This window comes from Sceloporus occidentalis, unplaced genomic scaffold, assembly GCF_023333645.1.
Source record: "Sceloporus occidentalis isolate IW3139 unplaced genomic scaffold, rSceOcc1.0.p SCAF_4, whole genome shotgun sequence".
NCBI lineage: Eukaryota > Metazoa > Chordata > Lepidosauria > Squamata > Phrynosomatidae > Sceloporus > Sceloporus occidentalis.
This window is the reverse complement of record NW_028316984.1, coordinates 83,086,911-83,158,623: the sequence shown is the minus strand read 5'-3', so window position 1 is coordinate 83,158,623 and position 71,713 is coordinate 83,086,911. Positions and strand designations below refer to the sequence as shown.

The following is a 71,713-nucleotide window of genomic DNA, read 5'->3' as shown; positions in this document are numbered from 1 at the left end:
TTGGATCCACATGTACTATTTCTTACTATTAATCAATTACTAGAATATCATACTATTGAACAGAAATAGTTTTGTTTAGAAATTCTCAAGGAAAAGGCTGAGGTGAGGAAACACTGGTCCTGCCAAGTCTTTGAGTCTCCTTTCCAGCATCATATGTTAGAGAACTATCTGCCACAAAAAGTCCAGGTTCATTTGTAGCTTCTGAGATGGTTTGTGTGTGTGTGCCTTCAAATCACCTGTCAACTTATGGTGACCCCAGGAATTTCATAATGTTTGCTTAGGCAGATTTGGTTTTGCTATTGCCTTCCTCTGGAATATAGCCTACAGCACCTGGCATTTGTTGGCAGTCTTCCATTCAAGTACTAATAAGGGCTGACCTGCTTAGTTCCCAAGATCAGATGGGATCTGATGGCTTTAAGCTATTTAATCTGAGACAGTACAAGAAAAGAATGTAGTGAAGGAAAAGAGGAAGAGGAACAGCCATCAAGGTGAAAAGGAATTAATAAAGTCACTTGATGTACTGAGAATTCTATCCTAAAAGATTTCATTTTTGGGGAGGAAAAAGGGGGATTAACTAAATCTAAAGCAGAAAATGGGGATAGATGGTAGTGTAAGACTATGAGTCCTTCTACCATGTGAGTTAGGTGCAAAATGTGCAGAGTGTGAAAACAAGAGGCGTGTGCATATTTTGGTTTCAGAGTTTAGCTCTTAACACATGCTAATGTGTAGCTAAATCCAGCTCATGGATTTAAATCATTTTATCACTCCCAACTAGGTTAGACCCAGTGAATCAATGGAACATATGTAAGTGTTGATATACCAAGTTCACTACGATTTATTGGGTTTACTCTATTTGGAATGAACAGTTGGATTTTTGTCACTGTTTTTTTTAATCACAGTAAATTTCCCAGGGCTTCCTGTAAAGTATTCAGTACCTCCTGAAAGACAATTCAATGGGCAGTTCATGAAAGTTGATTGGATTAGAACTAAGTGGAGAGAAAGGATGCATATGCAGTCTTCCAAAGTCCCCATGCCTGGGGAAAAGAGGGTGGAAACCACCCCCATTGCCCATGCCAATAGAGAAGAGTGAGCATTACAGAGTAGGCTTCCCAGATGATGCGAGAGCTGGTGAGACTTTTGGAGTCAAGGGGCTACCAAGTAAAATAATTCCTGGGTTATAATACACATGACCTAGCATCTATGTGTCATATATTTTACAAGCTAAGAGCAAAATATAACAAAGGCACTCTAGATGTGGATATATATATACATATATAAACAATCATCTGAAGTATGCAGGATTGAAATGCTTCAATAAGCATTTCAATACATTTTATTATTAGAAAAGCAGAAAAAGAATTTGGGCTAACCTATACAGCAGAAATAAAGTAGTTTGACACTATTTTAACTGCTATGGCTCAATGCTATGGAATTCAGGGATTTGTAGTTTTGTAGTGTCTTTGTCAGAGAGCTCCAGTTCTACTACAAATTACCATGGCAGTTAAAGTGGTGTCAGTGCATGATATCTGCAATGGAAATTAGACCTTACTGGCAACAACCTGCTTGTAAATAGCTATCTAAGACAAGTCTGTGCTTTGCCACATTTCCTTTTATTATCTTAATATAATAATAAAAAAACCCACACATGCAGGATATATAAACATAACCTGACATAGGCATAACATATAATCATGATATCATACTAACCCACCCTACACCTTTGCATAACTTCCAACATAAGATACCATAAAACATAACATATGATATAACATACAATATTTAACATATTACTTGCAGCCTAGCAGACTTTGTCATCCCCCCCGTTTATTTTGCTTATCTTAGTTTGTAAAATTGAACTGTATATCCTATTTTTGATCTCGTTATGCCCGCATTACTCTCTTATATAAAAGTTTTCCACTCTTCTGTACATTCTTTTCCATTCTATATACTTGTAAATTCTGTTCTTTCTTACATTTCATACATTTCATGCCAAGACAAGGCTGTTCTTTGATCCAGCCATTCTCTTCAATATGTGGCAAGGAATTTATATGTTTGGAAAACATGGTCTACATAAGAAACACTTTGTGGGATCTCACTGCATCAGAACAATAGAGGGCATCAACTGCCTTTATGTTTATACACATGGAAAATACCTCTGTCTCTGAAATCAGCTCATGATAGGTTGCAGTCTTGCTCTGATGTTATCTGCAGCTGACCTTATGATTTAATACAGATGACCATGAAATTGCAAAATAAATTGCACACAAGTAGTCATACAGGAAATCTGTGGTTGAATTCTTTTACTCTCTAGCTGTTGGATTCCTGAGGATAATTAAGAAGTGAAAAGAAATAATGCAGAAAAACTACATTCTAATTACAAATCTCCCTCTCTCTCTTACACAAACACACACAGATTCACAAGCAAGGGCTGGGACAAAAGCTGCATCTCAGGTGAGCACAGTTTTCAGCTTCTTTTTGATGAACATTCTGAAAGCTTCTTTTACATCCTTGTTCCTCAGGCTGTAGATCAGGGGGTTGAGCATGGGAATTACCACCGTGTAGAAGACAGAGGCCCATTTGTCTTGATCCAGAGAATAAACAGAAGAGGGTCGTAGGTACATGAAAATTGCTGTCCCATAGAACAAAGTGACCCCAGTGAAATGGGACCCACATGTAGAGAAGGTTTTGAGTCTTCCTGAGGCAGAGTTCATTCTGAGAACAGCTGTTAAGATGAAGATGTAAGACACAAGGATGACAGAAAGAGAGCTCATCCCAACAAAGCCAGCAAATGCAAAAAGCAGGAACTCATTGACATGGGTATCAGAGCAAGAAATTGCCAAGAGTGGTGGAAGATCACAGAAAAAATGATTGATGAGGTTTGAGCTGCAGAAGCACAGGCTGAAGGTAGCTGCTGTGTGTATGATGGCATTAATTGTGCCAGCAATATATGATCCGAATAAGAGCCGGATGCAGAGAGATCTGGACATAGCAGTGGAATAGCATAGTGGTTTGCAAATGGCCACATATCGGTCATAGGCCATCACTGCCAAAATATAACACTCCACGTCTACAAAGGCAGCAAAGAAGTAGAACTGAGTAGTGCAACCAGGGAAAGAGATGGTTCTGCTCTCAGATAACAGGTCAGACAACATTCTGGGGGCAATAGCAGATGAGTAGCAGATATCACAGAGAGACAAGTGCCACAGGAATAAGTACATTGGGTTGTGAAGTTGGGCATTGAATGAAATCAGAATGATCATGCCCAAGTTACCCACAACGTTGATAAGATAGACAATCAGGAACACTACAAAGAAAATGATTTGCAATTGTGGATTGTCTGTGATGCCTAGGAGGATGAATTCATTGACAATAGTACTGTTTCCCTTAAACATTTTCAGGAAGGCTAAGATATGCTGGAGAGATTTAGGAGGCAACTACTGGGATTCCTGGAACTGGGAGGCAGGGTTGTTTTCAGCAAAATAACATAACTTCCCTCTTCTTTACATTATTTGTGATGCATAGATATGTAGATCAATGAAATATTTGCTAGGGTCTCAATTACGCTAGAAGACTGCTGATGACAGAAGTTCCCCTTACCCAGGTTCTTTCCAAAGATTTTTCAAGATCCTGAACAGCTGAGTGAGTTTTCTTTTTCTCTCCCCCTTGTTTTTTTTCCTATAGCTTGCAAGTAGACAATACAAGGTTTTATCCACTGGACAAGCAAGCATTCTGCTGACACCAGTGAACTTCTGAGTATGTTTAGATTCTCAGTAGCATAGATACTATTTATTAGGCACTGCTTATTAATGATATCATTATTATGAAGAAGGAGATACAGAGGGAAAGAGCTTTGGCCCCCAAGGGATTCTGCTCTCTGATTCCCTTATCAGAAGACACAAGTTCTGCATATAGGGTTTTTTTTTTTTTTTGGATGATATAATTATCCTATTAAATTTTCTTTCCAGGTCACCTTGGCATTGCTTTTTTCCCTTAATTAAGGAGTCCTTCATCATTCCTGTGTAGGAAAACAGATAGCATTGGCTTATCTCCCCCCCCCCCCCCGCCCCACATTTTCTATGACATTTAACAATCATAGCAGGAAAAGCTAGTATTCTGTCAAAGAATGATTAATAGAAGGAGAAACATATAAAATAGGTTAGTGCTACACTTTTCCCCATGTAAAATGGTCCCACATCCTAATCTCCAGTGAAAGAATCTCAGGAGGTAGAGATAGGAAATGCTGCAAGTCATGCTGGCTGGGGAAGGTGGAAGTGTAGTCCAATGTATCTGGAGGCAACCAAGTGAGGAGAATCAGGGATAGAGGGATGAATGGCCTGTGTCCTGGCCCATGTCAGAAAGGAGTCGGCAACTGAACACAAGAGTCTGGAATATTGTCAGTGAAAGAATATTTCTGTGCAGACAGTGGCAATAAATAGGTCTGGTAGATATGTGAGAAATGGAACTGAAAACACATGCACTCATACACAGATAAGAACACTTAAAAAAAATCTAATGGTCTTTTCAATTGAGTACTAAGGCACTGGATTTGCTTTATTGTAATGAACTAAAATAGAGGTGAGCAAAGTGTCTTCCTTTGGCTGCACATAGCTGCCAACTCTCCTTTTTGCAGCCTTCAATCCTTTCTGGTTCCCCTAAAATCCTGCACTTGTGGATTATATTTTTTTAAATAATAGCTACAAACATTTCAAATATAATGCAGCAATTTCTCTTGGTCAATCTCACTGTGTCCCTGCAATCACTGAGTAACATTTGGTCAAAAATACAGGTAGAGAAAAGTGTAAGTGATTTACTTTCACTTCTGGGTCATGTTTTGCTTTTTGTTTTTGCCATTGTTGACTGTGTTGGGCTGAGTGTGGAGGGCTATATGGCATATAAGGTGGGTTGGAGGTGTATAAAATGTAGTTGTGAAGATGTAACTAGGCAAGACATGTATATTTCCCCATGCAGCATCTATGCCATTATTTAGCATGTTTATCCAGTTCCATGAAGCAAGGATAAATTGTATCAGTTTCTCACTGAGGAGAAATGTAGGGCTTGTCTACATGCATAAAATACTCCTTATTCAAATTGAATAGACTGTGATCTTGCCACATGTGATTTAGAGGAATTTGGACTGGGGGGGGGGGGCAGGGGGAACACTCCATAAACTCTGCTGAAAAAGGATTCCTAATGCCACTTCAGTAAATTGCTTGTGTTAGTTAGTCCCAGATAACAGTGGATTTCTACTGATGCAAAGATGGTACTGAAGTATGCTTCCCAGCAGTTTGGGGAGATAAAATAATCCACATAGGCATTCGAGACCACTTGCTAAAAGGTTGCAGAGTCTTTCATTCTTGATGCATTTATTAAGATTTGCCATGTAGATCTTGTATCCTGAATTTTAAAAATTTTAATTAGTTTTTTGTATCCCTTTTTTAATGTGAACCGTTTAGGAGGTAATGTTTGCAGATTCTGCTTTCTATACTGCTGGTATTGTTTTATTAAGGATTTTTTCATGGCAACACATTCATGATCAAACCAGCACTTAGATTTTTTGGTGTACGATTTTAATGTAGCATTGGATTTCAGATAGTCTTGCAGGTTTGAGATTATTTCTTGAAACAGAGTAAAAGCTAGTGTGGGTGTATCTGTAGTTACCAATGCTTCTCATTGCTGGAGATTGCTTTCAGAGTCCAATATTGCTGTTTTATTTTGGCCTAATTTATTTGGCTTAAACATGAAATTCATTTGTTTTGTATACAGTTTATACACATAGCCTGAAGGTAATTTTATACACAATATTTTTAAATATTTTTGTGTATGAAACAAAGTTTGTGTACACTGAACCATCAGAAAACATAGGTGTCATTATCTCAGCTACTCATGAAAAAAAGTTTGTGAATTTGGATAACAAAGACTCCATCTGTATATACAAGTGTTGCTGAGAGTTCCCTCACCATTTTAGTCATGGGATTTTAAATGCCAGTCAGTGCCTTTTATAACTCTGCTGCGAAGAAGCACAAAACCACAAGTGTCATCTAAATTTCAAGGCTGGTTTTGCCAAGAAATAGCAACTTACCTGTCTTTTATGTACTGCATGTTATAATATATTTTAATTTATTTGTACTTTAAAGTGGTTTTTACTTCCTTAATAATGTTTTAATACTTTACATTGAATATTAAATTATATTGTATATTAAAGTGTGCATTTTGGTTTAGTAACATCTATCTAATCTATATAATTGTTTTAACTTTTAAGCAACAGGATCATCTGTGAAAGTTGTGGAGTATTTTCTATGCCCAATAAAAATACCACTGCATGGAGGATTACAGTCAGGGTTTAACACAATCTTTTTGTAGTGTGGGGTATTTCCTGACCCTAATTAGAATGGCAGTGTTTCCCCCAGTGGAAGAAATTTTGGTTTCCATCAGATAGGGCCAATGTACTGAAAACTAGAGCACATGATTTCTCCTTCACTGCATAATGTTAAAAAAAATAATGACAAATGGATCTCTCCCTCCTCCGATGTTACACTACCTGGGTGGGAGGGGGGAAGAAAAGAAAAATGCCACAGATTTGTTAAGTCACCTTTTTCAGGGTAACAATTATGTTTTTAAAAAATTGGACATAGTAAGTGGCTGCAATTTGGAGAAAATCTTTGCAAATGTTGAGGTGACAGTGATGCAGAATGCCTCCACTGCCCATCTGGTTTTGTGAGACTTCTGTGAAAATGTGATGGGGTGGGGAGACTAAAATTGTTCTAATTTTATGAAACAGCATAGTACAGTACGTATTACAAACAGCAACAAGAACAATCTTTTTATTTTTTATTTACATTTTCCCAATTACAAATATTCTTTAACTTATAGAAATATTATTATATTCAATTCTTCCTTCCCCATTCTTCCCACTTCTCCACCTCAGTGAATAAGCCAATTGTAAATTTCATTCACTGTAAATTTAAGTCATCTGCAGAATATTAACAAATGGGTCATACATTGTTCTTATCATTCAAAATATACTTAGTTGGTGGATTGAATCCAGAGTTCACATGAGTAACTTAAGTAATAAGAGGTCGCCAATTTTCTTCCCATTTATCGTCTTTGATTTCTCTTTTTTCTACCCTCTCTCTCTCTCTCTCTCTCTCTCTATATATATATATATATATATATATAAGCTTTTATGATAGTACTATAGACCACATTCTACTTATCCACTTTTATAGTGAAAGATCCCCTAATGTTTTCCATAATTTTACCATTTCTAATCTTGTAGCATTTAACAGGAGTTCTATAAAATAAGATTATTTGGCAATCTTTCATTTTCATTTTTAAATACAGAAATTCTCTATAACGTATTCTTTGTTACAACATTTTACTTACCAAGTTTAATATCCCCACCTCCCAGAAACTAACTACCTGCTAAATATATGTGTAAGCATTTTCATGAGAAAATATATGGGACAACAGATGGAAGGAACTGAGATACAGAAAAGTTCACAACACTAGAGACACATATACCTTATTATAAGGGGAGCAAATACCCAAGATTGCTTCTTGTAATAATCATTGGGTTGAGAAAAATATAATTAAAATGAGAGATGTTATGTAGAGTGGGTTCCTGTATGGCTGCAAAATGGACATTTCAGTCCTTTATGTAGCACCTCTCACATTATGTAAAGGGATTTCTAAGGGCAAATTCTTGTACAAATGCATGACAAATTCTTATTAAGAAAAATGTATAACAGTATTTCCCCTAATTTATTACTAGTCAATACAAAAATGCATTTATTTTTGTTTTACTATAGACGTTTTTACTAAAAATAAATACAAACATGCAAACATCCAGTTATATATTTATGCTCCCCTGAACTTCATGTTAAGTTTCTTCAAAGCATTTTTTACATCCTTGTTTCTGAGGCTGTAAATGAGAGGATTTAGCATAGGGATCACTACTGTATAGAAAACAGACACTATTTTGTCCCTCTCCAAGGCATAGCTGGAACTAGGACGGGAGTAGATGAAGAGAATGGAGCCATAATACAAAGTGACAGCAGTCAGGTGAGCTGCACAGGTGGAAAAGGCTTTCAGTCTCCCTTCACTGGAACGGATTCTCAAGATGGCTGCTAGGATGAAGGCATAGGAAGTGAGGATAAGTGCTGAAGGGGCAATTACATTAGAGGCCAGGATGAAGTACAATACAGATTGATAGCTCTTAGGAACATTACAAGCTAACTTGACTAATGGAGGTAAGTCACAAAAGAAGTCATCGATGACATTGCCGTCACAGAAGATCAAGGTGAAGGTTTCAGTAGTGATTACTGTAGCATTTATGAAACCAGAGAGATAGGACAGAGCCACCAATCCTGTGCAGACCTTTTTGGACATGGCAGTGCTATATAGCAGTGGGTTGGCAATGGCTACATAACGATCATAAGCCATAGCTGCAAGAAGGTAGCATTCACTATATGCAAGGCCAGCAGAGAAGAAGAACTGGGCAGCACAACCTCCAAAGGAAATGCTCTTGTCTTCAGAGATACAGTTTATTAGGATCTTTGGGGTATACACTGAGGAATACCAGAGGTCCAGGAAGGACAAGTTCCCAATGAAGAAATACATGGGGGTATGGAGGTGAGGGCTGCTACTGATTAGTGCAATTAGTGTGATGTTCCCTGCCAAGCTGATGAGATATATTATTAGAAATACTACAAACAAGATCACTTGTAGTTTGGGATTTGTTGTAAATCCCAGAAGGACGAAATCAGTTATTGTGGTGTGGTTTCTTTCTTCCATTAAACTATGACTGATCAGCTGCTAAACAAATAAAAGACATATATTGCAGTTATTGCAAATCAGAGTGCCTTCAGTTCTTGGTCAGCTATAATTTGAACATTTTTAGCATGAAGAAATAAAGCAGAATTATTTTGTTTTATTTTATTTTTATCCTGCCTTTCTCCCAAAGTGGGACCCAAGGTGGCTAACAACACATATAAAACACATTAAAACAAAACAAAAACAAAAAAACCCACATTAAAACAAAAATTAAAATAATAGAAATAAAATAACAAATATAAAAAATAACAAATATAAAATTTAAAACATACAAAGTTAAAAATAGTAATCTAAAACCAATTCCTCATTCCCCAATAAAACCAAGCCCACCAGGTCTTAAAAGCCCTGTTTAAATAAAAATGTTTTCACCTGCTGATGAAAACAGCGAGGGGGCCAGCCTTGTCTCCCATGGAAGGGAGTTCCACAGGGTGGGAGCAGCCACTGAGAAGGCTCTCTCTCATGTCCTTACCAGGCAAGCCTGGGATGATAGTGGGACCGAGAGAAAGCCTTCTCCTGAGGATCTTAGGGCTCTCAGAATACAGGGCAACAATGAAAAGGGATGCATTCTCATCTCTTATGGGAGCTTCATTATGGTAGGACAGTAGGACCTGATCAAGTGTTGAGGGACCACTCAAGAAAGTGTTAACTTGTGCCCCCCTATCCTTTCCTTGCCCCCTCCCTGTGAGCTTATTGGTAACAAAGGACTGGGAAGCGACTATTTTAACTCTTCACAATGTCTCACAGCACCTAATGTAACATCACTGCAGGATTATGGGGGAAGTTTAAAATGGTGGCTTCTCATAACATTCTCATAACTATAAGTCACCAGGAGGGCTCTCACCATTTTCTGCTCAAGGTATGTGCCACCACCCACATGATACAGGACTTGGCAATTAATGTTGATATTCAAAATGATATATGTTGTTACTGCATACCTTCAAGTTTTTCCGACTTATGACAACCCGAAGGAGATTACCACACTGGCTTTCATTCCCGTGCTAGGTGTGGGATATAAATGCACAGGAAAGGATTCTATCACACAGTTCCATCCCTGGGCAGTACTCATCCCGTACCCACTTGGGCTTCTCCCAGACCTTCTAAAGAATGGGATTTTCCCATTCTTTAAAAGGTCCAGGAAAAACCCGGTTCAGATACAGGAGTACTGCCTGGGTAGGGAGCTGTGTGATACAATCCGTCCCTGTGAGTTAACGTTCCATACCCAGTACAGGAATAAAAGGCTGTATGCTAATCTGCTAAAGCAAACCTATCATGGGGTTTTATTGGCAAGTTTCTTCATTGCCACTGCTATCCTCTGAGGCTGGGAGGGTGTGAACTAGGGTCACCCAGTGGGCTTACATGGCCAAGCTGGGATTTGAACTCTAGCCTCCAGATTTGTAGTCCGACACTCAAATCACTCCAGCACACTATATAAAACAACTCAAACTCTCAAAAATCCCTACCCTTCCATTCCCTTCCCCTACCCTAAGTATAATTCAAAGGTGTAACTTGCCTTCATTGCCAAAAGATTTGATTTCACTGCCCATTTTTCTCATTTTAAATACCCTGTTCCTAGAGATTTAGAAGAGGTGTGTAGCACAGAATATGAATGCAAGTTCTAGAGAAAGAAAATGAAAGGTACTTTAAACAGGTGTAGAGAGTAGATCATTTCTTCCTGTTTAAGTGCTCAACTTTCCCCACTAGTCTTAAGGAGCAAGTCCTAAAGTGGGATTTCTATGTGAAGCACTTTTTAAATGGACCTTGCCTTGAAGTCAGAGCCAGAATTCACTAAAGCAGTTATGAATGCATAGCTACATACTGTTTCCTAGTTCAACCCCCAGTCCTCACCAGGCAGCTGCTGCTGTGAGGAACACTGACTTGTTGATCAAGAAGTGACTGACTGACATTTCCACCCCTTCCCATGCATGATCTCTTGTGTGACAGTCAGAAAAGGGTCCCTGTCACAATTCCCACATGTATAAGAGATTGCTCAAATGGTGGTGGGGTGAGAATGTAAACCAGCCCCTTCCTTGTCAAAAGACCTCTGTCAGTTGCAGTGTTTGCCATCTGAAAAGTGAAGACTGGGGGGATGTTCACAGTCCCTAGTTATTCCTTAAATTAGTGAACACGTAAGGATCATTAATATGTACCAGCCATGAATACATAATTCTAGTTTATGTATTCATAAGTGCCTTAGTGAATACCAGCCCAAATGTATTACCTTGTGCCTGTCACTCTGTTTTTTTTAAAGTCCAGTTTTGCCATACATTTAACTATATTACTCATGGGCACATGTGAAGTTGTCTCAGTTTGGTTTTAAAGCACCATTACAATCACAGAAATCACTGCCAACACATTTATAATCATGATCTTAATTTTCACACCAGACTCCATGAAATATTTTGGCCTTACCTTGTCAAGCCCAGGTGAATAGATCCATCACTAGCATTATACGCCCAATTCATTCTAGGCAACTTTCCATGTCAGGAAGGGAATCAAACAAAAATAAGAGGGAAAATATTAGTTTCACAACTGATTTTCAGATAGTCTCCATTCTTGTATAGTCTTTGTACTGTAATAAACAAATAAGTCTTCATTCAGAGAAGAGAGAAATGGGTTTCTTTTGTACCTAATTCAGATGAGCATCTGTACTATCAGGGAAACTGTACTTGTCATTTGACAAGTGTTTTGAACAAAGCTTAGTTCTCTTATTCCCAGTAAGTAACATGATGCCTTGGATGCAACATTATGGTAATAAAATCTTTTGACACTTTCAGAAAATTATTGTTCCAGAACAGATGACATGTGCTTAAGCATCCCAGAACAAATTTTATCTGACTAAAGATATGGGAAACAGTAGTGGACGCTGATTAGAAAATGCTGGCACATATTTATTGAAAACATTCTGTTGTCTCTAAAGGATGTGCTCCCATTGGCGTCTTTAATGGTACAAAACATTAGTGCTCTTCTGGGATTAAATATTAGATTGTGTTCATCTGGAAGAACCTACTGTATGAAGTAGATGAAGTGTTTTTAATGCTGTAACATTAGAACAGAAGTGACTTTTATGTGGAAAAGTATTTTGGAGAAGTTTGTGTTCTTATTTTTGTTCCGAACCTCTTGGGATGGGAGGGGAGAAGTCAATTTTATGAGAAGGGGCTTATGCCAGGCAGCAGCTGGGGCACCATCGAAAGAATGTGTGTATATATCCTCAGAATTAAGTTTCTCAGACCTCTACTCCTTAATTTTTGCCACTATGACCAGGCATAAGGGCTAAACTCTGCTTTTCCCTGCCATGGAAGTAGAAAGTTTGAAATCCTGTTTCCCTCATCTTCTTACCCCTTTTCCATTTCTTTTTCTCTCAAAGGCCCTAGAACCCTGATTTACTTAGCCTAGATCAATGCCACTCAAAGTGGTGGTCCACGGACTGTTTCTTTCTTTCCTGGAAACTCACCAAGAACCTGCAGCCAATGGCTCATGAACTGAACCATTAGCTACAGGTTCTTCATGAGTTTCCAAGAAAGAAAGAAACACTTGTAGCCAATAGGCACAAATGTGGTACCAATTGGTGGCACAGTAGGAAAATATCCTAATTTATAAAGTGTCCTTCCCTTCCCCTACCCTAAGTATAATTCAAAGATGTATCTTGCATTCATTGCCAAAAGATTTGATTTCCCTGCCCATTTTTCTCATTTTAAATACTCTGTTCCTCATTAGGATACCTAGAGATTTAGAAGAAGTGTGTAGCACAGAATATGAATACAAGTTCTAGACTTGTTCCTGGCACAAATAAATATTGCTAGTCCCTCACGTCTGATAGCTTGAGAAGCATTGACCCACTGTATATATTCATGTCTAAGTCTAGAAATTTTAGTAAAACAATCAGCCTAGAAAACCTAGGTCAGCTTATTCATGGGGCAATGTAAGTTCTGTACTTCAGTTCTTATCAAAAAAGGAACTAGCCCCTTCTCTGAGTAGAGTGCCAAAAGTTGAGAGCTTAGTCTGTCTTGGGAATACCTAAAAGAGTCACCCATATCATCTATTCTATCTGCTGTGATGCCACTTCTGACCTTTTTTAATGCCTGGGTGGGAAAATGGCAGAGAGGGCAGCTCTTTGATGCTTCCTCTCAAGCAAGCACCAAGAGGAAATGGGCATTGGTGGATCTGAATAAGACATTTGTGTATGTTTGTCAGCTTTCCTGGGTTAAAGTCCATCAATGTTATCACGTTCATTAATCACTGCTAACATTGTCACCATTTTCTTTGCTTTGCCTTTCCCACAGCTACCATTTAGCACAATTTCCTCCTCATTCATCCAGACTTTTGGGTGAGCATACAGTTATACCTGCCAGAATTTGTAAGTGCATTAGCATTGTTTTTCTTTGATTCGTCCTTTACATCCTTTGTTACAGCTCCCTAGGTTTTATCCTCGATTTATCCACAGGTCATATCAAAATCCACAATTTTAGCCTCCAAACCTGCCCTTGACTTATATATGTGGTCAGTTTATCATTGAGTATATACAGTAGATCCCTGTTACTTCTTGGATATAGCAATTCAGGCCATAATTGATCTTATAAAGTTCTGCAAACGCCACCTATTTCATGTCTCACCAGAAATATTGTAACACAACCACTGTATTTTTGTAGTTAATGTAGTTCCTCATGTCATGTTTGTGGACTTTATATACCTTTGTACCTCATTTCTGTGTATGTTTATTTGCAATATTGAATTCTCTCATATAAACTTCCAATTCTGCCAAGAAGTAGTTATGTTGACAATTCCCCTTAAAATGTATATTTAAAGGCACAATAAGGCCTGCATTCATTTTGGTAAAAATTGCCAGGTGTCTTGCTAAGGGGAGTCAGGGACCACTAAGCTTACTAATCTTACCCAGTTCTGACAAACAGAATAAAGGGGGTAAACAATGCCATCTAGGGCCAACCCTGGCTTTAGCCACCTTCAGCATCTCAGTAGTGATTATCTCTATGATAATTCTCTAAAGCAATCTGATGTTGTGAGACATCATTCAAATATCCCACACACTGCCAATTTTGGTCAGAGGAGGTAAGCGAGGGCATCCTGTCATACTTGTCTAGTGCCCATCTCTTCCATTTGAGAGCTAACTGGGATTTTGATAGTCTTATAGGCTTCTGTTCCATGCCAATCCTCTCTGTGAGGACCACACAATGAGTATAGGACATGATCCTTCCCATTGGCTTCTGATTCATGGAGCTGTGACTGGCTATGATCTTATTAGCACCCTCTTGACCTAATGTTTTCCAGAATTCACTTTCTACTTTTTTCTGTTGAAGCAAATATCCTATGGATGGCCAACTGTGGCTGCTGAAAAGGAAGCAATGGTTCTGTTCACGTCCTGGTTTTGAATATATTACAGATACTTCTCAATCACTTTAATCAGACTACTCTTGGCTATGTTGCATAGTAATATAGGGTGAAATTCATGGGGTCACCATAAGTCGACAGCTTGAAGGAACATACATACACACCACCAGGAATAGTATGGTCCAGTCAGAACTCTCTTTTATCTGCTGTTTATCTCCCATTAGTACCATCCATCATTCAGGAAATGCCTTTTCTGTATTCAAGGCTGACTTCAGCCAGCCTTTTAAGCAAAGAGAAATCCCTAGTATGGATTTTTCTTTTTTGGTCTTTGTTGTCTCATGCGTTTATCACACGGGAGGAAAGCACCCATATCCCATGGATAAACAGGGTTTAAATCCAGGAAAATCCTTCAAAAGTGAGTGGAAAATCCCGAAAGTAAAAAGCGCCACGATTTTGCCTGCTTTCTGCATGGGTTAATGTTGTGTTAATGTTCAATGAATCCAATGTATCTGAAAACAATCTTGCATTTGCGGGATTTCCCCAGGATTTAAACTCTGTTTATCCACAGGATTTGGGCACTTCCCTCTTGTCTGATAAACTCCTCAGTTCTAATTAAGAAGAAATCTCACCTTCTCAGAGTTTCTAAATTTCTTCATAGTTTTTAACCCACAAACTCTTGGCTTGACAAAAGCTACTCTCATTCACTTTGAACCTGTTTCCCAACAGAAAATTGTGACAGAATCTTTAGACCCAGCTCTGGATCTCTCAGATGTTCAACCCAAATTCTTTTATCTTCTCATTTTCTTCTTTGTCTCCTAAATATTTTCAGCTTGGCAAATTGCATGTGTGCTATTTATTTATCCAGCTCAGGGGCACAGATAACTGATGCAAGGATTGCATTGTAGTGCTCACAGAAAGCCATGAAAAAAACATATTTCCCAAAGGTATTCTGCCTTGTCACTCCTTGAATTCCATCCTCACAGAGGTAATTATAGATGTTTGTTACAATTCTCTTGAAACATTTCCCAAATCAAATCATAGTGTACAGAAAGTCATTCACAGTACTGGCCGTCCCCCAAGTTATTGTAGTCAGCATCTTCAGCCAAATGCAGAAAAATGCTTCCTTTGAGATGTTGTCACTTTTTGTTTTCCCCTTCCTATTTTCAATATCTGATGTTGGCATCTTGTGTCAATTACCATCTCTGTAAGAAATACAGCAATATTACAATTCCTTATAGCAGAGAGGAAACAGATCTTATCAGCATCCCAGCTCTAAAAGCATGCAAAATTGCACACGTATCCTGATTATTTTCTGTGTTAATTTGACTGTGAAAGCCTAAAGTGATATCAATCTGATTCTTTTCAGAACAATTGAATGCTATTATACTATCCTCATTGCAGAATCATTGTGATTCACCATGCTTATCTAGTAACCTAGACAAATGGAGTGAAGGAGAAATGGGGGGGAAACTTTGTATTTCTAATTTCTGCCAAGTTTACTCTCTCATATGTATTCTTTATGTTTATGTGTTTGGATCACCTGTTGTGGCCACATTAAACTCTTCATTTTCCATCCAGAGACACTCTGGTAAGCTGGCCTGGAGATATAGCAAATATCCTGGATTGGTTTCTTTACCATCACATAGCCTCCAATTGCCATGGATTGTCTCAGAAAGCCATAACTAGTCCTCTGGATTTCTGGGCCTCCTTCCCACTTACAAATTGTTTTGTGATCTGAATTGATGGATCGGTTTGGCAGTGGAGCGTGGTTCACATTACATATGCCCCGATTGCATTTTCTTGCTGTAAAACAAAATAAAATAACCCACCTGTGGTTCACATTGATGAATGAATCGATTCAATTTAAACTGTTTCCTGCAGGAGTCTCTCAAAATAACCCACTTGTAGTCCACATTGGCAAATGAATCGGTTCAATTTGAAGCATTTTCAGTAGTATTTTTCCCCTCTCTGTCTGTTACTACAATCGTATTTACGTACTTCCATATGGGGGCTGAAGGGTGGGTGAACACAGGTTGTTAATTTCTGCTACCTTACCCAAGCAACCCCTTATCATGTCATAGTAAACTGATTCCGATCCACATCTTGTTCACACTGACACTGAATCAATTCATGAATTTGATTCTTGAAATTGATTCTGATCTGCATCTGGTTCACATTTGTGCAGAATTGATTTATCCAAAAAGACACAGAAAAAAACAGCATCAAAAGGCATGGGTTAAATGGGTCTAGAACATGCCCCCCCTTTCCAAATAATTTCAGCAATTCGATTCAAACCAGTTTAAAACATAGTGAGAATGAGGACCTTGATTCTCATCTTATCTTAAAAGTGTCCTGAATAACTCTTCCTCCTGCCTCTTAACTTCAGCACCAGCTCTGGCACCTAATTACTAAAGCCCACAAACCTTCAAAGTGGCTAAAATTAAGTAATTCACAATAACTCTGCACGAGGGAACAGACAAAGAGGAGAGGAGGCAGGGGCTTTTCTAGGGGGTGTGGACCACACCAGGTGACACTCTAAGGAGGGGTGACACCACTGCTTCCCAAACATCTGCCTTTTAGGAGAAATGGGTTGTGGTATTCACCTGCATCCCTTTAAACTGGTGTGAGTGGGGCAAGACTCAGTGGGAGGACAAAGGAGAGGCCCCAGATTTTAAAAAGTAAAATTAAGAAAAATGTTTTAATTTTTTAAAATATATATTTTTAATTATTTTAATTTTTTTCTTTTCTAAAAAAAAATATATCTTAACAAATGTTCACTTTAACCACATGAAAGAATATACATGTAAATACATTTAGACTATGCACATGATATTGTAATGTAAAGATATAATTTTAATTTTGCTTGCTGTTTATGTCACAACTATTCCTATTACATTCAGTGATCTATGGAAATTACAATTTATGAGTAACATTAGTAAAAAAAAATTCCTAAGAATTCTGTATAGTGTGGTATGGGAGGAGGTCAATGGGCGAGTGACAGCATGAGTTCTCACACTGGCTGACAGCAACCCTAGTGACACCACTAAGAGGAGGGGCATAGTTTTTCCCTTGCTAAGTGGGAAACTTTATAGCCATTCCTGCTTTGGGATTGAGTTTTCAATGTCCTCCTTCAAGAGACTGTGCAGTTCTTCTTTCGGTAAGAAAAACAAGAAACACAACACAGCTAAGGGGCTTTTTTAAAGGGATCTCCTTCTAAATTCCACAACTGTGCACCAAACTATCTTTCAATCTCTCTCACATACGCACAAATTTCTCTCATTCAGTTGATTTTAGATTCTTTCTCCACCTCAAATTTCCCTAAAATATGATTAATATTGTAGACAAACATTCCTGGTTTGAAAATGCTCCCTTCCCCCCCCCCCCAATTCTGTCTATATAATTTTTTGTGTTTTTTTTTTTAGAGTCACATAAACAGTATATTTTAAAGATTTAATTGTATAGGAGAAGAGGGAAACTTTTCTTCTTTCCACCACCTTCCATGCGACTCCATGTTTCTGTTGCCGCCGCCGCCACCGCCCATTGCTACTGCCCATCTCTTTGGGACTAGTGTCTGGAGATCCCTGAAAAGATGGGCTATCAGCAGTGGTGGTGTGACAACTTCATGTTTCTGCTGCCAGTGCTGCTACTGCAAATCTCTTTGGGGTGCTGGTGACCCCTGAAGGGTTGGGAGTAGTAGCAGTGGTGGGAGAGACTCCAAGTCTACTACTGTCTCCTCCTCCTCCTCCTCCTCTTTGCTGCCTCCTGTTCCTCCACTTCCCTTTCTCACCTGCCCAGCAGACTCTTCCAGGTCTGGAAGGGCTGCTGGCCAGAGCTGGCCTTGCTACTGATGGTGACTGTGAGCATGCATCTCCTTTCTCCATCCACTGAGGCACACCCCATGCCTTTGATGTTTGGGGAACAGCTGTGTCACCCGATGTGGCCCTCAAATCCCCTTCCCCCCACACTCCTAGAGTTGCCCCAGGTGGTGATGTTCCTTTACACAAGCATATTTGTACAGTCAAATCCATTATAAATTTCCCTGCATCTCTTTCACATCTCTAGTTACTACTGGGATGGCAGAAATATTGCTACATGAAAACGTATGTTCTTGTAATTAATAATAATTAATTATTAATTAATAATTCGATAGATGCTATAGAAAAAAGATGAGAACAGCACCCATTACAATGTCTATTTCCATTTAAAAAAATGGAAAGTTTACTCTTGGGTACCACTATCTGTGCTGGCTAGGGGAGTCTGGGAGATATAGCCTAAAAAGTAATCTGTCCAAATTCTGTTCCACCCTATGCGCTAAAAGCATGTTGCCTCAGATCATCTTTTGGTTTTGTTATGTATCCAGCTGCGTGCATGTCAAATGAGGTCAAATTAGTGACATAAAGTAAGCATTGGCTCAGAATGACACTACAAGTTGATGCCAAGAATTGGTTTTACTTTGGGGCAAGTATGTTTTCCCAAATGTCTTTCTGTATGTCTTTCTGCTGGTGAAGCCAATTTTTGCACTTAGTTTAACACAAATACGCTCTTAAAGTATATACTACTCCAGAGGGTGGAAAATTCTTTAGGGTCTATATTTTTTATGGAGAAAAACTAACTGCACAGGGTATAATGATAAAGCATTGCAATTAAAAATAATAAGACTCTATAAACAAAGTATGCCAGCTCTTATTTTCTGCTAATAATATCTTCTGTACACAATTATTTATTTGCTTGCTTGTCTTCTCTGGAGTGCAGAAAATGACTGGATAAAATCATATATTTGTTTTCATTAGTCATGCAACAAGGCATAGGAGAAGATGCTGCTAATTAGAACCAGGCTTGTTAACTATAGCCTAAGGCCATAATGGCAGCCAATCTCTTAGCTGCCTTGGTCAAATCGAACATTATGACTCCTGTGCAGTAGCAGCACTGGCAGCAGAAACATGCAGTGGTGGTGCTGACCAGATCACATGTTATTGGCCATATTCAATGCAAAGTCTTAAGACAATACTAGTGATTCATAATTAGTAGTGTTGCACTGTCTGTTACTAAATGTTGCTCTTCTTTGCAATGTAATTTTCTTCAGACATTATTATTGCATTAACTTATATTCTTATCCCATCTTCTTCCAGGGGAGCATCTATACTGTAGAAATAATGCAGTCTGACACCACTAGTGATGTCTCTCCATCCTATAGAATACTGAGATTTGTAGTTTTACAAGATCTTTGGCCTTCTTTGACAAAGAGTGTTGGTGTCTCATAAAACTATAAATCTCAGGATTTCTGTAGGATGGTGCCATGGCAGTTAAAGTAGTGTCAAACTGCATTATTTCTACAGTGTAGATGCATCCCAGGATTCGACATCAAATATAGGTAAAAATCTTACAAAACATAATCAATAAAATGTAATTAAACTTTCTGTAACATTAAAACAATTTAAAACATCCATTGTAAAGCTAAAAGGCAATTAAAAAGCATACAGTTCTGGAAAGCCTAGAATCAGACCCATAAAATCCAGAAGTTGGAAGGGACTCAAGAGCCATCCAGTCCATCCCCTTGTTACGCATAATACAACAATGAATCCTAGAAGCCTAGAGTTGCAAGGGATCACAAGGACCACTCAGTCCAACCTGCTGTAATAAAAGAAGACACAACAGAGAACCATAGAATCTGTCAGAGTAGGACTTGTCTATACTTGTCAGAATATTCTGGGCTGTCCCCCAAAGTATTCTGCCCCCCCCCCCCCCACGCTGAATTCACCTCCCTTACCTGCTGGTCCCTCAGGTTGCTCTGTGGGCACAAGTCTCTCTGGGCTTATCTGAGGTCAGAATGAGGCTGGGTGCCTCGTTCAGAGCAACTACTGCCTGTAGTGGTGGTGCTGACCAGATCACAGAGACACAGTGAACTGGCCAGTGGTGCCACTGTGGGCACACATCAGTCTCAGGTTAGATTGGAGAGTCCGGCCTCGCTCTGATTTCAGACAAGCCCAGAACGACTTGTGCCCACACAGTGATTTGGCAGGGACACAGCAGTAGCCCATTTTCACTTGTTGTCCTCATATTTTGCTCCGAATTTTCTGGAAAACCCAGAGCAAAAGGTGCGTTTTTAAAATGTGGGGAAATGAGTGGAAACCTCAAACCGGGCCCTGGTATAGAGTGCAAAGAGCCCAGATCCAATTCACCCAATTCAGGATATCAGGGGTATGTAATGTAAACACCACACAGCCAGCCTGGGGGGAATTAGGGTATAGAGTTAATGTAGGCAAGATCTGTGCCTGCTGAAGGAAGGACAGAAAGGAGGGGTCATTCTAGCCTTCCTTGGAAGGGAGTTCTAGTCAGAGGCTGTAAAGCAGCTCTCTCACATCCTGCCTGATATGGCTGTGTGGGTGGCAAGACTGACAGATGGTCTCCCCTGAAGGTCCCAGGCAGGCTCACACAGAACCTTCGATAGAGCTTTATAGGGTCAGGGGGAAAAGGAAGCCCATAGAAGAGGCCAACCAATCCCTTTGGTTTTGGGGAAAAAAAACCCATCATATGCCTAAAGCAGATCAGCCTACATTGTACCCACATTGGGGCAGCATGGTCAATAGCACCACCCACAGAGCACAATTGGCTCTTTTGGAGGCAACATTTTTCATGGGGATGCAAGCGTTATGCCCCTTATATGCATACTTTATTTATGTATTTGTTTAATTTATATCCTACCTTTCTCCTGGTGGAAGTACCCAAGGTGGCTTACAACAAATGAAAACAAAGAACAGCTAAAGTTTTATTAATATGAACGTTAAAAGAAAATTAAATATCCAAAATGCAGAGGTAAAACAGTTCAAAACAGATTTAAAACATATAGTAAAAAAAAAGTTAAAAGGGGAACAAGTGAAAGTGAACATGTTGTCTCCACCTTCTGTGGCATGTCACCATCCCTGTCCCCACCACCCACCACATAGTGGAAAGGTGGGCTTCTGCACTGGAGGAACCTCTCTTACACATTGCATCAGTGATGTCAATAGAGTGGGACTCATCTGGTGCAGTAACTCTCTGGCTCACCCACCTCACTGATATCCCCCTATACCACACCATACAGAATCTTTAGTAATGTTTTTGTACTAATATTGTTCATGAATTGTAATTCCTGTATATCACTGAATCTTATGAATTCAAAGATATAGCCGTGTCAGTCTGTAGAATCAGTGTGTAGAGAGATTGTTAGAATCCTATGGTATTCTATCAGATGTATGGTTGGTGTGGATGATGGGGGATGGGATATGCATTTGCTAGGCTGGTAGAGATAGAGCATATAGTTGTTAGTGGAGCCAGGTGGTGCTTATCTAGTGGCCTTGAAGGTCTTGCTCTAGGAGGCTTGGTATGCAGCTTTCAGTTATGGGAGAAGAGGAGCTGAGGGGGGAGTGATGAAGGATGGGAACCAGTAAGGAAAAGGAGGGGTTTTCTGCGCGGGCTTTTGGCTAGGGGAGGAGTGATCCAGCTAGGGGGGATTTAGCTATTGGTTTGGCTGGGAGGGGCCAGTCTCAGCTATGAAACTGAGTGATGTAGAATTGCTGATTCTGGAGCTATCAATAAAGTGCTGTTGATTTATCAATCAAGCTGACTGGTTGATTGTCCAGGGTTCTGGTCTCACACTCTGACAGAAATCCTGTAGCACCTTTGAGACTAATCAAAAGAAACAAGTTGGCAGCATGAGCTTTCATAGACTAAAATCTACCTCAGATGCATTCGGTAGAGTGGAAGTCAGGGACAGGCCTATATATGCCATTGGTGTGTGAGAATGTAAATTCAAATTCAAAATTCCTTGCATATGGAAATGAAATGATAAATCCAGTTTTAACTATGGTCATTTGTAAACAAAGGCAATGGAAACTAGCCTTTATGTGTGGAAATGAAGTGGCAAGTCCAGTTTGGCATTGACCTGGGGGTGAAGAGAATAGATGAGTGTAGCATGTTCCCATGAAGATGGGGTCAGATAGTGTGGAGATATGTGTAATGTGCCAGGAAGCTGTTATCTATGTTCAATCCATTGCAGAGGCATTGTAGTTTCTGGATGCTGCCAACATCTTTCTTTCACTTAGTCTCACAGGTGCTACAAGATCTCTCTCCATACTGAATGTTATGGTAATAGTTGTGAACAACTAACAAAAGGAAGGCTAGAATGACCCCTCCTTCCAACCGAAGCAAAGGATGTGGCTCAGTCCTGAATGGGAATGGCTTGGTGCCAGGTGCCGGAATGGGGCCATTTTGAGGACACTGTGAGGTGCGGTAAAATGTGTTTTTTCTCAGACTTGCACGGCCCCGAGCGGCCCCTTCCCATGTTCATAATGGGGGGGGGGATGGGCACTATAAGGTTCGTAGATGAGTTCCCCACCCAAGGTTTAAAATAGAGATGAGGATTCTATTTGCTGTCAAGACTCACATCATCTCAGTTCAAAGTGGGTAGAGTTTGCATTTCAGCAATCCTTGTGCCTGATTCAAAAATGGGCAGAATAATAGATGTAATTTTTGTTCAGCACACAATGAAAAATAAAACAAAACACAGAAATAGAAATTTGCATCCAGGTATTCCCCTTCCTAGTACAAATTTCTCTGCATCAGTTTTGCAGATGGGTGACAAAACAGGATGAATATTAACAACGTTGAGTTGTCACTCTGAGAAGAAAAAGAAAGGGTATGAAGTGAAGGGATTCTGGAGGTCCACGCTAAAGGGGCTAGAAACTGACATTTGACCCAAAGGTTGACTCACCCCTATCTTACTAAATAACAAAATATCATTGTAAACATGAAACTCTGGTTTCTTCATTGAGTTCATATATAGTTTATTAATTTATGTTAGACATTTGTTTTCTATTTTGATCTTTCTCTCTTTGTCATTTTAGCACCTTATGCACAGATGAGGCGAGGTCCCATGACTATCATGGGATGTGCCACCAAGGGAAGGATTCCTATAGCTTAATAAGAACCACCCACAGTTTTTAAGCTTCATGAAGATTCACAGCCTTCAGAATCAGTGCACAATGCACTTGACTGCAAGGGAGGCCAAAATAGTGCCTTTAGATGCAATCATAACTGCTGAATTGTATGCCTAATCTTCACAGGGGAAGGGTGTTTTCCATTCAAAAAGGGGTAGTTGATGTTACTGGGGTTTTTTTTTCTTTGTGCTTTTTGTGTTAGTGTTTTCTTTTTATTCTTTGAAGATCTATTTTAATGATATTTGAACTTTTTGTTTTTGATTAATTTGTGTAGATGGAATATAATAAGTTTCTAGTTTTCTTTATTCTAAAATTTTGTTGTTGTTGTTAACTACCCTTGAGTCATGCCTGACTCATGGCGATCCTGTGGATGAGACATCTCCAAGACTCCCATCCTCTAGCTGCTCTGCTTAGGTCCTGTAATTTCAAGCTCATGACCTCCTTCATTGGGTTTGTTCATCTGGTTTTAGTAAATCATGATGGGTGAATTCAGACAAATAACACCTGGATGAAGTAATAATTCTGTGTTTAAACTGCAGTGTGGTTTCAGAGATGTACTCAGTAGCCTCACATATTGCTCTAAAATTGTTCCTGAGTGTTGTTTACCAGTTGTGGTAACCAGTGAGTATGGACTTTTTTCAAATCACATTTTCTATTCTTGAAATCATTTCTTTCCTTAACCAAAATATTGTGGAAGGGTGTAGCAAACCAACAATCTCACCAGAGCCATAGGATGGTGGCAGGGGTTTGTGTAGGAATGAATGATGAAAACATCCAAATAAGCCTTAATAATCTGTAGAAAGAAAGAAAAAGATAGTATGCAAAGGTATGTATATTTATATGCCAGATAAGATATGTAAAAGTCATAAATGTGCATATGATTTCAACCTTAGAGTGATTCACTGTTGGTGGAGTTGGAGGGAACATATACAACTAAGAGCTATTGGGTTGGATCCTCCATTAAAATATATAGGAATGCTGCTAAGCACACTGTAAGAATCAGAATGTAGTGAAGTACCAGCTGGATAAACAGGCTCAAACACATGTAGAGTTGACTGAGATGAAAAATGTTTTAAAACATCTCTTACCAAATCACTGAATGGAAAAGAATCAGGTTAGTGAATTTGTAAAATTTATTCCAAATTTTTACATTATCCTGAAACAGTATCTCATTGTATATTTGAATCTGTTCCCTTAGTGACAAATATATATCCTAATTTTAGCCCTTATGTCTGGCTCAAGGTTAATTCTACTGGAAGAATGCAAGATATAAACAAGACCCATCTATCTAACTTCATTCTGTTAGGATTCTCAGAACGTTCTGAAGTGGAGATACCCTTGTTTGTGATCTTCCTTCTGATCTACCTTCTGACTCTGACAGGAAACCTGGGTATGATTGTGCTGATCCAGACAGACTCCCACTTGCAGTCTCCGATGTACTTTTTCCTGAGCAATCTATCCTTCATTGACATCTGCTACTCTTCCATCATCGTCCCCAGACTTCTCTACGACCTCCTTGCTGATAGGAAGGTGATCTCATACATAGCCTGTGCAACTCAGATGTGGTTCTTCACCTTGTATGCCACCACAGAGTGCTACCTTCTGGCTGCTATGGCTTATGATCGTTTTGCTGCAATTTGTAACCCCTTGTTTTATCCTGTTGCCATGGCCAAAAAGGTCTGTCTGCAGCTTGTGGCTGGGTGCTATATGGTAGGACTTGTGAATGCCTCTGTCCATGCTTGTGGTATCTTTAGGCTGTCTTTCTGTGGCCCTAATGAAATCAACTCCTTTTTCTGTGACATTCCACCTTTGCTACGCCTCTCATGTTCAGACAGCTATGTTTCCAAGGTGGTGCTCTTTGTCCTCTCCACTTTTGTCGTGGTAGCAAATGCAGTGATCGTCTTTGTCTCCTACTCGTACATCATTTCTACCATCTTGAGAATGCAGTCATCCACAAGTAAGCAGAAAACCTTTTCAACGTGCGCTTCTCACTTGACAGCCATTATACTGTACTATGGCTCTTTGACTTTCATGTATGTGCAACCTGGAGGGATTGAGGCAGTGGAGCAAGACAAAATAGTGTCTGTATTCTACACTATTGTCATCCCCATGCTCAATCCTGTAATCTACAGTATGAGGAATGAAGAGGTGAAAAAAGCCATGAAGAAAAGTCTGTGCAAGAAAATCTCCAGTCAACATCTGAAGTTGTGCAGTTTTCACATTTCACATGGTGCTGATGGTAAAGTCCAAGTAAATGATAAGGGATGTCCTCTTACAAATCAGTGACAAATTCAAAACAGAAAACCGAGAGCAGGAATAAATTGATATTTCTCACAACGTAAGGATGTAAACAGAGGATTCCTCTAAGGATCTATGTTACAACTGGTACTTATTAATTTGTTCATAAATGACCTGGAGTTATAAGTGAAAAGTTAGGTGACCTTGTTTACTAATACAGAACAATTCAGAGTGGTTTAAACTAAGGAGTTTATCACATGGGAGGGAAGCACCCAAAGTCTGTGGATAAATGGAGTTTAAACCCATGAATATCCCACAAGAGTGGGATTGTTTTCAGATGATGTCGTGCAAATTCACAATTATCCCGACATTAACCCGTGCAAAAAGCTGCAAAATCATGCCACTTTTTAACTTTGGGAAAATCCCGAAGTTAAAAAACAGTGTGATTCTGCAGCTTTTTGCATGGGTTAGTATTGGGTTAATGTCAAAATCACCCAACATGTCCAAAAACAATCCCACTCTTGTGGGATATTCATGGGTTCAAACTCCATTTATCCATGGGATTTGGGCACTTTGCCTCCCGTGTGATAAGGTCCTAAGAAAAACAAAAAGGGGGCAGCAAAGAGCACTGAAAGTATGTCTTTAAACTAGGGGAACTGGAAAGGGTGTTAAAATGCAAATGCACATACAGCATAAGCAAGTTTAATGTCATCAGTGATGTGAACTTGAGCAGACTGACTCAGACTCAAGTTGCTTCAACGACCCAGCTTGGACTTGACTCGGCAATAAATGATGTACTGACTCAACTCAACTCACGACTTATAGTGACCAACTTGCTAGTATCATTTACTTCAAGCAGCAGGCAAGACCTGCCACCAGAGCATGGGGCACATTTCTCAGAATGGAGCAGCAAAGGCAATGAGCTTGAGGTGGAAGGATCCTTTTAAATACACCACACCTCCTTTTTTCTTTTAAAGTTGGCTTGACTCTCGACTTGGAACTTGACATGAAAGGAGTTCCATATTTTAACTATGTGTTGTTTGAAGAAGTACTTGGATGCCTGTGTGTTTGATACACACAGAACACTTGTAAGATGTTCAGTTCTTTGCAAGTGAAAGACTATATCACTGCCTCATAATGATATATGCTAAGGTTCTTATCACATTAAGTTTCCTTCCACCAGTTAAAGTGCATCCTTGCTATCTGCAGGGGATCAGTTCTAGATCCCCCATGGATAGTAAAAAAACACACGACCTTAAGTCCCATTCTCAATGAGCACCGCTTCCACTTGCGCTGCTGCGTGCGTGCACAACCACTCAGAAAGCCGGGGCTTGCTATCTGCAGAAGCTTAAATCATGGATGGCAAGCCCGTGCTTGGGGCAGGTGCACTGTAGTGCTATTTTCAAAGTCATAATGCAAGTGGGGATGCTCTCTTCCCTCTTACCCATTTAGAATGTTCCCTTCATTCACTCAAAAAACTTACTGCACACAGTGTTTGGCACTGCCAAACAAGTATCACAACTTTTCATGTTTGGCACATACACATTCTCACAGGTCCCCCCCCCCCCCAAATATAATATATTTCTATGTATGTGCATGTCTGCACGTCCCACAAATAGAGATAGATCATAAATAAATGGCAGATGAATGTCAGCAGTTACTGATCTACCTATTGAATCAATCTATCTGTCTGTCTGTCTGCCTGTCTGTCTATCTATCTATCTATCTAATCACAGAATTCAAAGATATAGCCGCGTTAGTCTGTAGAATCAGTATGCAAAGAGATTTTGTAGTACCTTTGAGACTAAACTGAAAGAAAGAAGTTGGGAGCATGATCTTTCATAGACTTCAATCAACTTCCTCAAATGCATATAGCCTATGAAAGCTCATGTTGTCACTTTCTTTATTTCAGTACAGCCAGAAAGAGACATAGCAAAATTAATTATTTTATTTAACTTTAGGTCTGTTTTTGGGTTTTCCTTATTTTATGTTTGTGTGTGGGAGACAGGGGGGGGGGGGGAGGGGAGAGAAAGATTATCACACTATTTATTTATTTATTTATTTATTTGGCAATAGCAATAGCAGTTTCATTTATATACCACTTCATACTGCCAAAGCAGTCTGTAAGCAGTTTACAACTGTAAGCTAATTGTCCCCAACAAGCTGGGTACTCATTTTAGCGACTTCAGAAGGATGCAGGCCTGAGTCCTTGGCTAGTATTGAACTCGCAACTTTATGGTTTCTGAGTGAGTGGCTGCAGTAAAGGCATTTAACCACTGTGCCACCAGGGCTATTTACTGCCAGAAAGGCTCTCAGCGTGGCTTACAGATAGTTAATTAGACATTTCCCTGCCCTCAGGCTTACAGCCTGAAAAAACATGACACAAAGGGAGAAGGGAATGGCAATGGGAAGAGGTTCAAATCCCTGTTCAACCATGGAAACCAACTCTATGACCTTGAGCAAGTAACACTTTCTCAGTCTTAAAGGAAGGCAATGGCAAACCTTCTCTGAACAAACAAGAAAACCCTATGACAAAATCACCTTAGGGTTGCCACAATTCAGAAATGACTTGAAAGCCCACAACAAAACATTAACAGGGTTTCTTAGCACCTCCGCTACATAGCTAAGTATATGTAAAGTTATGCAATCTACAACATGATACAGGATTTTAGTCCATATTATTTTCTTATGTGAATAAATTTCCTGCCATACCAAAAGCATAGGACATCTTTGATATTTTCATATCTCAGTGTCTTTATTTGTTGAGACACATTTCTGGCAAAGGACCCAATATTTACAAATGTTATTTACACTCATATTTTTTCTGTGATGTGACAAGAAGCTGTTCTTTCATGTGCTCTATGTTTCATTCAAAGTGCTCCAAAGCACATAAAGGATTAAGAGGCATTATACTTTTCAACCAAACAGGTATCTTAGGTTAAAAATGTAAAGATCTTTTAAAGGGTACAACTATTGTTTGAATAAGTGGGTTGAGATTCAGCATCATCACATGTAGTGGCAATGTTGTAGCTATTCTTCATCTCCTCTTCTGGCCCTGAAACCCACTATTTCCAGTGACAGAGTGACATTGCAGCACTGTTCACTGATGGGAGGTGCCTGGTCATGCCATCCTGCCATGTCCTACTTGCAAGCAGCACAAACCTTCATAACTTTGGGTGGCCAACTGGCTTTTATGGTGGATTTTAGGTCATTTGCAGTCATAGCAATAGTGCCATGTTCACAAATGGGAATACGAAGCAGTTAGATTGTTTTAAAGCCAACCTGCAACATCGTAAATGATTAGATCCCAGGTCCCTACAGTGCCCTAACAGGCACTGCCTGAAATATGGGTCTCACCCATGCCAAGTTGCATTCTAGCCTCATAATATACCGAGGCACTACAAACAAGGTTGCAACCTACTGATACTGATACTGAGCAGTGTCTAAAAACAAACAAACAAACAAACAAAATAGGCAAAAAACAAACCCACTAGAGAACAACAAAAAACTGCTTTTGGATATCACCATAGGATAGTGGAAAATTTTACTGGACAGTGTTGACTGTCATTATTATTTATTTGCTCTGTGTTTTATAGGCTTAACAACCTTTGGTTGAACAATAAATGCATTATTGTTGCTGCTGTAAAAAAATTCCTATTCATCCCTGCTATTTCATTCCTTCAAATAAAGACAGATGTTCCTTCCATCTTTCTTTTTATTTATAGAAATAACAAGTGGGATAGCTAGAAATAAGAACATATTGCTCTGGGTAGATTGTATTCATTTTGCCCATTGAAAACAACTTCAGCTGTTCAGCTGGCTTTGCTGTTGTGCTATGCTATAAAGGACAATAAGATCCATGAGCCAGCACTCCATGAATAGAGCTGTCACCTTTAGTCAGATATGTTTATGTCAGGAGGAATGGAACTCACCAGTGTTATTGGGCCTATAGATATGGTGTTTTCTTTCTTTTCTCTAGAGCAGTGGTGGGCAAAGTGTGGCCTGTAGGCTGCATGTGACCCTCCAGGGATGTTTTCATGCCCCTAAGCTACACAGAGGTCATATTTTCCCCCTTTTCCTTCTTTCCTCCTCCTCCTCTGCACTCCATAATGCCTCCAAATGCACTCTAAGATGTATGGTGGACATTTCCACCACTCTTGGAGCCCTCTGGGTCTTTCGTTGGTCAAAACAAATGTTCCAATATTTCCCCCCCCCAAAAAAACCTATTCTTTGCTCTCCAAATTTTCCAAAACCACATTTTGTGGGCTCCCTGAGCTACTGTAGGCACAGAAGATGACTTTTTGAAAATCCATCCATACCAGCAGAAGCATTTGAGGGGGGGAATATGCAGCCCCTTAGCCTCTTTCACAGTTGCTTACCCTTGCCGTACAGTTTAATTGTTTTCTTGAAAGGCCTGTCATGGTAGACTTCAAATTATGAGAAACCTGGGTGCAATAAACTTGTACAGACAAGCATCCTTAATCCTTGTGTTTTCTCTTTCATCCTGTTCCTCCCAGATATACATAAATTCATATGTACTTATTACAATCTAAAGTAAATCCAGTTTTTGGAGTTACCAGCAAGTTCTGGTGTGAGAAACCACAAGTGAAATTCAGTTTTTCCTGAAATGAACCCTGATATAAAATAATTACAGACATGTCAACCAGTGCTGCTGTACTTATCAGCTAGCCCAGTGAAATCATAGGTGACGATTCAAACAGGTACATAATATATATAAAATATCATGAGAAAACAGGATTAATTGGAAAATATAAAAATGCTGGGTAAAATGGAGAGTAGCTGGAAAAGAGGAAGAACCTTTTACAGATCGATTGACTTGGGAAAGGAAGTGATGGCCCTGAGTTTGCAAGACCTAAAAAGACTAGTTAGTAACAGACCTTCCTGAGATACCTCATTCATAAAGTAGACATAAGTCTAAGCTGACTTGATGGCATACAACAACAACACATAGAATTTATCCTGCTTATGAAAAGAACAATGGTAGACATTTATATTTATTATCCTTTAAGAAGTATTAGAGGTTTATCACATGTATTATTAAACCAGCTTACCTCTATCTGGTTTAAGGGTTAATTTCAGCAACATCCTGATCTTATCACTCACTTTCTACCACCGAAATTGCCACCTGAATACATCCCGGGGCCATCTTTGCTTGCAGAGCCACTACTCCTGGCTCTTTTTGAATCCAGGAGGTTTTCAATTTAAGAAAATGGTTGTGGGAGCAGCTATACAAGTGGGGATGGCCCCAGGATGTATTCGGGTGGCAATTTCGGTGGTAAAAAAGCATGTGATATGATCAGGGTGCCACCTGAATTAACCCTTAAACCAGATAGAGGTAAACTGGTTTAATAATACATTCGATAAGGTCCTATGTAAAGGCAACATTTTGACTCAGTAGTTTCCTTCCCAGTAACCTCTTCAGTGCACCCTTTACCTCCTTGTTCCTCAAGCTGTAGATCAATGGATTTAGCATGGGGATCACCACAACATAGAACAAAGAGACTATCTTGCTTTGTTCAAGAGACAGACTAGAAGGATGTCTGACATACATGACCAAAAGTGTCCCATAGAAGAGGGTAACAGCTGTCAGGTGGAAACCACACGTCGAGAAGGCTTTGAGTCTACCCTCAGCAGAAGGCTTCTTCAGAATGGTGGATATAATGAAAATGTAGGAGATTAGAATAATAACAAGGGAGCTGATGAGGTTGAAACTGGCTGAGATCAGCATTAGGTTTAGTTTGACATGGGGGTCAGAGCAGGAAAGCTTTAGGAGAGGTGGGTCAGCACAGTAAAAATGATTGATGACATTCGAGCCACAGAAAGTCAAGTGGAAGGTGAATATGGTCTGAATCATGGCATCAAAGAAACCATATGTCGAAGGAACCACTACCAGCCAGATACATACATGCCATGACATTTTTGTGGTATACATCAGTGGATTGCAGATAGCCATGTATCTATCATATGCCATGACAGCCAAGATGAAGGACTCTGTGAGACCCAGGCCAATGAAAAGATAACACTGTATCAAGCATCCAGCAAACGAAATGTCTTTATAGTTGGCTGCTAGGTTTGCCAGCATTCTTGGGGTGACATTGGAGGAGTAACAAAGGTCTACAAAAGACAAGCTGCTGAGGAAAAAGTACATAGGAGTATGGAGTTGGGAGTCCATCTTTATTATAATAATCATTCCCAGATTTCCCACCACAGTAATAATATAGACCAGCAGGAACAACACAAAAAGTGGAAGCTGCAGTTCTGGATGATCTGCAAACCCCAAGAGAACAAATTCAGAGACAGCTGTATGGTTTCCAGCAGCCATTAAAAAAAAAATGTTTTACCAGTTGAGATTAAATACAAAAAAGAAAGAAATGCGCAAGATCTACAAATTTTGCTAGGAGATTAATTTTGCTACGAAGTGTCTGTGTTTCTTTCTTCATTTGTCTGCCCTGGAGAGAAATATATTTACAAAGATATACATAGGAAAATATTGCATTAGAATAAACAGAATACATAAGCAAAATTAGAATGTACATGGGTTTTACATTAAAGATCTCAAGCAGGAGAACAGATCCTTCCCCAGACATTCATTTGGATTTTATTTCCCAAAAAAGGAAAGGAAAAGAATTGTTTTGTTCTAGTGTGACATCTTGCAACTATCTTCTTCTACACATCTTTTGTTTGTGAAGGATAGCAAAAATAGAATCACAGAATCATAGAACTGAAAGAGACCACAAGGGCCATCCAGTCCAACCCCCCTGCCATGCAGGAACTCTCAATCAAAGCATATCTGACAGATGGCCATCCACTGTCTGCTTAAAGACCTCCAAGAAGGGAGACTCTACCACTCTCTGAGGGAGTGTGTTCCACTGTCGAACAGCCCTTACTATCAGGAAATTCCTCCTAATAATAATAATCTTACACTGGAATCTATTAAATTTGCCATAAAACTGGGTGAAGCAACTTATTTGACGTAAAGTCGAAGGCTTTCATGGCCGGCATCCATAGTTTTTTGTGGGTTTTTCGGGCTATGTGGCCATGTTCCAGAAAAGTTTCTTCCTGACGTTTTGCCAGCATCTGTGGCTGGCATCTTCAGAGAATGCTTTGCCTGGAAAAACGTCAGGAAGAAACTTTTCTGGAACATGGCCACATAGCCCGAAAAACCCATAAAAAACTTATTTGACACTTATTGCCAATAAATAAAATGACAACATTTTCCCACAACTGGCTAAGATATATACCAGCAAGATTTATCATTTGATTTACACCACACGTTTTCCATTTCAAACATTTAACCTTGACTGTGTTGATCATTTCCTTTTCCCTGGTATATCTTGTTTATTTTTTGTTCTTATTCTCAGAGAGAATCATAATTACTATTTGAAAGACAGTGAATTCAATTCATATCACTTTCACAGGATATTATTGCTAGCATAGTTTCTCTGACCGTTTTTTCCAGGCTGACTAGTAATAACAAATACTTTAATTATTATACAGACTAGTAACAAACAATGATGGTTTCCAAGACAAATCATATGAATACCCTTCACATTACCATTCAACCTACCAGCACACAAAAGATTGGAAGTGTTTCTCACCTGAGTCCAGAGCACTGACACCAGAACTGTACTGAAGGCTAGGTTTATAGTCACACCTAGCCTTAGTTATGTGACATCAAATGTTTTCCTGTTCCAAACATCATACAAAGATCCCCAAAGACATAATAGAATAGTTGTATCATTGTTGATTAGAAATCAGCCAGGGATACTCTAGTAATTTCTTTTCTCTAGGGTCGCTGAGCCCAATAAATTAGTTTTGTATGTTTTATGTTTCCCATGGGTTGGGAGGGGGAGGAAGTCCAGGCTCTTTTCTTCATCTGCTCCCAAAGTTGAAGGAGAAGAAGTATTCAAGCCATAAAGATTACACGCCTGGCTATGCTTTCATTTTGAAAAATACTAGGTAATGGCTTAAGTTGGCTAGAAAATAACTGGGTAGACACTTTCTTGAAATGTTATGAATTGAGGAATAACATCAGTCAGTGGGAGACATGCTGAGATAAAGGGACATTGAGCTTAATGCCCTCTACTCACTAGATCTGCAAGTTTATGTTCATATTCAGAAAAGCTCCCCCCTCCCTAGTTGTTGTGCTACTGTTACAATTAATTTTAACTTCCCTAGCCATTGTGCAGTCTTGAGATAGTTCCAAGAAATAGACGTGTTGTGCTCTACAGTGCACTCTGGTAGCTAAACTCAGTCCGATCATGAGACTGATTGAAGCAATTATCTCAGGTAGCAGATCTTGACAAGGCAGCTACAGCAATCCATCTTCCCTCTTATACTTCCCCCTTCACCTCTCTTGGTGGACAGAACTCTGAATGCCACTGTCACATTTCTGCTAAACAAGCACTTCCTTTACCAGTAGCCAAGTTCTGGAGTATTTCTCTGAACAGATTTATTGAAGAAAAGAAGACATAGAATAACAGGCACTGGTGGCTTTGGACTATTGTCAGCTCTGAAGTACATTTGGTAACACACACCTTTATACAGTTCTTTTTGGGATTCCCACCCTTGAAATCAAGCATTAGCCATTATTGATCAATTTAATTTAGGGGTTCCCACCCAACCAACTTTTCCACCACATTCCCACCAACATGTTGTTTGCACTATAATTCCTAATCATCACATTCTTTCACACAGACTGTTTTTCCTTTTCCCTTCCTTTCCAGATAGGATAGCATCCAGATGGCCAGAACTATAAACATATCTCTCTCAATAGCCCCACACCTGGCTATCTCACAAATAATCCGCCTTTCCCAGGGTTTCAACCTGCCCTGGGTTGATTGTTATATAGCCCTTCTCCCAAACTCCACAAAATGATCTAACATTGATTTGCTAATGACCTTTATAACATATATCTCTTCCATATATCCTCATTCTCCCTCATACTATGGGGTTGACCCTTTTCCATATACACAATCAACTTCTCTTTATATAAATAGGCATTTTCATCTAGCATTGAAAAGTCATTTAATCCACCAGTCCATTCTAACATCGATCCCCATCGGGCATCCTAACAGATAGACATTATGGTAACAGTTAAGACATAACTGGTATGACAGCTGTTAACATGTGAACATCAACCAATAACATAACCCCCCTGTCTCAACAACAACCCTTCTTTAATGTATACGATCTATGCACTTCCAATTATATGATCAGAGTTCTCTAATTCTGGTCCATGGCATCGACCATAATGGTTATGGGACATGACAGCCACATAACATGTCTATTCCCTATTCTGTCTGCTAGCCAGTTGCTGGAAAACTCCAACACTTGCCACCGACAGCAATTATTCCTTTTGCCAAACTGTGATGTTTCTGTAGTGTAGAGACTGTAGCAAAAATAAGGGCCTCACAATTCTACACTATATATATCCTACCCTGGAATAAAGATCCAGGACATATCTTTGGGCCTAAGGGTCACATCTAGGCCTAATTCTGTAGTGAATATTTAATAACAACAACAACAACAACAACAACAACAACAATACTCTTTCAATAAATAAACCTATGAGACATACAGTCAGTCTTAGGTGGAAGGCTGCTTGCATAAAGAATTAAGAGGCCTGAAGTCACTTCATGGCTGTTTAGTTCCTGAGTGCTGATTGGATGTGTGTCCCACATCTTGGAATGCCAGTGTTGCATTTCCTTGTATTTCTCCCCCACAAAAAGGATTTTCTACTCCTTCCCAAGCAACAGGTAACCATCATTCCTTTTCAAGGGATGTATCTACATTGGAGAAATAATCCAGTTTGACACAACTTTAACTGCCATGACTCAGTGCTATGAAATCTTGGATTTGTAATTTGTTGTGGCACCAGAGTTCTCTGACAAAGAAGGCTAAATGTATCACAGAAGTATAATTCCCAGAATAACACTGAGTCATGGCAGTTAAAGTGATGTCAAACTGGATTACTTCCGCAGTGCTGATGCAGCCAAAGATCACTAGCTTCCTTGAACAGAGCTTTCATTATGTATTCCATTGAGAAGCTGTGCATTTGTGGATGCATCCACATTGTAGAAATAATGCAGTTCAACACCACTTTAACTGCCATGGCCCCATCCTACAGAATCTTGTGATTTGTGGTTTTGTGAGGCACCAGCACTCTTTGGCAGCAAAGGCTAAAGAACTTGTAAAACTACAAATCCCAGGATTCCATATGATGGAACTACAGCACTTAAAGTGATCTCGAGCTGCATGATATCGACAGTATAAATGCACCCTACCTTAGATAGTTTTAGTAGCTCTAAATAATTTTGGTTTTGTAAGAGCCATGAAATTCAATATTTATTGGTTACTTGGGACTGAATCTTACTGGTAATCCCATTGAATCAGTTCATAAGTGGTGATGAGCACGTTCATAAATCCAACTGATCAAAGGATTCAGTTGAGATTGCTAATATGATTCAGTTTAATGGTTTCCACTGCTTAAATCTCACTAACTAATTCTTCCCTATTGCTTATGATAACCAATAGGATAGCTATTGAGGATAGCTGTTCTCCCTACTTTCTGAAAGAAGATATATTCAGTTTTCCAGCATTTATCAGTGCAGTTGGCCCTCCATATCCAAGGATTCTGCACGCTTGCCTTTCAAGCACCCACAACATTATTATTTTTTAAATTCATAAAACCAAACCTTTATTTTGCCACTTTTTCTAAGGGACAGCATTTTACTATGCCATTATATGTAGTGGGACTTGAATATCGCTGGATTTTGGAATCCACAGATGGTCCTGGAACAGAAGCCCAGCAGATACCAAGGGCCCAATCTATGAGTGAAACCCTCCATTAGTACTAATTCAATGAAGAAATCCTGCAGTGAAGAAATCCTGCAATTTTCAGCAGGAAACAGTGATTTTGTATAAAATTTTACAAAGTTTTGAATGTGAAACCAGGAAATAGACACAGAACTCAGTGGCAGTGAGTGTACAAGTGAGCAAATAGTCTACTTTACTGGGTTGATTGCAGATATCCACTTTGATGAAAATCCATACCAACAAATATGGAAATCTTTCTTCATAAATCAGAGCAAAAGATGTTCATATCTCTTTCCCATTATACTCCATTAATAAAATATAGGCTGAAATCTCACATAGGGCAATACAGATGTATAATTTGCAAAGAGTTTGTGAAGACCACCAGAGGCCTCTGCAGATGCCTGTTATAGCAGTCAGCTACAGGAAAATATCTGGACACATCCCCACTCATGCCCCTGCTCTCCAACAGCACAGAAATGGCTCTTACGGGATGTGGGGGGGGGGGCAACACTGCTTACAAAGTGAGTTTTCTAGGTAGCAATAGAATTTCAGCCTACCCAAAGACTATAAAACCAAACTGTGGTGGTGCAGTCTGACTTCTTGTTGTGTGCCTTCAAGTTGTTTCTGACTTATGGCAACCCCAATGTGAACTGGGAAAAATAATAAAGGAGCCGAACAAGCAAATATCCAAATTGTACAAAATGATATTAAGATTCGAGATGGAAGAAGAAACAGTGAAGGAATTTATGTTAAAATGGGCAAAGGACCTTAATGAAGTTATTCAATTTGATGAGTGGGAGGGACTTTGGAAAAGGATAACTAAACAAACAATAAGTACAGAATTAAGAGAGAACGTATATAAATCCATGTACAGATGGTACTTAACCCCCTTCAAATTATCTAAAAATGTTTAAAAATAATGTAAATATGTGTTGGAAATGTGAAGAAGAGGTTGGAACATACCTTCACATGTGGTGGAAATGCCCTAAGGCAAAACTATTTTGGAAAAATATTCACAGGGAAATAAAAAAAGGGTTTGGCCTGAAAGGAAGACCCCCGGCCAAAGTGTATCTTCTGAACTTGACAGATAATGTAGGTATGGGGAGGAAAAACAAGAAAGTCTTGTTTTATGCAAATTGCTGCAAGAATACTATTTGCTAAATTTTTGGGTAAAAAAGAAATCCCGACTGTAGAAGACTGGAAAATAAAAATGATAGATATTTATGAATTGGATAAATTAACATATTTGATAAATGACCGCTTTATGGAAGATTTTTACTCTGAATGGAAAGTTTGGAAAGAGTATATATATAACGAAAAAAGAGAAGAGCTCCATGTGGCTTTGATGCCTGATTAACCTACAAGACAATGATAAAGAGGTTTGATTTAATAGATTACTTTACCAATGGATAAATACAGAATCTAATTGTGTGTGGATTATGTTATTAGATGTACCCAATGGAAATCTTTGAGTGTTTATAAAACTAAAAGGGTACAATAAAATAAAGAAATAAGATGGACAGAAAGATTTAAAATGTAGTGGGACAAGGTTAAAGAGGGTTAAGATAATATATATGTTTAGAGTAAGTAATGTAAAATAGTGATTAAGAACTAAGTGTTGCGCGGTGTGACGACTACCTTTATTCTGTTTTTGTTTTTGTTTTCAGTTTGTTTTTTTGTTTTTTGTGTGGATGTTCATATTTTTGTTTTTGTGTTTTTTGGTTTTTTTCCCCTTCTCTATTTTGTATATACCAATTTTAATAATAAAATAAATTAAAAAATAATGGATAGCTAATTAATAGACACCTTGAGGCCTTGCCATTCACCAACAGATCAACACAGAGATTTACATGTAAACCATTTCTTCTCAGCCAAAGGTCAAGCTGTATATATATCCTACACACCACCATCCCACCATTCTGTGAAGATGCCAGCTGCAGATGCAGGCAAATCATCAGGAATAAATTTTTCCAAAACATGGTCACACAGCCTCAACATCCCACAAAAACCTATGGATGCCAGCTGTGAAAGCCTTCAACTTCACATTCATTCACAGAGTTGTTAATAACATTTATTTTTAAGAGTGCTGTTGAAACGTGGAGCTCTGAAATTCCTCAGTGGCTCAGTCCCAGGAGGTTCCAGAACAAATAAAGCAATACAGCTATCTTTGAATGAAACAGAAATCACACAGGATTTTTAGCATTTTGTTCTAGAGATGAGACACACTAGTTATTATGAGAAAGAGTTGATGTGAGAGAAACTGGACAGGAAATATGGATCACTCTACAGATATATGATAACAACAGCAAGAATGTTGTTTGCTCAAACTTGAAAAAAGACTGAAGCACCACCGATGGAAGACTGGATTGCCAAGGTTGCTGAGTTGAGCCAAATTGCCATACTAACATCGGATTTAAGGGATGAAGCAGGTGAAGATTTTGTGAAAGACTGTAAACCATTTATGGACTTTTTTTTTTTTTTTTTTTGCAATAAGCAATTTAATGATATAATAATTTGTGGTCACAGTTACTAGTAACCTCAGTAAGTTAATATTGTTGTATCTATAATAGTAAAATAATATACTTTTTGTTTTTAGATTTGTCTATTTCGTGTTAAAGTTTGGATGGAGAGGGTCAAAGTGCATTATGTTTTAGTTAATTATGTTTAATGTATTAGTTAATTTATGGTTTTTGTTTAGTATTTTAATACAGTATGTCAGTATGGCAAGCTATATTCATTTCTGGATCTTTTCTGGACTCTTCTCTTCAATCTAGTCTTCCTGTACTTTATGGTGTATACTGGGGTAGGTACCCTTGGTAGGTTTAAGGGCTAATTTCTGTCTGTGGTTCCTCTGAGGACTGCCAGAAGTAGAAAGAAAAAACATCCCACTTCTACAATTTCTGTTTTTTATGTTAATGCACCACAAGCATCAGGACGTTTTTAAAAAATGAATCACCACTTCTGGAAAATTTCAAAAGAGACCACTCACATTTTATTTTTTGGTAAGAAGGGGGGTATTCCCAGGGAGTCAGGAGGAGCTGAGGACCACAAAAACATCCTACACACTGCTTCATGATCACAATTTGCTCCCCTCTGGTATACATATATGATGTTGGGGATAGAATATTCAGCTAGTGTATGGGAAATCCTGTTTAAAGGACATTCTTCGAACTCCTTGAAAAGCTTTGGTTAGCTGTGTCTACCAAAGTAACCTGTGAAGAGTCAAATGGGAGAGTGCGCTGCACACTGAAAAGAGGAATCGTGATTGATTAGGAAACAACATTACATGCATTATAGATGAACATAAATGAATCATTGCCCAGATTCTCCTGTGGAACAGGACTTGGATCTATGAGTAGCTTCATTTATCTTCCCTGGCCTGGAGTAGATTCAAGCAAGTACAGGGAGTAAGTGACCAAGAGTGATTTTGGTTTCTAAAGCTGTAATTGCATACACATCTCATTGAAATTAAATTCCATTGAACTTCAGTAAGGCATATTATGGTACCTACAGGTCCAGAACTGAACGATAAAATTACCCTACATGTTTCCATGTTTTCTTCTATCCACTGTTTCCTGCTGCCCACACTTTTTAAAAATACTTTATTCATAATACTAAATACAAAATCTTGCAATCATAAAACAATGGTATAAAAAAGTTTCATGTCGTTAAAAAGTTTCCTTATTAAAATTTTACACAATTCAATTTGTTTTTAAAAAAATCTGACCATAAAGACCAGTAGCTAGATGGAGGAGCAACGGATGTAAAATGTGTATTAATGTACTCTATAAGAGGAGACCATTTTTCCTGAACAGGTAGTTCTTTGATTTTGTTGTTTTGAGTTATATTTCATATTATATCTTAATTTCTCCATAAGCCATTGATCCCAAACTCTTTTCCCCCAGCTATCCAGGGATACAAGACCTGTTTTCCAATTATTAGCCACTTCTAGACGAGCTGCTGTCAGCAAAAAAGATACCAACTTTCTGTTTTTTAAAGATTTATTACCTTTTGTGTTTATTGAAATAACAAAAGAGCTGGGCAAAAATTTTTGTTTTGTTTTCTAATTGAAGCAATTTGGTTAATCACATCGTGCCAGAAGTGGCTAATTTTGGAACAGTATAACCACATATAACACTTTTATTTTTAAGAACATGTGAACATGAGAACATGTGATGCATGCAAGAGAGCTGCAGAGACTCCTGCATGTTTCTCTTGTTGCATTTTTACCAATGACATTTAGGTGTACAAATTTGTACTAGGGATTCTGTAGATAAAAGCATGTGCCCTGCTTTAGAATGAGGTAGGCAAACCTCCAGATGTTACTGGACTCCTACTCCCACCATTCCTCACTGTTGGCTATCCTGGTCATTTCAAAAACCTCTGAAAGACTGCTCTTTGTCCAGTCTTACTTCAAACATCCAACCATCCATGGTACTCCCACCGCCACCCTGTATATATCAATTTCCATCTAATAGCTGATTTTATTTTTCTGTAGCATAAGTGGCACTCACTGCATTATGTTTTACCTCCCATGCATCAGAACTGTAAATTTGTTAACATTACACTGATTTTTCCAAAGAGAATTCAAAGTAATGTTTTCATTTGTTACAGGCCATAATCTGAGGCTGGACCTAATATGTAGATTATTTTAAAAGAAAGGAGGCCTCACTGTCTCTTCAAAGAAGGTAAATTTGTTTCATTTGTTTGTTTTATTTCAGGAAAAGGAGGTCTTTACCACTTAGTGGCTGGCATCCTTTTAGTGACATGTGCAAGCATACCACAAAGTTAGGTGTTCATTTGCTTGTGGAGGATACTGAACACCTCACTCCACTGCAACCCCTTCCCTGAGAAACCTATCTAGTTTCTGGCTGTTCAGCCTTCTGTACAGCCACTCACTGGGCAAGGGAGGGCAGGTAGAGGACAAGGCACAGCCAGAGAGACGGCCGGCACTATTAAGGTAGCTATTCACAGGAAGAAAAAGGTATCACCCTAAACCTCCCAAGATCTTCCAGAGATCCAGGAGGATGATATCATCATCCTGAAGCCCAGTGGAGGAAGGCAAATTGCTATTGCCTGCTTGTCCTTCATCCTGCTCTGGCCACTGAATGGACCTGGGGTGGGGCACTCAGCCAGAAAAAAAAGAAGTGGTGTCAGTGCCACATGTGAACGAACTGAGAGCGATGATGCCACTAGATTACATCAGTTGTTACTGTGTGAGCGTTCAGACAGTTTAAAACATCAACATAAAAATGGTCTAGGGCAGTGTTACTCAAAGTGGTAGCCCATAAACCACCAGCAGCTGTTCACTTGCTTTTCCAGGAAAGAAAGAAAGAATTGTAGTCTATAGGCACAAACATGTTACTGGTCCTTAACACACTGGAGAAGAAATTTCTGCTGTGTAAATTTACAGCGCTATATAAATAAAACTTAATAATAATAATAATAATAATAATAATAGGAATTATATGCACAGGTGTCATACATACATGCACATCTGCAAACAGAATAGCATCACAAGTAGGAATTTGCTTCCACAGCCTTGAACAAAATGCAGACATTCTGTATCAGAATAAAAGGTGCAGCTGCTTCTCTATGGGAACCTACTCATGTGTATGACACAAATGGGATTCTAGCTAATGATAATGCTCATCAGTTGGTCTAATTTCTCAAGACTACTCTCATGAGTTATATGTACTCTACTAACAGTCATCACAACAGCTTGTGACAATTTAAACATCATAAATTAATGATGTGAAGTACAAAGATGTTAACCAGTATTTTACTTCTGTGTTTTTCAGCAAGCTCTGAAGAAAAGATGTCTGAAGAAAATGGCACCATAGTAATCAATGAATTTGTATTTGTAGGTTTAACAGACAATTCTGAACTGCAGACCATCCTCTTTGTACTATTCCTTGCTGTTTATATTACCACCTTGGTGGGTAACATAGGAATTATTGCTTTAGTGAGAGCCAGTCCCCAGCTCCATACCCCAATGTATTTCTTTCTGAGTGGTCTTTCTTTCCTAGATGTGGGCTGTTCCTCTGCCGTTACTCCCAAGACAATGGTGAACCTTTTAGAAGACAATAAATCAATTACAGTCATTGGATGTGCATTGCAAGTATACTTTTTTGTAGGTCTGGGGAGTGCAGAGTGCTTTCTCCTGGCTGCCATGGCATACGATCGCTATGTGGCCATCTGTAAACCACTACTGTATCCAATTCTCATGTCTCCTAGACTCTGTATTCTTTTGATAGGAGGGTCATATGTTCTCGGGCTTTTTCACTCTCTTGTTCATACCATCTTTGCTTTCAGACTGTCATTCTCTGGATCAAACAGACTTAATGATTTTTTCTGTGATTTCCCAGCACTTTTTTCAATTTCTTCTTCTGATACCTACACCAATGAACTCCTGGTCTTTTATGTGGCTGGGCTTGTAGAAATAATCACAATTTTCATGGTCCTCATTTCTTATTCATGTATTTTTGCCACTATTGTGAGGATCAGATCAGCTGCAGGCAGGCTCAAAGCCTTTTCCACGTGTACCTCCCACCTGACTACTGTTACAATTTTCCATGGGGCTATTCTTATTCTGCATTTCCGTCCCAAGTCTAGCAATGGATCTTCTGTTCAAGATGTGGGTGACAAAATTCTGTCTGTGTTCTATACCATTGTTACCCCCTTGCTAAATGCCTTGATTTACAGTCTAAGAAACAAGGAGGTGAAAGATGCCCTAGGAGTTCTTCGAAGGAAGATGTATAACAAAATGACGAGGCGGTGGTAATTTCCCATCAGATGTAAGAATGAGATTTTTCATTAAAGTCTGTATTATACTATACTGCTTTGTTTTTGTTGTGTGCCTTCATTTCTGACTTATGGTGACCCTAAACAGACACAATTAATGGAGCAAAACAAACTATATCCATCAAAATACTATTAGCTGTGATGTTGCCTAAATTGTAGAAATGCTTTGTGTTTCTGTAGGGTAGCATTGCATAAGTATAGTTAAGAGTGTGTGTGAAGACTGAGTGACTGATGCACCATGTTGATGAAAGAGGAAGAGGGAAAAGTAGTGGTAGAATATTGCAGAGAAATAAGGAGAGGATTTGGAGGAAGTTAGAAAGTGGAAATTTTGAGTGAGAAAAGGAATGTATTCTGACGGGAGATCAAGAGGGTGACTGAATAAGGGAAGGTTGTGACTGAGGCACCAGCACTCTTTGGCAGCGAAGGCTAAAGAGTTTGTAAAACTACAAATGGAACTACAGCACTTAAAGTGATGGAACTACAACACTTAAAGTGATGTCAAGCTGCATGATTTCTACAGTATAGATGCACCCTACCTTTAGTAGCTCTAAATAATTTTGGTTTTGTAAGAGCCATGAATTTCTATATTTATCATGCAGTCGGTCCTCTAAATCCAAGGATTCTGCATCCTTGCCTTTCAAGCCCCCACAACATTTTAAAAAACCAAACCCCAAAACCAAACCTTTATTTTGCCACTTTTTCTAAGGGACAGCATTTTACTATGCCATTATATGTAGTGGGACTTGAATATCGCTGGATTTTGGGATCCACAGATGGTCCTGGAACAGAAGCCCAGCAGATACCAAGGGCCCAATCTATGAGTGAAACCCTCCATTAGTACTAATTCAATGAAGAAATCCTGCAGTGAAGAAATCCTGAAATTTTCAGCAGGAAACAGTGATTTTGTATAAAATTTTACAAAGTTTTGAATGTGAAACCAGGAAATAGACACAGAACTCAGTGGCAGTGAGTGTACAAGTGAGCAAATAGTCTACTTTATTGGGTTGATTGCAGATATCCACTTTGATGAAAATCCATACCAACAAATATGGAAATCTTTCTCCATAAATCAGGGCAAAAGATGTTCATATCTCTTTCCCATTATACTCCATTAATAAAATATAGGCTGAAATCTCGCATAGGGCAATACAGATGTATAATTTGCAAAGAGTTTGCCAAGACCACCAGAGGCCTCTGCAGTTAGCTACAGGAAAATAGCTGTCCCCACTCATGCCCCTGCTCTCCAACAGCACAGAAATGGCTCATAATAATAATAGTAATAATAATAATAATAATAATAATAATAATAATAATAATAATAATTTTTATTTCTATCTTCCCACCTCTCCCAATGGATCGATCAGGATCACAACAAGGATAAAATTACAAGGTTAAAATTACAGCACCATTAAAACCACAGTAAAAAATAAAAAACATAAAAACAGAGAGCAGTTCCTGCTACAGAGAGGAGGAGGAGAGAGGTAGCTGGGGAGCCATTTTGAGTGGTGACTGTTTAATTTTTTAAAAAACTCTAGGGAGAGTGTGCTTGTTGCAGAGGGGGTGGAGCTTCAGTGAGTCACATGTGTGAGTCACCAAGGGGTGGAGCTAGCAGACTAGCTCTATATCACTCCTCCCAGAGCCTCTCCAGAATTCTTTTCATCCAAAGAGATATACAGCAGAGGTGGAGTTGATTGAGCTCACTGCCACAAATTGGCTAAATATCGGGGCTTTTACGTTGGTGTTTTCCGGAAGTTTTTTTTTTTTAGGGGGAAGCCCACAGTCCTGTTCCACTAATTTCCTAAGACTTTTCAGTATGGACACTGACGGAACCACTGCAGTCACCTTCAACACTTGTGGGATGTTTGTCTTCTTGCCTACAGAAGTGGAGAACTTCACATGCCCCAAGTGCAAGTTGGTAGCCCTCTTGGAGGAGAAAGTGCAGCAGTTGGAGTCCAGAGTAATACACTTCAGCATATTAGGGAGCAGGAGGATTTCCTGGACACAACAGAACTAACAATCCTGGATGTGTACCACGCAGAGGAAGTTGCTGGAGCGGAGGAGGTCACTTCACATACACAGGAGGCAGACAGCTGGAGGAATGTCACACAGAGAAGTTGGCCAAGAAGGGATTGTTCTGGGAACTTGCAGCTAGAGAATCGATTCGAAGCTCTTTCCCTCATCAAGGAGGACGAGGAAGAGCAGCATGGACAGACTTCAGGGACAGAGCAGGGAAGCCTGAGAGTCCCACCCGAGGGAACAGTTGCTGCTAAGCCTCAGAAGAGGTGTGTGGTCGTAGTGGGGGACTCCTTGCTGAGGAATACAGAAGCAGTGATTTGTAGGCCTGACAAGATGTCTCGAGAGGTGTGTTGTCTTCCAGGGGCAAAGATCCGTGATGTGACAGAGAGGCTGACAAGACTGGTCAAGCCTACTGACCAGTACCCTTTCCTTTTGGAAAGGAAGACACAGCCTTCAGAACATCTGAAGGGATTACGAGGTGCTTGGTAGGAAGCTGAAAGGAATGGATGCACAGGTTGTCATCTCGTCTCTTCTGCCAGTTGAAGGGCACAGTCCAGGAAGGGAGAGGAAAATAGCGGATGTGAACAACTGGCTCCACAGATGGTGTCGCCGAGAACGATTTGGATTCTTTGATCATGGACTGCGGTTCCATGAGGAGGGACTTTTGACAATGGACGGGTTGCATCTCACACCAGTTGGAAGAAATTTTTTTTGCCAGCAGTCTCAAGAACTTGATCAGGAGGGCTTTAAACTGAGTTCCATGGGGGGAGGGAGGCAATATTAAGGAAGGCAAAAGGGATGGCGAAAATAGTCAAACTGACATAGAGGAAACAAGAAAAAAAAGTGCAAGGACCCAACAGTGGGAGGCAAAAAACCTTGCACAGGCAGCAAGTAAAAGGGACCCATGGTCTGCGATGTCTCTACACTAATGCAAAGAGCATGGGAAATAAGGAAGATTAACTCGAACTCCTAGTACAACAAAGCAAATATTATATAATAGGCATCACTGAAACCTGGTAGGATGAGTCTCATAATTGGAACGTGGAAATAGAGGGGTATAACCTTTTAAAGAGAAATAGGCCAAACAGGAAAGGAGGCAGAATAGCACTATATGTCAGAGATATTTACACCAGTGAAGAGATCCAGGACATCAGTCATGGAAGCCAGGTGGAGAGCATCTGGATAAAAATTAAAGGGGAGGGAAACAACAAGGATGTTATGGTGGGAGTCTACTACAGACCCCCAAGTCAGATGAAGGAACTGGATGATGCCTTTCTAGAACAGATGAACACACACTCAGAAAGGAGAGATGTAGTAGTGATGGGCGACTTCAACTATCCTGATATTTGCTGGAAGTCAAACTCAGCAAAATCCTCAAGGTCTAGCAAATTCCTCACTTGCCTGGAAGACAATTTCATGGCCCAAAAGGTGGAAGAGGCAACAAGGGGGTCAGCTGTTTTAGATCTGATCCTAATCAACAAGGATGACTTGGTTAATGGGGTGCAAGTGGTGGGATCCTTAGGTGGAAGTGACCATATTCTCCTGGAGTTTGTTATACAATGGAAAGGAGAAGCCAGGCATAGTCAAACACACATTCTAGACTTTAGGAGAGTGGATTTCAGTAAACTTAGAGAAGTATTGAGGGTGATCCCGTGGTCAGAAATACTAAAAGGGAAGGGAGTTCAGGCCGGACGGGAGTTTCTCAAAAGAGAGATACTGAAGACACAATTTCAAACAGTTCCAGTGAGAAAGGAAAATGGGAGGTTTCTCAAGAAACCAGGATGGATGGCTAAGGAACTTTTGACTGAGCTAAGTTTTAAATGGAACATGTATAAGAAATGGAAAAAGGAGGAAATCACAAAAAAGGAATTCAAAGAAATAGCAGGCATGTGTAGGGGTAAAGTCAGAAAAGCTAAAGCACAGAATGAACTCAGGCTTGCTAGAGAGGTTAAAAAGAATAAAAATGGCTTTTTTGGATATATCTGCAGCAAAAGGAAGAAGAAGGAAATGGCAGGGCCATTGCGTGGAAAAGATGACTAAATGCTAACAGAGGACAGAGGAAAGGCAGAATTACTCAACACCTTCTTTGCCTCAGTCTTCTCAGAAAAGGCAAAGGGTGCTCAACCTGAGGATAATGGAGCAGAGGAGAGATTAGGGGAATTTCAGTACAAAATAAATAAAGAGATAGTAGAGGAATACCTTGTCAATCTAAATGAATTTAAGTCTCCAGGACCAGATGAACTCCATCCAAGGGTATTAAAAGAACTGGCAAATGTAATATCAGAGCCATTGGCAATAATCTTTGAAAACTCCTGGAGAACAGGAGAACTCCCAGCAGACTGGAGGAGGGCAAACGTTGTCCCCATCTTCAAAAAGGGGAAGAAAGAGGATCCAAACAATTATCGTCCAGTTAGTCTGACATCAATACCAGGAAAGATTCTAGAGCAGATCATTAAACAGAGAGTCTGAACATCTAGAAGGCAATTTCATAATCACAAAAAGTCAACACGGGTTTCAGAGAAACAAGTCATGCCAGACAAATCTAATCTCTTTCTTTGATAAAATTACTAGCTTGGTAGATGAAGGGAATGCTGTGGATATAGTATATCTTGATTTCAGTAAGGCCTTTGACAAGGTTTCCCATGACATTCTTGCAAACAAGCTTGTAAAATGTAGGCTAGACAAGGTAACTGTTACATGGATTTGTAACTGGTTGACCAACTGAACCCAAAGGGTGCTCAACAATGGCTCCTTTTCATCCTGGAGAGAAGTGACCAGTGGGGTCCCACAGGGCTCTGTCCTGGGCCCAGTGCTATTCATCATCTTTATCAATGACCTGGATGACAGAATTGGGAGCATACTTATCAAATTTGCAGATGACACCAAATTAGGAGGAATAGCTAATACTCCAGAGGACAAGATGAAAATTCAAAATGACCTGAATAGACTTGAAAGCTGGGACAAAGCTAACAAAATGAAATTCAACATGGAGAAGTGTAAGGTATTGCACTTAGGGCAGAAAAATAAAATGCACCGATATAGGATGGGTGACACCAGGCTGAATGAAACTACATGTGAAAGGGATCTTGGAGTCCAAGTAGACCACAAGTTGAACATGAGTCAACAATGCGATGCGGCAGCTAAAAAGGCCAATGCAATTTTAGGCTGCATCAATAAAAGTATAGTGTCTAGATCAAAAGAAGTAATAGTGCCACTGTATTCTGCTTTGGTCAGGCCCCACCTGGAATATTGTGTCCAGTTCTGGGCACCATAATTCAATAAGGACATTGAGAAACTGGAGCGTGTCCAAAGGAGGGCGACTAAAATGGTGAAGGGTCTGGAAACCATGCCCTATGAGGAACGACTTAGGGAGCTGGGGATGTTTAGCCTGGGGAAAAGAAGATTGTGATATGATAGCCCTGTTTAAATATTTGAAGAGGTGTCAGATTGAGGAGGGAACAAGCTTGTTTTCTGCTGCCCCAGAGAACAGGACCAGGAACAATGGACCCAAGCTGCAGGAAAAGAGATTCCACCTCAACATTAGGAGGAACTTCCTGACAGTAAGGGCTGTTTGACAGTGGAACACATTCCCTCGAAGTGTAGTGGAGTCTCCTTCTAGGGAGGTGTTTAAGCAGAGGCTGGATGGCCATCTGTCAGGGATGCTTTGATTTGGATTTCCTGCATGGCAGAGGGGTTGGACTGGATGGTCCTTCTGGTCTCTTCCAACTCTACGATTCTATGATTCTATGATAAAAACATAAGAATCTAAAAACAGTAACATCAATCAATCAGTGGGTCAGCTGGTCTCGTTCCATACTAGTGATCTTCATAGGAGGTCAGGAGGATAAGCATGGTGGAAGAGCTCTGTCTTTACCACCTTCTTGAAGGTTTCTAAAGATTTAACAAGGTGGGGCTCCTCTGGGATTCCATTCCAAAGTTTGGGGGCTGCTATGCTAAATGCCTTTAGGGAAGTAGAAACATGTTTGGTTGATGGTATCGCCAACAAATTCTAAGAGTGCGGGGCGGATTGTATAGGGAGATGGGTTCCCATAAGTAACCTGGACCCAAGCCATGTAGGGCTTTAAAGGTAATGACCAACACCTTGTATTGTGCCCGGAAGCTAATTGGGAGCCAGTGTAGATCTTTCAAAATGGGTGTTATATGGTCAAGTCTTGAAGAGCTAGTGACCAACCTGGTCGCATTTTGCACTAGTTGAAGCTTCCGAACTTGATACAAGGGTAGCCCCATGTAGAGCGCATTGCAGAAGTCGAGACCAGAGATTACCAGAGCGTGAACTACAGCTTCCAGGTCTTTTTGGTTGAGGTAGGGTCACAGTTGGCGTATCAACTGAAGTTGGTACCAAGCACTTCTGGCCATCGCATCCACTTGAGATGACAAATGTAGAGACGGATCCAGAAGTACTTCCAAACTGCAAACTTCATCCTTCAAGGGAAGTGTGACCATCAAAGAGTGGTGGACAAATTTCCCTCCCCAGACCTAAGGAACCTATGGCAAGTACCTCCTTTTTCTCTGGATTCAGGTTGAGTTTGTTTTTCCTCATCTAGCTCATTACTGATTCAAGGCAGGGATTCAGAGGGGAGAAATCATCCTTAATCACTATAGCAGTCAGGGACATAGAGAAGCATATTTGGGTGTCATCAGCGTACTGATAACCCCGCGCCCCATGTCTCTGGATGATCTCTTCCAGCGGTTTCATGTAAATGTTAAATGGCATGGGGGACAGAATGGTGCCTTGAGGGACGCCAGATGTCAGCTCTTTTCTAGAAGAGCAACTGTCCCCCAGCTTCACCATCTGGAACCTGCCCGAGAGGTAGGATCGGAGCCACTGGAGTGCAGTGCCCCCTATACCCAACTCCCTCAGGCACTCCAGATGGGATACCATGGTCGATGGTATCGAAAGCCGCTGAGATGTCCAAGAGCACTAACAGGGTCACACTTCCCCAGTCTGTGCTCAGACAAAGGTAATCGATTAAGGTGACCATGGCCATTTCCACTCCATATCCCACCCTAAAGCCAGTTTGAAATGGGTCCAGATAATCGGTTTCATCCAAGACAGCCTGGAGTTGGAAGGCAACTGCTCTCTTGATCACCTTGCCCAAAAAAGGTAATAGGGAAACTGGTCTGTAATTGTTTCTCTCTAGGGGATCTAGGGAGGGCTTTTTTAAAAGCAGTTTAACCACTGCCAATTTTAGCTGTGATGGAAATTTCCCCTCCCTAAAGAATGCATGGATTATTGATTGTAATAATGTAGTCATAGCATCCCCTCCCTGGGCGGTCAGCCATGATGGGCAAGGATCGAGAGCGCATGTCATCCTCCTTACACTTCCAAGGAGCTTGTCCACTTCATCGGTACTCACAAACTCAAGGTGATCCAGTCTAACATGGCCCATGGAGTCTCTGGACACCTCTCTTACTGATTCGTCACAGCAGGCTATAGTTGGTTGAAGCAAGGGGTTCAGGGTGAGAGGCGGTTGCGTCAGCTCTCTAACCAGCCTGAACAGCTCTGCTGGGCGGGACTCCGAAGATGCAATACGTGCGGCATAGGAAGAATTCTTTGCTGCACCTATCACCACTCCATAAGACTTCAATAGGTTCTCAAGGAGCGTGTTGACGGATAAGCACTGATGTTTCCGCCAGCAGTGCTCTAGTCATTACACAGCCCGCTTCATCCTTCGAAGATCTTCTGTGTACCAAGATTTTTTATTTGAAGCAGGTCGGAAAGGACGCTCGGGAGCGATACTGTCTATAGCCCTGGTTATGTCGTTGTTCCAGGTATCGACCAAGGCTTCGACAGAATCGAATCGAAGTCCCAATCATAAGTCCCTCTAGAGCTTCCTGGAACTTTTTGGGTTCCATCAGCTTTCGAGGGCAGACCATCTTAATAGGTCCTCCACCCCCGAGGGGGATCTGGGGCCTTCAGTCCCACCTTGACCAGAAAATGGTCCGTCCATGACAGAGCAGATATTTGAGTTACCTCTGCCCATGGCTGCTCCTGCTCCATACTAAAACCCACATTGAGTGTATTACCAGCAAAATGTGTCGGACCTGAGACTAGTTGGGACAGGCCCATGGCTGTCATGGAAACCATGAACTCCCGAGCTGCACCTGATAGATTTGTTAAGCCGGCCTTGAAGGCGATGTTGAGGTCCCCCAGAACAAGAAGTCTGGGGGACTCCAGCACCAGCTCTGAGACCAGCTGTGTCAGCTTGGCCAGGGAGTCTGTTAGGCCACAGGGTGGACGATAGACCAACAGGATCCCCAGACTGTCCTTAGCCTTCAGGGTCAGGTAAACCACAGTCACTGTGGTTCATTTTCCAGACAGGCTTTCTAGTCAGGGTGTAGATGTTCTTATGGACTAAGGCAATCCCTCCCCCTCGCCCACTTTCCCTAACCTGCTCCTTAACAGTGTAACCGGCTGGAAGGGCCTGGGCCCAGACTGTGTTACTCTCGTCCCCCAGCCAAGTTTCTGTGATACAAGCCAGGTCAGCCTTTTCATCCTCCAAAAGATCATGGATTATGTGGGCTTTATTCCTGACCGACCTGGCATTACATAGGCGCAGAGAAAGGGATTATGGTATGTGGTACGTGGTATCTTACGGGATGTGGGTGGGGGGATACTGCTTACAAAGTGAGTTTTCTAGGTAGCAACAGAATTCCAGCCTACCCAAAGACTATAATAGCGAAATGTGGTCATACAGTCTGACTTTTATTGTGTGTCTTCAAGTTGTTTCTGACTTATGGCAACCCCAATGTGACCCTATCTAGTGGTGTTCCCACAATGAGTGACATCCGGTGCAGGGGTCGGGACTTCTGAAGGGGGTGGGCTACATGGAGAGGCACCTGCACGGGCCCAGGGAGAAGCTGTGCAGCCCAAGAAAGCAGACATATGGGCCTGGAGAGCAGCAGCGTGGCCTCAGAGAACAGCTGTGCAGCCCCAAGAAGCACCCATGCAGGCCCAAGCAGCTCCCGCAGCAGCTCTGAGCAGCCCCTGTGTGGTCCTCGCCGACCGGGTGCCACCCCCCTCTTCTGAGGTGTCACCCCTCTTCTAGGGTGTCACCCGGTGCATTCTGCACCACCTGCATCCTCCCCTCAGGATGCTACTGACCTTATCACAGGGTTTTCTTGTGCTGAGAGTGTGTAACTTGGACACAGTCACCCAACCATTGGACAGCACTTCAGGGTCCTGAGGGAGAACCTTAGCGATTTGAGGGAGAGAATTTCTGAAGCATAGGAAGGCTATGCTCAAGGAATTTCAAGAGCTCACTGGGCATTTAAATTTTGTTTGCCAGATTGTGGCACCTGGTAGAGTTTTCTTAAGGCATTTATATGATGCTATATGTGGGATGTGCAGATCTCATAATAGGGGCAGGATTATGCATGGGATTAGGGAAGACCTGAAGGAAAAACAGGAAAGAAGAAATCCTGAAAATAAAGTTTAGCTACCAGTCCTGAAAAAACTAAAATCAAGACTTAGCACATGCAATGAACATCACTCAGGACAGGGGGTTTCCCAGCACATAATGGATAACTAATTAATAGACACCTTGAGGCCTTGCCATTCACCAACAGATCAACACAGAGATTTGTTAAGGAAAAAGCAACATGGGATATACAGTGAATGAAATAAAACATGTATGTGAGAGTCAGGGTGACTCAGCAGAAGCAATTAAGAGCCACACAGGTGTAAAAGGTAATGCAATTAGCAAGTCCTGAATGCCAAGGACAGAAATGCAAAGTAGATAATTGAACACACCTGAGAATTGTTAAGTGGTCAAGGCTGAGATGATGAAATCATTAATTCTGGGTAGAAACAAGAGAACCAATGAGAGTGGATGTACACGCCTACTGGGTGGATACTGACAAGAGTGGGTGGTATGATCCAAGGACTATAATAATGGCTATGAATCCTAATGTATTTTGTGGGTAGTAGCAGTGGATAGTAGTAGTGAGGAGTATTGTTGTATTGGAGTTGTGTTGGATAGTTTTGGAGCTGTATATAGTAGAATAAAGTAGATCTTTTATATAAGACTACTGAGTTGTCTGGTGTCTTGGGTGAAGATACAAGAGCCAGCTGGATCCTGAAGAAGTGGGAAGACTTCTGTGGAAGCAAGAGTGAGAAGGCTTGGAGAGTTTGTCAGGGTCTTCAGCCTATTCTCTGTAACTCTGCTGCTTTAGAGCAAAGCTTTAACCACTGGCCAAAACTGGTCAGCGCCGGTGCGTAACAAGGTGGTGAGTTCGAGCCAGAGGTGAAGAGCTACAACTCCCATCATCCCTGACAAGATTTACATGTAAACCATTTCTTCTCAACCAAGGGTCAAGCTGTATATATACCCTCCACACCACCATCCCACCATTCTGTGAAGATGCCAGCCGCAGATGCAGTCAAAACATCACGAATAAATTTTTCCAAAACATGGTCACACAGCCTGAACATCCCACAAAAACCTATGGATGCCAGCTGTGAAAGCCTTCAACTTCACATTCATTCACAGAGTTGTTAATAACATTTATTTCAGTAAGGCCTTTGACAAGGTTTCCCATGACATTCTTGCAAAGAAGCTTGTAAAATGTGGACTAGACAAGGTAACTGTTACATGGATTTGTAACTGGTTGACCGGCCGAAGCCAAAGGGTGCTCAACAATGGCACCTTTTCATCCTGGAGAGAAGTGACCAGTGGGGTCCCACAGGGCTCTGTCCTGGGCCCAGTGCTATTCAACATCTTTATCAATGACCTGGATGACAGAATTGGGAGCATACTTATCAAATTTGCAGATGACACCAAATTAGGAGGAATAGCTAATACTCCAGAGGACAAGATGAAAATTCAAAATGACCTGAATAGACTTGAAAGCTGGGACAAAGCTAACAAAATGAAATTCAACATGGAGAAATGTAAGGTATTGCACTTAGGGCAGAAAAATAAAATGCACAGATATAGGATGGGTGACACCAGGCTGAATGAAACTACATGTGAAAGGGATCTTGGAGTCCAAGTAGACCACAAGTTGAACATGAGTGAACAGTGTGATGCGGCAGCTAAAAAGGCCAATGCAATTTTAGGCTGCATCAATAAAAGTATAGTGTCTAGATCAAGAGAAGTAATAGTGCCACTGTATTCTGCTTTGGTCAGGCCCCACCTAGAATATTGTGTCCAGTTCTGGGTGCCACAATTCAGAAAGGACATTGAGAAACTGGAGCGTGTCCAAAGGAAGGCGACTAAAATGGTGAAGGGTCTGGAAACCATGCCCTATGAGGAATGACTTAGGGAGCTGGGGATGTTTAGCCTGGAGAAAAGAAGGTTAAGAGGTGATATGATAGCCCCGTTTAAATATTTGAAAGGATGTCATGTTGAAGAGGGAGCAAGCTTGTTTTCTGCTGCTCCAGAGAACAGGACCCGGAACAATGGATGCAAGCTACAGGAAAAGAGATTCTACCTGAACATTAGGAGGAACTTCCTGACAGTAAGGGCTGTTCGACAGTGGAATGCACTCCCTCGGAGGGTGATAGAGTCTCCTTCCTTGGAGGTCTTTAAACAGAGGCTGGATGGCCATCTGTCAGGGATGCTTTGATTTGGATTTCCTGCATGGCAGGGGGTTGGACTGGATGGCCCTAGTGGTCTCTTCCAACTCTATGATTCTATGATTGTAGGATTTTTAAGAGTGCTGTTGAAACGTGGAGCTCTGAAATTCCTCAGTGGCTCAGTCCCAGGAGGTTCCAGAACAAATAAAGCAATACAGCTATCTTTGAATGAAACAGAAATCACACAGGATTTTTAGCATTTTGTTCTAGAGATGAGACACACTAGTTATTATGAGAAAGAGTTGATGTGAGAGAAACTGGACAGGAAATATGGATCACTCTACAGATATATGATAACAACAGCAAGAATGTTGTTTGCTCAAACTTGAAAAAAGACTGAAGCACCACCGATGGAAGACTGGATTGCCAAGGTTGCTGAGTTGAGCCAAATTGCCATACTAACATCGGATTTAAGGGATGAAGCAGGTGAAGATTTTGTGAAAGACTGTAAACCATTTATGGACTTTTTTTTTTTTTTTGCAATAAGCAATTTAATGATATAATAATTTGTGGTCACAGTTACTAGTAACCTCAGTAAGTTAATATTGTTGTATCTATAATAGTAAAATAATATACTTTTTGTTTTTAGATTTGTCTATTTCGTGTTAAAGTTTGGATGGAGAGGGTCAAAGTGCATTATGTTTTAGTTAATTATGTTTAATGTATTAGTTAATTTATGGTTTTTGTTTAGTATTTTAATACAGTATGTCAGTATGGCAAGCTATATTCATTTCTGGATCTTTTCTGGACTCTTCTCTTCAATCTAGTCTTCCTGTACTTTATGGTGTATACTGGGGTAGGTACCCTTGGTAGGTTTAAGGGCTAATTTCTGTCTGTGGTTCCTCTGAGGACTGCCAGAAGTAGAAAGAAAAAACATCCCACTTCTACAATTTCTGTTTTTTATGTTAATGCACCACAAGCATCAGGACGTTTTTAAAAAATGAATCACCACTTCTGGAAAATTTCAAAAGAGACCACTCACATTTTATTTTTTGGTAAGAAGGGGGGTATTCCCAGGGAGTCAGGAGGAGCTGAGGACCACAAAAACATCCTACACACTGCTTCATGATCACAATTTGCTCCCCTCTGGTATACATATATGATGTTGGGGATAGAATATTCAGCTAGTGTATGGGAAATCCTGTTTAAAGGACATTCTTCGAACTCCTTGAAAAGCTTTGGTTAGCTGTGTCTACCAAAGTAACCTGTGAAGAGTCAAATGGGAGAGTGCGCTGCACACTGAAAAGAGGAATCGTGATTGATTAGGAAACAACATTACATGCATTATAGATGAACATAAATGAATCATTGCCCAGATTCTCCTGTGGAACAGGACTTGGATCTATGAGTAGCTTCATTTATCTTCCCTGGCCTGGAGTAGATTCAAGCAAGTACAGGGAGTAAGTGACCAAGAGTGATTTTGGTTTCTAAAGCTGTAATTGCATACACATCTCATTGAAATTAAATTCCATTGAACTTCAGTAAGGCATATTATGGTACCTACAGGTCCAGAACTGAACGATAAAATTACCCTACATGTTTCCATGTTTTCTTCTATCCACTGTTTCCTGCTGCCCACACTTTTTAAAAATACTTTATTCATAATACTAAATACAAAATCTTGCAATCATAAAACAATGGTATAAAAAAGTTTCATGTCGTTAAAAAGTTTCCTTATTAAAATTTTACACAATTCAATTTGTTTTTAAAAAAATCTGACCATAAAGACCAGTAGCTAGATGGAGGAGCAACGGATGTAAAATGTGTATTAATGTACTCTATAAGAGGAGACCATTTTTCCTGAACAGGTAGTTCTTTGATTTTGTTGTTTTGAGTTATATTTCATATTATATCTTAATTTCTCCATAAGCCATTGATCCCAAACTCTTTTCCCCCAGCTATCCAGGGATACAAGACCTGTTTTCCAATTATTAGCCACTTCTAGACGAGCTGCTGTCAGCAAAAAAGATACCAACTTTCTGTTTTTTAAAGATTTATTACCTTTTGTGTATATTGAAATAACAAAAGAGCTGGGCAAAAATTTTTGTTTTGTTTTCTAATTGAAGCAATTTGGTTAATCACATCGTGCCAGAAGTGGCTAATTTTGGAACAGTATAACCACATATAACACTTTTATTTTTAAGAACATGTGAACATGAGAACATGTGATGCATGCAAGAGAGCTGCAGAGACTCCTGCATGTTTCTCTTGTTGCATTTTTACCAATGACATTTAGGTGTACAAATTTGTACTAGGGATTCTGTAGATAAAAGCATGTGCCCTGCTTTAGAATGAGGTAGGCAAACCTCCAGATGTTACTGGACTCCTACTCCCACCATTCCTCACTGTTGGCTATCCTGGTCATTTCAAAAACCTCTGAAAGACTGCTCTTTGTCCAGTCTTACTTCAAACATCCAACTATCCATGGTACTCCCACCGCCACCCTGTATATATCAATTTCCATCTAATAGCTGATTTTATTTTTCTGTAGCATAAGTGGCACTCACTGCATTATGTTTTACCTCCCATGCATCAGAACTGTAAATTTGTTAACATTACACTGATTTTTCCAAAGAGAATTCAAAGTAATGTTTTCATTTTTTACAGGCCATAATCTGAGGCTGGACCTAATATGTAGATTATTTTAAAAGAAAGGAGGCCTTACTGTCTCTTCAAAGAAGGTAAATTTGTTTCATTTGTTTGTTTTATTTCAGGAAAAGGAGGTCTTTACCACTTAGTGGCTGGCATCCTTTTAGTGACATGTGCAAGCATACCACAAAGTTAGGTGTTCATTTGCTTGTGGAGGATACTGAACACCTCACTCCACTGCAACCCCTTCCCTGAGAAACCTATCTAGTTTCTGGCTGTTCAGCCTTCTGTACAGCCACTCACTGGGCAAGGGAGGGCAGGTAGAGGACAAGGCACAGCCAGAGAGACGGCCGGCACTATTAAGGTAGCTATTCACAGGAAGAAAAAGGTATCACCCTAAACCTCCCAAGATCTTCCAGAGATCCAGGAGGATGATATCATCATCCTGAAGCCCAGTGGAGGAAGGCAAATTGCTATTGCCTGCTTGTCCTTCATCCTGCTCTGGCCACTGAATGGACCTGGGGTGGGGCACTCAGCCAGAAAAAAAAGAAGTGGTGTCAGTGCCACATGTGAACGAACTGAGAGCGATGATGCCACTAGATTACATCAGTTGTTACTGTGTGAGCGTTCAGACAGTTTAAAACATCAACATAAAAATGGTCTAGGGCAGTGTTACTCAAAGTGGTAGCCCATAAACCACCAGCAGCTGTTCACTTGCTTTTCCAGGAAAGAAAGAAAGAATTGTAGTCTATAGGCACAAACATGTTACTGGTCCTTAACACACTGGAGAAGAAATTTCTGCTGTGTAAATTTACAGCGCTATATAAATAAAACTTAATAATAATAATAATAATAATAATAGGAATTATATGCACAGGTGTCATACATACATGCACATCTGCAAACAGAATAGCATCACAAGTAGGAATTTGCTTCCACAGCCTTGAACAAAATGCAGACATTCTGTATCAGAATAAAAGGTGCAGCTGCTTCTCTATGGGAACCTACTCATGTGTATGACACAAATGGGATTCTAGCTAATGATAATGCTCATCAGTTGGTCTCTAATTTCTCAAGACTACTCTCATGAGTTATATGTAGTCTACTAACAGTTATCACAACAGCTTGTGACAATTTAAACATCATAAATTAATGATGTGAAGCACAAAGATGTTAACCAGTATTTTACTTCTGTGTTTTTCAGCAAGCTCTGAAGAAAAGATGTCTGATGAAAATGGCACCATAGTAATCAATGAATTTGTATTTGTAGGTTTAACAGACAATTCTGAACTGCAGACCATCCTCTTTGTACTATTCCTTGCTGTTTATATTACCACCTTGGTGGGTAACATAGGAATTATTGCTTTAGTGAGAACCAGTCCCCGGCTCCATACCCCAATGTATTTCTTTCTGAGTGGTCTTTCTTTCCTAGATGCGGGCTGTTCCTCTGCCATTACTCCCAAGACAATGGTGAACCTTCTAGAAGATAATAAATCCATTTCATACATTGGATGTGCAATGCAAATATACTTTTTTACAGGTCTGGGGAGTGCAGAGTGCTTTCTCCTGGCTGCCATGGCATACGATCGCTATGTGGCCATCTGTAAACCACTACTGTATCCAATTCTCATGTCTCCTAGACTCTGTATTCTTTTGATAGGAGGGTCATATGTTCTCGGGCTTTTTCACTCTCTTGTTCATACCATCTTTGCTTTCAGACTGTCATTCTCTGGATCAAACAGACTTAATGATTTTTTCTGTGATTTCCCAGCACTTTTTTCAATTTCTTCTTCTGATACCTACACCAATGAACTCCTGGTCTTTTATGTGGCTGGGCTTGTAGAAATAATCACAATTTTCATGGTCCTCATTTCTTATTCATGTATTTTTGCCACTATTGTGAGGATCAGATCAGCTGCAGGCAGGCTCAAAGCCTTTTCCACGTGTACCTCCCACCTGACTACTGTTACAATTTTCCATGGGGCTATTCTTATTCTGCATTTCCGTCCCAAGTCTAGCAATGGATCTTCTGTTCAAGATGTGGGTGACAAAATTCTGTCTGTGTTCTATACCATTGTTACCCCCTTGCTAAATGCCTTGATTTACAGTCTAAGAAACAAGGAGGTGAAAGATGCCCTAGGAGTTCTTCGAAGGAAGATGTATAACAAAATGACGAGGCGGTGGTAATTTCCCATCAGGTGTAAGAATGACATTTTTCATTAAAATCTATATTACATTTACATTAGCAAGATTTTGGAGAAATAAAGAAATTCCAAATATAGAAGTATTGTTAGAAGAATGTTTAGAAGTGATAGAGATGGATAAAATAATGATGGATTTAGGAGATGAGGTGGAAGAAGAAGATGTAACATGGAAAGCGTTGTTAGAATTTTATAAAGCAAGGAAAATAACAGTTTAATACTGGTTAAAAGTGACAAAGTCATAACAAGTATGTTTTGAGATTGGGGTATGAGTTCAAACCTTAAAGAAGAGATACCCTGAACAAGGCAGAATAGGTAATGTTACTGTAGGTTTTGTAGACATAAAATTTAAGAAACCAGGTATTGCACATTCTTAGCAATCACTCAAAAGCATCAATTGAAATGTGAGATAAAGGAAGGAATTGATCATATTTTGGGGAATATTAGAGATGTAGTTGTGAAGAACAGCAGCGATTTAAAGAAATTGGGAAAGTAGGGGGGAGGGAGGGGAGGGGGAGTAATATACAAATATGAACTACAAAGCTTGAAAGAAGAAGAAATAATGTACTTTTTAATTTTGTAAATATTTAATAAACATTAATTTAAAAAAAATCTATATTGTATTATACTGCTTTGTTGTTGTTTGGTGCCTTCAAGTCATTTCTGACTTACGATGACCCTAAACAGACACAATTAATGGAACAAAGCAAACTATATCCATCAAAATACTATTAGCTGTGATGTTGCCTAAATTGTAAAAATGTGCTGGGTTTCTGTAGGGTAGCATTGCATAAATATAGTTAAGAGTGTGTGTGGAGACTGAGTGACTGATGCACCATATTGAATGAAATAAAACTGCATGGTTGGGTCTGAGTGATTGAGAGAAGAAGAGGGAAAGGTATTGGTAGAATATTGCAGAGAAAATAAGGCAAAGATTTGGAGGAAGTTAGAATGTGGAAGTTTTGAATGAGAAAAGGAATGTATTCTGACGGGAGATCAAGAGGGAGACTGCATGAGGGAAGATTGTGGCAGAGCTCCTCCATGTTGACAGGTGGAGTGTAATGCTCCATCTGCTCAGTTTCACTTGGGCTACTACTGCCTCAGTATGAAACTCTGCTCAAAAAAGCAGATGTGCACTTCCTTAACCATTTATTTATTTATTTCATTTTATGCCAACTTTATCTTAGAAAGGGACCCAAGGCAGCTCACAAAAAAAACCTTTAGGGTCACTTCATTTTTAATGCTCAATAAGGAATGGAGCCCTTAGCTAGATTGGGACTGCATATGTGGGGATAACTTTCAAAAATTTTTAAAAAGAAACTTCCAATTCCAAACAATTTTTTTTTAGAATCCCTGCATTGGTACCAATGGAAATGTGTCTGTGTATGCATGTGTATTTGTATTTTACTTCTGGTTAAAAAATTGCACATAGACAAGAAATACTCAGAGGTGGTTTTGCCAGTTCCTTCCTCTGAAATTTAGCATATAGCACTTGGTATTAATTGGCTAGCTCCCATCTAATAACTAACCAGCGCTGACCAGTGGCATCCTTAGAGTTGGTGTCATCCGGCATGGTAACTCATGGTGTCACCCCCACCATTGACCTCGTTTCCCACCATACAGAATCCTTAGCAATGCTTTTTTGCACTAATGTTACTCATAAATCATAATTCCCATATAGCACTGAGTGTAATGCTAATAGTTGTGAAATAAACAACTAGAAAAATTCAAATTATACCTTCAAATTACAATATCATATACACAACCTAAATGTATTTACATATGCATAGTGAATATCTGATTTTTAAAGAAAATTTAAAAAGAATAAACAAATTAAAATGTTATTTTTTTTATTTAAAATGTTGAAATTTGAATTTTAAAAAATTCTCGGGCCTCTCCTTTCCCCTCCCTCTAAACTTCACCCCACCACCACCATCTTTTAAATCATTTTAATGGGAAACAGATGATTGCCACAGCCCATTTCTGCCAAAAGGTAGGTGTCTGAGGAGCAGTGGTATCACCCCCGCCTTAGAGTGTCACCTGATGTGGTCCACACTGCCTAAACCCCCCTAGTGATGCACCTGGGGCTGACCTTGCTTGGCTTTCAAGGCTCTATTGTCTTTATTTAGGCCCTTAATCTAATGGCACCTTGGTACCTTAGCACTAGACTAACAGTATAATTCTGCATTCTTCTGCTCTCCCTTCCCTCTCTCATAACCTCAAACATTTGACAAATGAAAATTGGGATACAAGTGGCCAAACATCATCAAAGTGTGGTCAAGATGGCAAAAGTTATAATGAGGAAGAACACACATTCTAGAAGATACAGCTTTTTTTTTTTTTTTTTTTTTTTGTCTTAGTCTACTAGGAAGGGCAAGATTCCATTACTTTTACACTTTGAACTCAGTTTACACCAACTGAAATAAGCCTAGGACAAAAGAAGAAAGTGGGAAGAGGAGAGAGAAATTGGGACATTGCAAAGGCAGCTGGAAAAGTTGAATTACAGAGGATTAATCAGGACCGTCCTACAAAACTGGGATAGTTGGAGAGTTTGCTCCCTTTTTACCCCTTAGTATCACCTGGAAATTTCATTCCAAATGGTTTCACACCCTTTCAGATCAAGCTGATACTGCAGCAATCTCGATACTGCAGCAAATATGAGAAATCACCCCTTTTCCCAACTCTGCTGTCTTAAGCATTTCCATCAACAGATGCAAACTTTCTCCTTCTATATTGTTAGTATGCTACCACAAGATTTGATTCAGACATTGATTCCATAATTCCAAAATTGGCCCAGTTTTGCTTGTATACATTCAGAGATTGTCTGATTAGACTTGTTAGAAATCCAGCTTCTGTGCTTCTCACTGTAGATAATTGAAAGTCAAAGATTTGTTAGAACTTTTGGGGGGACATTTTCCAGCATTTGATGAAATCTGCCATCTGAGTAGCTCCCTTGAAGATCATTATGTCTGTCAAGTTTTGGGATAAATACATGCAGAGATGATTGTGCTGTGCACCTTTCTGCTTTTTAAAAGGTGAAGCTACCATTCGTTTTTTCTTATTTATAGGCAAAACTGGAGATGAGAATGCAGACATAACTGTCTTTTCAGGGATTTTGCTGCAACAGGAAAAACACACCCACAACTGGTAGTTATTAAAACAATCAAATTTGGAAATGAAAACAAGGTCTTTCTCAGGAAGAATGCTGGTGGGAAAAAGAAGGTCTTAGCAGCAGTTGTGGACTGATCTTAATACACCTGGAATGCTCCCATCACACATTTTACTGCATTTAGCAAAAGTTACAACTGAGCTAATGCCACCACCCTCCACCCATTTCAACTTTGTGGGAAGTTCATGGCTGGAATGTTTTATTCTGATGTTATCTGTTATTCTCAGCCATCACAAGACTTCTGGTGAGAGAAACAGAGTTCACAGGATCTCATGAGAGCACGTGTTTTTCATAAGCTTTGGACAGGCCTTTGTATATGTACCCTGGCATGGCCATGCCAGCAGGGGCGTGACCCACACACCTCTGTAGTTCAGGTTACTGCAGCAACTTATGGTTGCCAGAGCAAAAACTGGAGATAGCTCCTATCACTTTAATACTTGTGTAGAAGAGTGAATGTCAGCAGATATTGCTTGTTATACAACCACATAACAAGCAATATGTGCTGAAATTTCCTCTTCTGTACAACCATTAAGGGACAGAAATGACCTCTAGTTTTTGCTCTGGCAGCTCTAAAAGTTGTCACCCATCCAGAGCTAGAAAGGAATCTTTTTCATGTCACCAAGGTCCGTCTCCCCCACCACCACCACTTTACCTTTCCTGTGGTCATTCTTCCTTTCCAATTTTTGTATGTCTTGGGTTTAAGATTGATTTTGCAGTTGTGCCACCTTTAACTATAGCTTTGCATTCAATTAGTAACAGTGTCAATCCCCTAACTGTCACAACTGGTGAGGGTGAGGGTGTGGGAGTGGAGTCCTAAAAATGGTGGGAATGAGAGCCACAAGATGAATTGAGGCAGGAGTTTGAGTGAGCTGGAAATCTGGGCAACTACATGTTTCATCAACTCCATGAACTGTCTTTTGGACCTAGCTGACCACCTCTCCTGTGACTGCATGTTAGATAACTCTTGCGTGCAACTCCCTGGGATCAGGGTGCATGACATAATGAAACTGGCTTCTGTGGTCATGTTTGATTAATATGATGGCATACATGTTCGCTCATATCCTTTCTTGGGTTTCATGTTGGATTTATTAAGGTTTAATAAAGTTGTGCCCTGTACATTAACCCCACTCAAGTGTTTTCCTCTTTACTTTTGCTGCAAGTACAGGTAGACTCACCATTAATTTAACCCTATCCTCTCCCTCACCTTCCTCTCACCTTCACAAAAACAGCATTTTAAAATGACATTACTTTTGGAAGTAAAGTGTCTCCATGTTCTAAGCTTCATCTGGGCCCTAGTTTCAGCTCTGCTAGTTCTGGAGGAAAGCTTGCTTCACTTTGGAAGACAGCAGACTTAGGCGGGTTACAAACTGCCATTAAAGTACGGAGTCAGTCCGTACTAGGGTTAGGAAGGTGCGGTGCTTCCGCACCCCCCTAACCCTAGTACGGACTGAGTCCGTACAAAATGGCAGCTCCCTTTCCACAAGGGGGCCGCCATGATGACGTCACGACCGCGCCGCCTCTACACGGGGCGGCGCGGACATGACGTCAGTCCACGCCAGGACGCCTAGGGCGCCCTTTCCGTGGACCAGGAAGGAGCTCCGTTTCGGAGCTCCTTCCTGGTTTGCGGCGGCGCTTTGCTTTGCTGGGCGCAGCCTTCAGACGGCTGTGCCCAGCGAAGCAATGGAAAAAGGGGCCAAGCAGCCCTTTTCTCCTTCTCCCCGCCGCCGCGGGGTGTCCTTGGGGCTTGAAGCCCCAGGGACACCCCTTTTCAGGCTGCGGGGAAGCGGCGTTTTGCCGCTTCCCCGCAGCCTGAAAAGCGGCGGATCGGGGCCTCAGCGGCTGCCGTTCTGGCAGCTGAGGCCCCGATACAACGAGGAAAGGGGCGGGTGCAGCCCGCCCCAAATGGGCGGTCTATAACCAGCCCATGTCTGGCAGCCTGATTCTAATCAGGCCTTGGGCTTCTTCCACATCTGATGCACATATCTAGTACCAAATGTCACCTTCAAATTTTAACACTAGAATTTTATGTTCCTGCCAGCTCACGTGCTATGGATTGTTGTTAGATTTTATCATGTTTTAGAATGAAATGTGAAGAAATGTTGTATGCTTTTTTCTCTGAGGAAGTGTCAGTGAAATTTTTAATCTTCAAGGGTGATTTCTTTGCCAGACCCACTTGGGTTGGTATGCTGTAAGAGTATGGCTTAGATATGCTTTCCTTCAGCTTTCCATCAGTCTATAATGATTCATGTAGGGATAAAAAGACAAAAAAGAACCCTATAGTATCACTGAGACTATTGGAGAAAAAAAAGTCTTGCCTAAGACTTTTCATAGTTTGGGACTTAATTCTGTGCAAAATTCACACAAGGCTCACGTAGCACTTCTGTGCAGGAAACTGAATTTTCTGCAAAGAAAATGCTGTTTTCTGGGAAATACAACCATGAACAAATTTTACATAAAATAACTCCTGAAAGAAAAAGATTGTTAGCGGGATCCTTGTTAGGATTTCTCAACACTCAGGAAGCACATTTCTTAAAAGCATTTTTCAAATATTTTCAAATTTTCAAGTATTTTCCTTCCATCCCTAACCTAGGTCATACCTAATTGATCTAATTTGGAAAAGCGGTATATAAATAAACATTATTATTATTATTATTATTATTATACCTGTAACTAAGGGTGCGTCTATGCTGTAGAAATAATGCAGTTTGATATCACTTTATGTGTTGTAGCTCCATCCAATGGAATCCTGGGATTTGTAGTTTTACATGGTCATTAGCCTTCTCTACCAAAGAGTGCTGATGCCTCACAACACTAAAATCCCATGATTCTGTAGGATGGAATCATGGCAGTTAAAGTGGTGTCACTGCATAATTTCTACACTGTAGATGCACCCTAAGACACAACTGGTGATTACAGTGCAGGTAGGGAGTGGGTGACTGACAAGCATAGCATACACAGGTGAGCACTTTGAGGAATAAGTCATTAAACTATCTCCAATCTATGATTGTATGATTTTATACCCCATCACCTGACATAACAGAAAGGAGAAAGCTTCCCCCATTTTAGAAATCTTCTCTGTAAACCACTACTTGGTCCAGTGATGATGAGCAGCTAATCCCACAATGCTCGAAACTGAATTGGATATGTCAGATTCAATACCTGATATCTCTGGCTAGCCCTGGGAAAGACTGCTATCTGAGATCCTGAGGAGTCACTACCAGCCAGTTAAGACAGTACTGAAGAAGGAGAACCAAAAGTCTGGCTCAACACAAGGCATCATTTCTGCAGGAAACAATTCACTTTTAGTATATAATATTCTCAGCAGCCTGGCAGCTGTGGTGTCATGTATTTTTACTTTTAAGGCTAGGTTTGCCCTTGTCCTCTTGCCCTTGTTTTCTCACATTCAGCTTCCTTATTTTTCAAGGAAGCTTCAGTGCCTCAGTGCCTTTGATTTATTGAGCATACCAATTTCCCAGAAGATTAGGATGGATGCTGAGAAGTTCTCCAAGGACACAGGGCACTGAGAAATGTTTTGGAGAAACAATTCCATGGCAATATATAAGTGTTTGTGCTTGCACCAATTTTTAGGGTAATGCTATGTACATCTGATGGAGTGGACTAGTGCCAATTAATGCTTCAATAAAGGTGCTAGCTCTCACGTGATTCTTTTTAGGGTCTTGCTTGCTGCAATAGAGTAACATGGTTATAACTGTGGCAATCAGTTCTGCTGGTGAGATTCCACTGTATCTTCATTTGCTGAGATCATTTGGCACCTTATTTCCCATCAAAAGTAAGGAAACATGGATATATGAAGGGGAAAGGATCCAGCATTGATTTTTCCTCCATGTTCCTCCTTCACATTCTGCAGCTCATATTTATTTTTAAGCTGGTCTCTACTCAGCTATGCTTCTGGGAGTTCACCTTTTTATTATCTCTTTGTATTTTTGCATAGACTCTGTATGCTTAAGTTTGTACATTTAAACATTTGTGACCCTTTCCTTATTTTAATAAAGCAATTGTTTGTTTTTTAAAGATGAGAAACTGTTCTCAGGAGACAGCAGCAGCCACTTGATTGATCAGCTTTCAAAATAAGTGCCTTGTTTTGCAGAAGGTAGTCCTCCATTTCCTCACTTTGAAGGGATGTCCAGATCAAGTCTGATTTAAAGATAACGAGCCATAAGGAGCAAGACCAAGGACCTTGAAGTTGCCCATCCAAAGTAAGTACCTGGACAACATCCAAAGTAAGTACCTGGTTAGTGCTCTCCATTATGGTGAAATATACTATATTTTTATTGAAATTAGGTCATTATTTCTCAGTTTGGAAAGGCACGTGTATATAATTGAGCATGTGCACACACCTGTCTCAACATATATAAATCCTCTGTTTTGATGATGAGCTTTCTTCCCCTCTCTCACTGCTCTGGTCACAAATTATTCTCCTCTCCCCATAACTTAGCAAGCTTTGACTAGAATTCTATTAGTGACATGCACAATGTGACATTACACCTGTATATGTCTTTTTAAGATCATTGTGGACTGAGATATCCATAACCTTCAACTGTCCTGTTTTGACAGGGACAGTCCTGATTAATCCTCTGTCATCCCACTTTTTTAGTTTCTTTTATAACGTTCCAGTTTCTCCCTCTTTCTCTCACTTTCACCCTTTGTCCTTAATTCAGTTACTGAAAACTGAGTTCAAAGGGCAACAGTAATTTGCACTCAGCTCAGCAGAGGAGAGGAAGGGGCAAAATCTTGCTCTTCCTTGTAGACTTAGGCAAAAGCAAACTGCTGTAGCTTCTCCTAGCTTGGGTGTCCTTTCTCATTAATAACTTTTGCCATCTTGACCACACTCTGATATTGTTTGTCCACATGTGCCCCAAATTTCACTCACAAAACATTGGAGGATAATAAAAATAACAGACTTCACAAATACAAGTAAAAATAAATAAACTTTTATAAGACTTTGATACACAGAGATTTACTAGCAGAGATTATAGTGACTCCCTGATTGGTTGTGATACCGGAATTTATTTTCTAATAGATTTTTAGTTACTTATGTGACAGCAACTAGTTAAAACAGCTTCCAAGAAAACGGCAAGAAATCCAGACCAGAGATTTGACATATACTGAGACAACAAGATGTTTTCTCCTTTCCAAGTATAGTAAAATATAACATTGTTAAACAGACAGAATATTTCCAATTACCAGAAGCTTGAGATAAAAGTGAAACGCCAGCATCCTGTTAATAACCCACTTGCATGTGAGTGCAGCTTATACATACCTAAATCCCATTTTGGACAAGGCAGAAGGCAATTCACTTGCTCTTGCTGTCCAACCAAAAACCTCCCACCACCTCAAAGCTGTCAAGCCCTGGGAGGCCCCCCCCCCCCCCCGCTATTATTGCTTGCTGGTAGAGAAAGATGGGTGGAGGCCCTTCAAACCATGAAGATATGATTCCTTTGAATTCTCAGGAGGAAGGAAAAGGCGATTGTACCCCATTTAGAGTGTACTCTCATTTCTATGACTGAGCTATGAACAGCTGCTTCTCCAGGATTTCTATTCCTAACTTTCTTCCAGTTTGAACTGTCCAAGGGCATCTATGTGCTTAGTAAAAGAGACCAGACCCCCAACATGATGCCCTCCAGATATGTTAGACTGTTGTCTGGGGTGGCGGGAACTGTGGGCTCTTTTAATGACTGGACTGATGTTTTCAGGGAGCTGAAGAAGAAAGTAGGATGGGGTCAAGTATCCCCTATTGTTATTTGTACCATCTAGTAAGTCTGGATACCAACAGATGAGCAGATGTGGTATTTTTATATGCTAGTCATTTGTTTGCTACATTTATTTCTTGCCTTTTCTCCAAAGAGTTAAAGGCAATGCAGATGGCTTTCCCCCTCCCCATCTAATTTCTCTTTATGCTAAGGAGATCAGGCTGCTAGAGAGTGACTGACCCAAGATCACATGGTGAGCTTAGTGCAGTAGTTATTAAACTTTCCTTGGATTGTGAACACCTTTGAAAATCTGATTAAAATGATGGAACCCCCCCCCCCCAAAAAAAAACCTGCATTTAAACAAACAAACACTCATATTTTTTGCACCCTGTTCATGATCTTTCTGAGCTTATCTATGGATCCTTTCAGTGAAGGGTGACCTAGGGGTCTACAGATCACAAGTTAAGGGGGGAAGAGTCTGGTTCTCCCAAGTACAAGTTTAGCACTGTAACCACTGCACCATATTGGTTGTCATATGTCCAACATTTCTTTATTTTGCAGGTCTGGGAAAACAAAAGGTCTGTGTGTAATGACAGAAAAAAACAATACCACTCCAATCAATGAATTTTTATTTGTAGGATTAACAAATAATCCTTTACTGCAGATAATCCTCTTCCTAGTATTCCTAACTTTCTATTTTACCACTTTGGTGGGAAACCTTGGAATGATTGCTCTGATAATGGTCAGTCCCCGTCTTCACACCCCAATGTATTTCTTTCTTAGCAACCTCTCTCTGTTAGATGTCTGCTTTTCTTCTGTGGTTGCCTCTAAATCCTTAGTTAATCTCTTAGCAGAGAGAAAGTCAATTTCCTTTATTGGATGTGTGATGCAAATGTATTTTGTAATAGGTCTGGGGAGTACAGAGTGCTTTCTCTTGGCTACCATGGCATATGATCGCTATGTAGCTATCTGTAAACCATTACTGTACCCAGTCCTTGTGTCTCCTAGATTTTGTATTTTTTTGGTGGTGGGATCATATGTTTTGGGGCTTTTACACTCTCTTCTCCATACTGTGTTCACTTTCAGGCTATCATTTTGTCAGTCAAATGAGATCAATCATTTATACTGTGACATCACTGCACTTTTGTCACTTTCCTGTACTGATATCTATATCAATGAACTCTTGATTTTTTATGTGGCTGGATTTGTAGAAGCAATCACACTTTTGAGTGTCCTGATTTCTTATGTGTACATTCTTGCCAACATTGTGAGGATCGGATCAGCTGCAGGTAGACTTAAAGCCTTCTCCACATGCACCTCCCACCTGACTGCTGTTACAATCTTCCATGGGGCGATTCTCATTCTGCATTTCCGACCCAAGGCTAGCAGTGGATCTTCTGTCCAAGATGTGGGTGACAAAATTCTGTCTGTGTTTTACACCATTGTTATCCCCTTGTTGAATCCTTTGATCTATAGCCTGAGAAATAAAGAGGTAAAGGATGCTTTGGGAGGTTTTCAGAGGAAGGTATACAACAAAATCATGAGCTAACTAGCAATCATTTGACAACTGCTAATTGTTAAAGCTACATGTCTTATCAAAGGAAAGGGAGAGGCACCCATTCGACTACCTCTCAGTTCCAAAATGTGGGCAATTTGATTCCCATTATACTGCCCGGATGTGCAAGTCAGCACAGTAAGTTGTGACTGGATGAAGGTGTAGCAAATGGCAAGTGTAACCAGAATTAGGTAAGCCTGCAATTAGTAAATGAGAGAGCAATTGGCCAATTAGGCCAGGTGGCTATCATAGCCAATCTGCAGACTATAACTATTTTGCAAGTCTGCTGGGTTTTTGGGAGCATTGTATGTGTGCTGTCCATACTATTTGGAAGTATTCTGGGCTTAGTTTCCATGCTACTGAAGCATCCAGTGTAAGTGCTCTTCATGCTGGCTGACTTTGCTCTCTGTGAGTTTACATGCTGCAGGACTGGTAATGCTGTACTGACATGTTGATATACTAGAAGCTATGCTATACTTTAATGTTGCTGTTTTGTACTGAGCCATTCTACTGTGGGGTTTTGTTTTGTTTGTTTTTTGCTTCAATTTTGTGACTCTGCTGAGTAAAGCTACTTGTTGTTAATGTACCTCCAAAACTCTGCTGTTATTATTTTTTACCTCAACATACACCCCAACATATACTATTTTTTCTTCCTGTTTCTTTTATCCATACAAAAAGAGTTCTACTTTCCTCTGCCAGCAAATATGTAAATAATTATATCCTTTTAGAATTGAAAACTCTTCACAGTAAGTTTCCAGTAGTCATTTTATACTCACCAGAGCACAATGCTCCAGCCTGTAATGGCAATCCTTTAAGCCAACATGTCATTCCTTTAAGCCAACAAACAAGACTGTGCCACCTTTCAAATCATCAACACTGTAGGGAGGGACAAAGGCATTCTAACTAAATATTTATAAATATAGAAATGTGCAGGGGTTAAATGGCAAATGCTCAGCTATTTCTCATCAGACATGGGTATGCTAAAAGATATATATATCTATATCTATATACACACTGATGGAATTGAACCTCACAGTTCAGACTGTGGCTTACACATGAAGCTTACCTGATAATGTGGGGCTCACAATTTTTTCACATCACCTAGAAGATTTTTAGGAGGACAAAATGGAAAACTGAATATATGCCATGATAAGAAATAGGAAGGCCAGGAGCTTAAATGGGGACCTTCGATGTACGCCACATGCAGTGCTGTGGGGAAGGACCTGGCTTTGATGTCCTCCAATGGGAGGAAACCAGGGTTCACTGCAGGTGTGAGTATGCTATGATGTCACATATGAAGGGGCAGAGACACAGGCAACAGAAGGCCAGACTGACTCTCCAAGTGTCCACTTAGAGCTATGCATCCCACCCTCCCACCCTTAGTGTTGTCTGAGCATTGCTGGTCAATACAAGGCCAAGTAAAAATTTCACCTTCTTTACCAAGTGATTTTTCACCTACCCCATACTGTATCTGGGGAACTTGGGACAATAGCCTAAGGGGTGTTGGTGATGAAAAGGCTTCCACTGGGCTGGTAGTGGTAGGATAGAACTCTGGAATTTGTGACCTGGGGGTCCTGTTCTCACACTGCAGCAGCAGGCAAGTGCCAGAGGTTCAGAAGCTAAGAAGCAAGCAGTATCCAATAACCAAATAATCCATGGTCAGAAGCCATAAATTTTAAGCAAAGTCCATGGGTAGCAGATAATGAGGTCAAAAAACAGTCCAGAGTCATAAATCACAAAGTCAGATCTTGCAGTAGATTCAGGCTTCAGATAAGTTGTTTCCACAACTTAAAGGAGAAAAGTCCTTGATTTATAAAGCACACTGACTCAGCCCCACCCA

At 40.2% G+C, this 71,713-nt stretch overlaps 7 protein-coding genes across 8 annotated transcripts; 4 read left to right on the top strand and 3 right to left on the bottom strand.

The window, feature by feature from the left end:
* Positions 1 to 2,447: 2,447 nt before the first annotated feature.
* On the bottom strand, positions 2,448 to 3,392 carry LOC149314170 (olfactory receptor 5AR1-like). The gene has a single exon (XM_089523076.1). It carries the CDS (start codon positions 3,390 to 3,392, stop codon positions 2,448 to 2,450), a length of 945 nt encoding a protein of 314 aa, XP_089379202.1.
* Positions 3,393 to 7,857: 4,465 nt separating this feature from the next.
* Positions 7,858 to 10,969, bottom strand: LOC149314169 (olfactory receptor 9G19-like). 2 transcript variants are annotated; one of them, XM_089523396.1, is made up of 2 exons: positions 10,959 to 10,969; positions 7,858 to 8,782 (listed from the first exon to the last, which is right to left on the bottom strand). In XM_089523396.1, exons 1-2 carry the CDS (start codon positions 10,967 to 10,969, stop codon positions 7,858 to 7,860), a joined length of 936 nt encoding a protein of 311 aa, XP_089379522.1. The 2 variants fall into 2 exon arrangements, with proteins under 2 accessions (XP_089379522.1, XP_089379521.1); XM_089523395.1 differs by lacking the exon at positions 10,959 to 10,969 and having other exon boundaries at positions 7,858 to 8,793.
* Positions 10,970 to 24,410: 13,441 nt separating this feature from the next.
* LOC149314168 (olfactory receptor 5B21-like) lies at positions 24,411 to 28,653 on the top strand. Its single transcript, XM_089523075.1, has 2 exons — positions 24,411 to 25,324; positions 28,464 to 28,653. The coding sequence occupies exons 1-2, from the start codon at positions 24,411 to 24,413 to the stop codon at positions 28,651 to 28,653; spliced, it is 1,104 nt and encodes a 367-aa protein (XP_089379201.1).
* A 1,670-nt stretch (positions 28,654 to 30,323) lies between these two features.
* LOC149314167 (olfactory receptor 5M11-like) lies at positions 30,324 to 31,731 on the bottom strand. The gene is made up of 2 exons (XM_089523074.1): positions 30,824 to 31,731; positions 30,324 to 30,411 (listed from the first exon to the last, which is right to left on the bottom strand). Exons 1-2 carry the CDS (start codon positions 31,729 to 31,731, stop codon positions 30,324 to 30,326), a joined length of 996 nt encoding a protein of 331 aa, XP_089379200.1.
* Positions 31,732 to 42,045: 10,314 nt separating this feature from the next.
* Positions 42,046 to 43,011, top strand: LOC149314166 (olfactory receptor 5AR1-like). Its single transcript, XM_089523072.1, has one exon. It carries the CDS (start codon positions 42,046 to 42,048, stop codon positions 43,009 to 43,011), a length of 966 nt encoding a protein of 321 aa, XP_089379198.1.
* A 15,447-nt stretch (positions 43,012 to 58,458) lies between these two features.
* On the top strand, positions 58,459 to 59,424 carry LOC149314165 (olfactory receptor 5AR1-like). The gene has a single exon (XM_089523071.1). The coding sequence runs from the start codon at positions 58,459 to 58,461 to the stop codon at positions 59,422 to 59,424; it is 966 nt and encodes a 321-aa protein (XP_089379197.1).
* Positions 59,425 to 68,867: 9,443 nt separating this feature from the next.
* LOC149314164 (olfactory receptor 5G9-like) lies at positions 68,868 to 69,867 on the top strand. Its single transcript, XM_089523394.1, has one exon. It carries the CDS (start codon positions 68,908 to 68,910, stop codon positions 69,865 to 69,867), a length of 960 nt encoding a protein of 319 aa, XP_089379520.1. The 5' UTR covers positions 68,868 to 68,907.
* The last annotated feature ends 1,846 nt before the right edge of the window (positions 69,868 to 71,713 follow it).

What these genes read in the sequence shown, in the direction of transcription:
- LOC149314170 (XM_089523076.1), bottom strand. Translation starts at nt 3,392, where the DNA reads ATGTTTAAGGGAAACAGTACTATTGTCAATGAATTCATCCTCCTAGGC.
- LOC149314168 (XM_089523075.1), top strand. Translation starts at nt 24,411, where the DNA reads ATGCAAGATATAAACAAGACCCATCTATCTAACTTCATTCTGTTAGGA. An exon ending in AAAGCCATGAAGAAAAGTCT is followed by an intron (nt 25,325 to 28,463) that starts GTGCAAGAAAAT and finishes CACTATTTCCAG; the next exon opens with TGACAGAGTGACATTGCAGC.
- LOC149314167 (XM_089523074.1), bottom strand. Translation starts at nt 31,731, where the DNA reads ATGGCTGCTGGAAACCATACAGCTGTCTCTGAATTTGTTCTCTTGGGG. An exon ending in GTAAAGGGTGCACTGAAGAG is followed by an intron (nt 30,412 to 30,823) that starts GTTACTGGGAAG and finishes TACTTCTTAAAG; the next exon opens with GATAATAAATATAAATGTCT.
- LOC149314166 (XM_089523072.1), top strand. Translation starts at nt 42,046, where the DNA reads ATGTCTGAAGAAAATGGCACCATAGTAATCAATGAATTTGTATTTGTA.
- LOC149314165 (XM_089523071.1), top strand. Translation starts at nt 58,459, where the DNA reads ATGTCTGATGAAAATGGCACCATAGTAATCAATGAATTTGTATTTGTA.
- LOC149314164 (XM_089523394.1), top strand. Translation starts at nt 68,908, where the DNA reads ATGACAGAAAAAAACAATACCACTCCAATCAATGAATTTTTATTTGTA.